General features: G+C 42.2%; 2 protein-coding genes across 3 annotated transcripts; one reads left to right on the top strand and one right to left on the bottom strand.

Annotated features, from left to right (window-relative positions):
• The first annotated feature begins 50,853 nt into the window (after positions 1-50,853).
• Positions 50,854-58,057, top strand: LOC129100971 (secretory carrier-associated membrane protein 1-like). Of its 2 annotated transcripts, none has more exons than XM_054610538.1 (9): positions 50,854-51,285; positions 52,363-52,443; positions 52,672-52,785; positions 53,234-53,345; positions 53,971-54,099; positions 54,400-54,559; positions 54,859-54,960; positions 55,050-55,167; positions 55,257-58,057. In XM_054610538.1, exons 1-9 carry the CDS (start codon positions 51,229-51,231, stop codon positions 55,416-55,418), a joined length of 1,035 nt encoding a protein of 344 aa, XP_054466513.1. In that variant the 5' UTR covers positions 50,854-51,228; the 3' UTR covers positions 55,419-58,057. The 2 variants fall into 2 exon arrangements, with proteins under 2 accessions (XP_054466513.1, XP_054466514.1); XM_054610539.1 differs by lacking the exon at positions 50,854-51,285 and adding an exon at positions 51,600-51,644.
• A 489-nt stretch (positions 58,058-58,546) lies between these two features.
• On the bottom strand, positions 58,547-70,792 carry LOC129101487 (LHFPL tetraspan subfamily member 2a protein-like). The gene is made up of 3 exons (XM_054611324.1): positions 70,597-70,792; positions 61,531-62,193; positions 58,547-59,984 (listed from the first exon to the last, which is right to left on the bottom strand). Exons 2-3 carry the CDS (start codon positions 61,940-61,942, stop codon positions 59,728-59,730), a joined length of 669 nt encoding a protein of 222 aa, XP_054467299.1. The 5' UTR covers positions 61,943-62,193; positions 70,597-70,792; the 3' UTR covers positions 58,547-59,727.
• Between the last annotated feature and the right edge of the window lie 1,297 nt (positions 70,793-72,089).

Below are 72,089 nucleotides of genomic sequence, written 5' to 3'. Positions count from 1 at the left end.
GGGGAGCCACAGACCGGCAAACCCATTAGAGGCTCCCCTCTCCGGCCACCCGGCCTGTCTGCACCACCCCGCGCATCTCATGCCCCAATTAGGCCCTCTGCCCTCCGCCTGCTCCCCGTTACTGCGTGATCTGGCGGACAGGGCGGTAATCACGGCTTCAAATAAAATAATCAGCGAAGAAGAGCGATTTCCTTAATGAGGAAGAAGAGGCGCGTGTCACGGAGAGGTGCGGTTGGTTGCGGCGTGGGCGTGCGTGCGTGCGTGTGCATTGGTGGTGGTTGACGGGGGGTTTATTAAAATAGCAACGAAAGGCACAATGTAGGGGACATTAACACAGTGGTGTTCAGAGTCTCAGCAGCTTTACAAATGTCTCATTACTTCTGCTGTTACTAGTTGACCTCGTGCTCAGGTGGTTATGTGTTTGGGGTCATTGGGGATGAAGAGAAACAGACACCAGGTTAAAGTTAAAGAAACACGTGGTTCATCAACATGGTGTCATGCCAGTCAAAATGAAACATAAAAGGTGGAAGGTCGGAAAAGTGCATTACATAGCATCACTGTGGCACGAATGTTATGTTGGGTGGACTTTTGAGTTTTTATACATGTGTTGTGCGTTTTAGAGCCAAAATCAGGAGAAAGATTTTTAACACGAAGCCAACAATGCCTCCAAAAGAATCAATTGTTCAATTCACCACCACCTTACACAGCCTCAAATCAAAACTCAACATAACTACAGCAATCCTGGTTCCCTCTTCAGGTGAATGCAGAGGGGCCTTTAGGGTTTAATACAACTGGGTCATGATTTAGTGACTAACAGTAGCTGACTTTCACCAAAAGGGCCATAAATATTGATTATGCAGCTTAAACTCTCTTACACAATTAAGAGACTTTAACGTCTGATTAGTCACCTAATTGACTAAAAGGTGGCGGCCCTAAACATCACACGCAGTCAATGAAAGAACCAACAACAAAAGATCAGTGGGACTGCTGATGGTTAATATGCGCGTACAAATCATAGATGTTTAGTTTCAACACTGAGACTCAGAGGGGCTGGACCTGCCAATACATGGTGCCAAAAACCCATTTTTTGGTATTTCCCAATTGTGTATATATCATATATATATGGTTACTAGTGACATATTTCTGCCCCATTTATAATAAATAAAATGCTTTTAATGTGTGGTGATCAATTTAAAATCCAAACTGGACATCTTGGAAATGCAGCAAAACAAATATATGAAATCTGTTTTGAAAGTTTATAGTCTGAGAGTATCTGCGGTTTGCAATACAATTCTGATAAAAGCTTGATTCCACTTGATCATGAGTGCTGTGTGTTTCTATTATTTCTTACTACTGGCAGCAGTGTAAAGCAGCCCTGCTTGAATGTGCTTTTTGTCAGTGTTTTTCATTTAATTTACGGGCATCTATTTAACTTAATCACATTTCAAACAGAAGCGAAATATTGAACTAACAAGGTTAGAGTATTAAGCCTGTAATCTATTGTATTTACAGTCTGACCTCGGTCATTTAGGCCTCCTACAGCTGCCCACAGATCTAATTCCTTCTCCTCCCCGACACCTTGACTTTCCCTCCAGTTCTGCTCCAGCTATTAGAATATGTTCGTTCTTAAGTCCGGTCATTAGTTAGGTCCATTACTGTGGCTCCATCATTAGGAAGCTGTAATGCATCATTGAAGGTAATGAGTGCCTTACATTACAGGTGCCAGCGAGCCTTAGACACACTGAATGAGACCTTTTCCCTCCACACTGCAGCCGAAAACAACTCCATTTTTACTCATTATTTAAACACAAAACCGTGAGTGAGGGCACATCGAGGCCTGACCAAAGATCTGATGTAATATTTAATGCGTTAACCAGCGAGAGATGCTTTGGGAGAATGTAGATGGTTAAGTAAAACGCCACACCACTGCTGATTTGATAGTTCTAGATGGTGAGAATAACGTGTGGCTACTCTTGTGGCAAACGGACATACATGTATCCTCGCACACATACCTCCTGTGCACACTCGTGCTCCTAAAATACCAGATAAAAGGGGAGGACTTGGGTCAGTAGTGCCTCTGAGTAGCTTGAAATTAGAAACATGTGCTGGTAATTATCAAACTGCAGCAAAGCCACGTCGTGCAATTTAATGCCTCAGCAAATTAAAGAATAAATGGGATCAGTCTCTTTGACCTTGCTCACTCCGACTTGCCGAACTTGATCTACCTGATACTTCAAGTGGGTGACTCGCTCATTCTGAGACACATATAGGCATGCATGCACACAAACACCCCCCCCCACACACACACACACACAAGAAGGCCAATGTATAATATATATGGAGAGAAAGAGAGTAAGAGAGAAAGATGCATGTTCACATAAACACACATCCTAAAAATGAGTTGATTGTGTGATGGTAGGAAAAATATGAAAGATATGCATTGACCTATGGAAAATAATATGAGAAGGCACACACACACTTGTTGTATTTCTTTTGTCGCCTCACATCTTCCTTGTGTTCTCAGCGCGTTCCTCACCCAGCCAGTTCAGCTCGTCTCTCACTTCACAAATCCCACACTTTCCCATCCATCCATTCTCTTTATCATCCTCTCCCCGTCTCCTCCCTCTCCCTCTCTCTCTCCCTCTCTTCCCTCCCCTCCATCCACTCCGCCACATTTCTACCGCTTCTCTGCTAAACACTGCGCACTATACCCCTCCCAAGATTAATTGATCATCAATTTAGCTCTAATTTGGACCAAGTCAGCTGGTAAATGGGGCAGTTTTCCCTGATTGTTAGTGAAATGTGTGCAAGTACATTGATAAATTTTGATTATTTATCAATTACAACCAAATGAACTAAATCTATTGAATAAATTCTAGCCTGATTGCCATAATAGAGTTTGAAAATATGGCTATTGATAATGATTCCGGCTAATAGTCTTTTCCGGCCGTGGTTGCCGGCTTGTCGGAATGACAACACAAAACTCATTTTTCACAGAATCAGCTGAGTGAGTGCGAGGCCGATCTTTCATTAATCAGTCACATTACGGAGCTGATACGCCGTAATACGCGACGCTTTCCTCAGAAAGACTCAAACACTTTGTCATATTTTATGTCAATTACCAGTCATTTCGTTGTGTTCCATCAAGACATCATGTAATAGTTAACATATGCTAAGGTAAAGCTCCCCTGTCCCGCCCACCAGGAGCTCCATTGAAGGATGCCTTCTCTGTGTTTGGGGGGGAGAGAGAGAGAGAGAGAGAGGGGGGAGAGAGAGAGAGGGGGGCTGGTGATGAAATGGGCCCTGCTCTTAATTTCTTATTTTCCTGAGGTGAGGCGCTTATGGGAAGGGTGGAGCACCGTTTTATTTATTTTTTTAAATGGACCTGCCACCGTGTTTTCCCAAAGTTAATGGAAAAGCAGCTTGCTGGAAAATAGGAGAGGGAAAAATTGGAATTAGGTTCAGAGGCTTTCCTACACAATAACAATGGATAACTACCCATTTCAGCACTGACATACAAATTAGGGCTGTTATATTTTCACAGCCTGACGCTATTAACTAAAAGTGATCTTTTAGTTTTTTAATAATTTGTAAGAAAGGTGTGTGACATGAATGCTCGGTCTTAAAATCGTATTAAAAAAACTAAAATGACAAAATGCCATTAGAAAATAACCTACTAAATAAACTATGTAGAAATGGTATAGCGTGAAATATCGCTCCGTACTGTTCAGTGATTTGATCTTAAATGTGTCTTGCCTCTTTAGCCAGACCAGTGGGAGAAAAAAAGCAAAGAGCTGATCTATCAGCCTTCCTTTTTAATCAATGATATGAGCCCCTCTGCACCAATCATGGCTGCTGGAAGCAACTTAATGATCAGCATTTAGACTGGGCAGGTAAACCGCTGCGCTATAGAGCCAACACAGGGGCCAACTGCAGGTGAATTAACCCAGTCCAGATCTAATATGCTGGTGTCAGCTCTGGTTAGTTCGTGGCTAACCGTGGCCTGTATTGGCAGTGGCATAGCATCCAACATTGTCTCCCTCATATGCCAGCAGGCAGCTATCTATAATCGATGGCCACTTTTAATTGGACAGGCTGTCTGTTAGTGGACATCGAAGGTTGTGCGAGGGGGGGGCAACCCTGTATTTACCACATGGTTATCAGGGACAAATGGGTCGGGGACGTCGAACGTGTTGTCTATAAAAAGCCAATCAAGGCTTCTGCTGTTGCATGACAGTCAATTATATTTGAAAATTTTACACAGTGACCCTTAACATATTATCCAAGTCATAAATACTGTGATAGACGTGGATTGATACGTTTATTCATCAATATTTTCTTCTTAATGATCCAAACTAGGCACATTATTTGTCTGGTGTTGAGCCACTGTGCTACCAACAACTTCAATCCCTGATTATTGTAAAGGCACTGCCATTATATTAACTCTGTAAACTATAACTGCAATCCAACAGTTTGCTATCTTACACACAAATTGTTTCCATTGCTACGATAATAAAGATAACACAACATTAACCCAAATGTAATTTACACCTAATTGTACCGAGTGGGCCTATTATATCGCAACATAACTCGTTTCCCTCCTTTAAAAATATACGGGTTTAAGATATGGAATCAATACAGTTGGACAGAAATATTGTCACTAATGTAGTCAATAAATGAAATCAGACGCTATTAGCCTCATTTCTATGGTGAGGCAAGGAGGTCAGAGAAGAGGAGAAGTGTGAATTAATTCTCTCTAAGCCGGAACGACCTACTGATGCTGGGTTGAAAGGCTTTTCATTCCGTATCCACAAACTATTCATTATTTCCAGGATGAACTCCGCAGAGGTATAGGGCTACACTGCCTTGACTAATAGGCCTAAGTGACTTTTCCTTTATTTCGCCTCTTGATTTGAACCTCAGAGGTGAGCAAGCCATGGGCACGTTTAAAGACATGCACCCAGATCTGCGGCTGCATACGTTTAAAATAGGCCAGCATCATTTGAGGCACCATCTGATGCACATTAACTGTCCTTCCTAATTTCTCCCACACGGTTGATGATTGCTTCCCCCCCAATCCCAGGCCTCTACTCTGCTCTATTTTCCTTTCTATTTTATTACCAAGCTACCATTTTTTCTTTTTCTTTTTTTTATGGCTGTGAGGAAGCTAGAAGCAGGAGATGGAGGGCCACCGGTGGACATGCTGCTTTTGGCGCAGCCTCTAATTGATATTGAGCGAGCTGTTGGTGAGGAGCGCACAGGGCCACTGCTGGCTAATCTACGCTTTAATCAGCGCGTGTAATGAGAGTGGCGGCACGCTCGGAGAGAAAGAGAGACTTACAAGCAACGTCTGTCAGGGTCCGGGGGAAAATATTGGCTCTAATTGTCGTGATTAAAAGAAAACTAGAGGACTTTGGGCTATTTTAGAAGAAGAAGGTGTGAGGGGGTGGGGATGGGGGTTTGCTTTCCTTCAGCACCACCTGAGCTGAGCCCTCAGCCGCTGTCCAGGGTGCTGAACTTGCAGACGCAGGTAACTGAAACACGGACCACTGGTGAAAAAACATGTCTTTGCTTCTCTGGATTCTCGCAATCATTGGTGCCTACATCTTAGGAGGACCTGATCACCATTCTGGTGAGGTAAGCTAATTAGTGAACAGGGCTGCTATTGTAACGGAACAATCCGTACCGAAGGGAGAGGCAGGAGGAGAGGCAGGAGGAGAGGTAGGCCGCAGACTGAATAGCAAGCGGAACATTAGCAGAGGTGTGTGCGGGAACACTGTCTGGCAATTAACAGGGCATTAGAGATGACACGCACTCACTCACTCACTCACTCACTCACTCACATGCACAAACGGAACCACGCATGCACGCAAACACACGGGCCTACACATCACACGCACACAGCCTCGTATACATATATATATATATATATATATATATATATATATATATATATATATATGTATAGATATACACACATGCATGTATACATTTGCACAAAGCATTGCAAGTGTTTGTGTATGTGACCATAAGAAAAGAACCCCCATGCACAATATCATGACATTTATGAATATGTGATAAATAAACAAATAAAACTGAAATAACTAACAAACTCAAAATTTGGCAAACACAGTTTAAACAATAACTAAACATTTTAAGTGAGTCAAGTCTTTACTGCAGGTTCTCGTTGCATGCCATTGCACAGGTGTATCTATTTTTCTGATCACTCATAGTATGACTGAAAGAAGGGAGAGGTAGGAGAGGGGAAAAAAACTGTTCAGGGCAGCCGAGCGCCATTTTACACCCAGAGCCTCAGCAAAGCTGTCTGACAGTCTGCCTGCGGCTGAGATTAGCCTCATCTATCCGGTGTCAGTGACGGTCGTGTCCAGAAAATCACAGCATAAACGGGTCTGACTGAGGTGTGAGTGAGAGGGAGGGAGAGAGATAGTGAGAGATGGAGAGAGAGAGAGAGATAAGAGAAAGAGAGATTACTCATACAAACAGACTGAAATAGACTGCAGTGCTGTGGGAATGTGCAGGGAGGGGAGGGATGAATTGGGTTTCCATGTGACAGAAACAGAGCACACCTCAGTCTTCCCCTGGCCGGATCCACTTCCTGTCCCGGGTGCTAACACTTTGTCCTTTCATCCATCACACCTGCATTTATTCATACACAGTATATGAACAATGCACACACTCGACGCACGCGCAACACATTCTTGTTTTTCTCTTTGTGTAAATAACACAATTGATGTGTAAGCGTTGCCTGTATTTCAAGAGATAGGTCGTTTTTATTATCACATAACTGGAGAGGGATTCCCCCCCCCACCCAACCCCATCCTACCCCGACAAAATGAGATATCCACCAGCCCAACACAAGTGACAACTTCTCTAACAAAATGATTGATAGCACAAACTGGTGAGAAATCATGGCACTTTTTAAAGGTTAGGAGGCACCTGCGATCATTGGCTGACAAAATGATTACACTTGCACAAAGTGGGCCCTGTAAATTTAAGAGATATGACTGATGAACCTCGGCTGCTGTTGTTATAAATGATATTGTGTTTCGTCTAATTTACATGCAATCATTTGTAAAATGAAGCGACTACTGGGAAATTGGAGAACTAAAACGTTGCTAAATGTTAAAAATGTGTACGAAAGAAATTATAATAATCTGGGGGCCATAGGTTAAATCACACACTGTAAATATAATGTAATAGATAATTTACCTGCAGACATTTTGTTATTGAACCAGGACCTTTAAGATGTTATTATTTGAGTATTATTCTAATTAATAATTCCACACCTGTTGTCTATTAAAAATAAATAAAGCATATTTTAATTGAGCTGTATTTCTACCTTTATTTTATAATAATATTTGTAGGAATAAAATAAAAAAAGAGCTGACGCGTTTCCGCGTGTGCTCCCCATTTGTAAACGTCCGGTGGGCCGGAGGAATGGAGATATCAGGAGCGATCGCATTTATGAGGCTTTCTGACAAATAGGCGCAGTTACGCTCCGCCAGCGCGCTGCCTGTTTACTTAGACCAGCTCCATTTCAGCGCCAGGCGTTTACGGAGCGTGTACGTGCGTTTGTATTGACGTGCGTGTACGTGTGTGTGTGTGTGTGTGTGTGTGTGTGTGTGTGTGTGTGTGTGTGTGTGTGTGTGTGTGTGAGCTTCGTCCACAGATGGCCTGGTGACCTTGGAGAGGGTCACCTGTGAGGAGGCGATGCATCCCGTGGAGTCAGAAGACAAACCAGAGCTTCGTGGACGCAGACAGCTCCAGCAAACCTTCCAGCCTGCGGAGCTGCTGAAGTTCTGAAGGTGATTGCGTGATTTTCTTCCCCCCCCCTTGTGCATATGCACATGCCGACGTCCTGTGTGCACTCCGCCTCTCCGGGGCTTCTCTAACTGCCTATTATGGCTCATATTGGAGCGACCCGGAGTCATCTCCTTTACAAATAAAGTGCCTTTGAAAGAGATTAGAGAAATATGTAGGAATTTCAGCTTAATTTGTTTGATCATTCCACATTACGGAGCAGCGTAGTGCTCAAATGTGATAACAAGTTTCCTGTTCCTTTCATTATGTAAGAGGAATTAGACCTCGATAGGATTTCACTGGGGCGCGGTGGTCCCTCGGATGAAATGTAATTTGTGGGGAGAATTTGTTGTATCTGTCACAAATATTCCCAATTAGCCGCGTAATTATTTGAGGGTTTCTGCAATTACGGCTTAAACCGGTAAATTTGAAGCCGTAGCTGTCCCTAATTGGTCTAGATTTGATATTTTGCATATTTGCATAATGAGGAAATTGGGAGGAAATTGTGTTCACCCATTTGTGAAAAATTCTATGAATTTTATGAATCTGAAAGCCATCCCCCTTGCGGTCGGTGACTTTGCCTCAGCTCCCAGAGGAAGCGGGGGCGGGGGCGCGCGGGGCACGTTCACGAATCCACGTGCGCTCGAGACGCACTCGATGAGGGTGAAAGCACGAGCTTTACAGTACTCTCGGCAGGAAATGTGGCAGAAATCCAGCCATTGTAAATAATATGGTATAATAAAGAATACAAAATAAATATATATATTATTTATCATTTAATACTATTTTTATATTTAATATAATATTAGCTTTCCCCATACAATCACCATATCTATGCAAGGGTATGAATAAGAATATACATTTCCAGTGGAATTTACTTAAGGCATCAGATCACTAATTTATCAAGCATTAGCAGAAGGAAAATGGTTATCTTTTTCATTTTCCATCAGTTAACAAACAATATGGCTGTATGGTTTTATGAAGAAGTCTTTGATTTTGTCATTAGGTTTCTATTAGATAATTCATCCAGATTGGTCTGTGAGACTTAATTATGCATTATCACAGTGTGCTGATTGATATTGAGAAAGCTAAGTGTTCTATGTAATTGGTAATAAAGAAGGTAATTTTAGAAATTTGTCCAATCAGTAATGATTATGAGGCTGTGAGTAGGTAATGATGTTAACCCTAGTTGCCTCTTACACAGTCCACCTCTAGCATATCAAATCTTAAATATAATAAGCTTTACAAAAAGAGGAAATGCCCTGCTCAGGCACATTAACACTATTAGAAATATATGTAGTTTCTCGAATTAATGAGAATTTAAGAAATTAGTTTGAGAGGCCAAACGTCAGGTACAGTAAGACACTTCACCTCAGAGGTGATTATTGGATACAATATGACATGAAGGCTCCACCTGGTAACAGTGGTGGTGGAGTGTGTGTCCTCCTCATGTAAGGGCTTTAGCCCGCTGAGAGCCGTATATCAGAAGGCAGTAAAAGAGAGACGCTAAGAGCACTGATGAATGTCTGAGAGATAGATGTGTTACGTGACCTTGGTACATTACACTCTCCTTCAAAGCCGCAGCAATGAAGATTAGTATAGTCTTATCCTGCCACGCCAAGTGTGTGTCTGTGTGTCTGTGTGTGTGTGTGTGTGTGTGTGTGTGTGTGTGTGTGTGTGTGTGTGTGTGTGTGTGTGTGTGTAGTCTATTGGCTGCATCTGAGCAACTTTACCATAAATGTCTTAATTGTTTACAGGAATGATAACATAAATGTGACTTCATTTTGTCTGCTTATGAACTTATTGTTTTTTCGCCCCTTTTTGTTTGCATGTACATTATGGAAATGTCTACATTTTATACTTATAATTGAAATATTTTGAAATTGACCGTGAGTGCAACCCACAAGCCACAATGTTGCTTTATAATATAATGAACAATGCATTTCAGCATAAATTAATCTGCAATTTTTTTTTAATTAATCAAGTAATTGCTTGGTCTACAAAATGTTAAAACAAATTAAAAAAAAGAAAAATAATCACAATTTCTGTCTGACAACAGTTCAAAACACAAATTATATATATATATATATATATATATATATATATATATATATATATATATATATATATTTATATAAATAAATAAAGGAGTTAGATAACACAGAATGCTTCATAAATGATTGAAACAATTTACTGTTTACCAACGTGGTTTGATTCATTTTCTGCCAAGTCGACTAATTGTACAGCTCCATTTAAATTTAATTTCCTCTTTATCCCAGTATAACATGGAAAATTCTCTCCAATCAAGGTTGTAGTCTGTGAATAGGTGACATTCAAGTCATATAAGGTTGTAACCGAACAGTAGCTATTTCAACATAAGAACATTTGGCTTGTGGAGAGAAAAATTTGGATCTAGTCCGTCAGTGGAGACACTGAATTACTGCAACCGTGGTATTATTAAGAGGGAGAAGCAAGCCAAAAAACAAACACAATCACGTTGATTTATGGGAGGGACATCACACAAAATATCTTTCTTTAATATTTGCGGGCAGCTCATAAAATAGGCTGCATAATAATTTCACCATTTCATGGGATATTAGACCATAATGACCACAGTCCACCCCTCTACACCCCACAGCCCTACAGGCTACACACACATACAGATATACACCTCAACCCCTGGGCAGACCAGTGTCGGGGCTAATTTATAGGTGGAAATGAAAGGCAGGCTTAATGTAATGGCTCCTTACAGCCATGAGATATTACTCGCACCATCACTCCGCGGGTTCAGAAAGAGGAAGATTTGGAAACAAGAAGGAATGTGGATTACAGGAGAGAGCAGGTCAAGAGAGAGAGAAAGAGAGAGAGAGAGAGAGAGAGAGAGAGAGAGGGGAGATAGAGGCTAAACACATCAACACAGGGATTGGAGGGCTCACAGCACACATTCCGGGTTTTTTTCCGGGGAAAAAACAACAGCAGCCATGAATGTGTTCCCAATGAATCTACAACTACAAGCCTGAACAAATAGAATCTCTCACACACACACAAACACAGCGGCAACAACAACAGCAGCAGCTGAAACTGGCGTATTCTACTCTTTGAGTTAATGGGAATAAAATACCTCAGTGGATGAGTGCAGATGTGTTTGATACAAATAGTCATTTTCCTATTTGCTGCCTCATTGGGCATGATGAATGATGGAAGTCATGGAGGCGGTGTGATAAATGGCAGCACCTTGGCTCTACTGCATGGCCTATTGATTCTCCTTCTTTATTACCCCTCCAACCCAGCTGGCTGCTCTGCCCCCCCTTTACACACACACACACACACACACGCACAGACACATGCACACGCAGTGCTCGCAGAGTACAAATACACACATGCATGCAGCCATGTGCGCTGCGAACACACACACACATACACAAAGCATGCAACACATGCACATTTGGAGTTACATAGAGCAAGGGACGGTGATGGGAGGCAGCAAGAAAAAGAGGCAAAGAAAAAGTCATGAGAGGTTGGAGGAAGGGTGAAGACAGCGCAGCAGAGCTGTGTTTTCATATCTGTGGTTTAACAAAGCCATGAGGTCCGCTCAGATGGAAATCTACATCCAGGGGTTGAAACTACCCCCCCCCCCCCAAAAGACCTGAGAGGAAATCAAAACACACAGATGACTCAATTAAAGTGTTTTGTAAATGGCGGTTTAATCTTCCTGAAAATGTTTGGTTCATTTATAAAGCCCGATCTGTCAGAGACTAGTTTGATGAGGGATGGGCCCGTGTGTACAACGCCATCAGTCACGCAGACATAGCGGGCAGGATAAATCAGTGATATGACCATCTACTGAGCTCTTCATCACGAGGTAATGAGGGTAATATCCTCCTCCGCGCAGTAACATCCACGCAGGTTTCAAATAGGCAAACGGACGAGCTCCGACTACCTTACCTGACTGACGCTGTGCGTGTTCGCACACATAACCGTGGCAACAACGAGGTAGGGTGACGTTTGAGTAGCAGTGACAGTCGTATTCTGTGTGAAAACATAAAAAAAGGGTGAGCCAAAAGGGGGGACTACTTCCTGTTGGACAGCAGGAAGTGACACGGGTGAGGAGAGACGAGGCCTGTCAAAGACGAATCAAGGTAATGTCTCTATCATCACTGTCATAAAAAAAGAGAGAAAACACCAGCTTTATCTCTCCAAAGGAGCACCAAAGAAACAGATTGATCAAACTGCGCTGACCTCTCACACTTCTATTTACCTGCTGCATCTCCTTGACCTTGAACCACAGAGATAATAATTCGGGATCTTGGGCAGGTGATGAATGGTTTGTGTGCATGTTTGCACGTGCATGCGTCTCAGTGTGCGTCTATATCTAATTCACAAAAGCGAAAACAAATGGAGAGGCAGTGAGCTAGACAAACTGAGGCAAAGCACACACACACACACACACACACACACACACACACACACACACACACACACACACACACACACACACACACACACACACACACACACATGATTAAAAGACACACCTGCTACTTGAATCGTTGTTGTGTAATGTGCTAGATTGTAACACAAATTGCTGTTTTGCAATTAAGATCAACTCTGTTCCATTAGGCTGCAGACTAATTGAATCCTTTTTTTGGGGGGGGGGGGTCTTTTGCATTATGTTGCCTTCTACTTTTTTTTGGGATCTTACTGAAAGGTTGGTTAAAAAATGGTGGTTTTACTACATTGGATTTTTTTCTTCTCACTATCTTATAAGGTGCCTTTAATGAAAGGGTTTATAGTAACTAATGGCATTACTAATGCTTAAGTAATAATTTAATGAGGCTTTTTTGATCAGTCAGAAGCTATTAATAAGAACAAGTTTTGCGTTGCTTTGGCTAATGATTCTCTTATTTGTTTTTTGTTAATAATTTAGTTATAGATGCAGTCTCTCAAATTCTAATAAACCAGTTTAGAAATTTGTAATATTAAATAATTTTTCATGAATCAAAAGTATTCAGACCTTTTACTTAATAAGCAAATGTAGCAATGCTGCAATGTATCAAGATGTATCAACAGTGACGCGCAAAACATACATATTTCTTCAATAATAAAGTATCAGAAGTAAAAATGTCTAAAATTGGCTCCTGTGAGCGGTATACATATTATATATTATAATATTGGATTATTATTGTTCATGTACTAATCTGGGAGCAGCATTTTTTTTTTATTTTTTTTTTTACATGTGATATGCTGTTGGATAGTTTAATCTATAACATTATATAATATTTTAAAAGCTCATTTTTTGTATGTAAAATCTCAATCTGGAAAGTAACTTTAAATCAATCGGATTACTATAGTGGAGTCAAAACTATACATTACCCTCTGATTGATAGTGGAGAAAGTTAACATGAAACAGAAAAACTCAAGCAAAGAACGTAAAAGTACATCAAATATGCACTTAAATCAAGAACATGAACTTTGTTACATTCAACTATACTCATAATTGAACATTTTTGTTTACAAATTTGCAGTCCTAAAGTTTTTCACATTAATGGCCTATAACACATCTATGACGTATAAGTAAATATGTATTAACTATTAATAAAGCCATTAGTTACTTATAAAGCCTCTATAATAGGTGTCTTGTTAGAAATAACATTTTTTGTAAACATGTGCTCCCCACAGCCATAATTTAACAATAATGAGTAGTATAGTCATTTAATTTATAACTAGCTTTAAGTATATATATGTGTTTATCTGTCAACAACTACTCATTAATCATAATTGACAATATAGTAAAACACTAATATAAAATATGTAATGATATAAAGTGCGTCTTCATAGGAAAACAAAGAAATGTTGACAAATACTGTATTTTAATAAACACTTTAAAATGCTCTTATATCTGTTTATAAACATGCTAAATAAGTAACATTTCTGGACGTATGTATATTACACATGACATCATAGGTCAACACAGCTTGATGAGGTCAGTAACCCAACAGTTTCTAAATTTTTATGCCAACTTAATTTTTGCTTACGTGTGTGTGTGTGTTTCTGTGCGCCATGAGCACGTGCGTGTGCATGTGCAGGCTCCATGGCTTCCACCTCACGCTCCCTGCTTTAAAAGTCCATTTGGACTCCTGCCTACAATCACCTTGCCGTCGTCGCTGTGGTAACGGAGCCAGGCCTAATTAGTATGCATTATCAATTAACAAACTTAATAGCCGGCAGATTGATTAGATCCTCAGTTATAGGGGCAGAACTCAGGCGAAACATGGAATGAAAAATAATCAGAAGCACAGGCTTGCATGCCCACTCACTCCAACTCCCTCTCTCACACACAGCTACATGCACACACACACATACATGCACACACACACACACACACACACACACACACACACACACACACACACACACACACACACACACACACACACACACACACACACAAACCAGCAGCAGCTCACCAACCCTCTCCTCCTCCTCACTTGTGTAATTACTGTATGCATATGGCAGTGAGTGGATTGGGAATGAGGCAGTGTGAGGTTTTAAATAAACCTTCAGTTTATAATGAGTCAGGCCGCCATGGCTAGTTTACCTCCGATTGTGCTCCACTCTTAATGAATGACAAACCTTCTCCACTGCACATGCATGCACACACACACACACACACACACACACACACACACACACACACACACACACACACACACACACACACACACACACACACACACACACACACACACACACACACACACACACACACACACACTGTATCGATACAATAAAGACGTGCACAGTGTGTGGAGATATACGGTGCATCTTTCATTCCTATGCACACAGTGTGTACACATACACACATGGACATGGACACACAAACTCATACCCACACACATACTGAGGATGTAATCAGGCGTTCGGTTTACCCTCCTATCAGTCTAATGGAGGTTAATGAATGATTAGGTCTGATAATTTTAGAGTGGAGCTCCAGTTTAGCCGCACGATGCATCAGACGCTCAACAGAGTGAGAACACAGTGAGAGTAACGAGAGACAAACTCACCAACAGTGTCGTGATGGTGACATGAAAGCAAAGGAGAAAAAAAAGATAACCTTATTAGATTTAGATAATCACAACATTTAAAAAAAAATAAAAAATCACTTTAGCCTTTATGTCCTGATCACAAGTCGTGCTGTCCGTGGTGCTGAAACAAAAGCTGCAAGTTACAGAAAAAATTGTCTGTTGGTAAAATAAATGAGATACACATTTTTTACATTCTCAAATAGTTTTTTCTGTCTACACTCTGTTCTTTGCTCAACGAAAAGTATCTATCAATATGACCACCAGGCACAAACAAGGAATCAGAGAATCCAGGGGAAAAACCGTAAGCTTATCGATGTAATTTCACATTTTTTACTTAATATTTCTTTTTATGGCTAAAATTAAATAGTTGTGATAATTTGCAGTGAAATCATTTGGTCTCCCAATCACACAATGTTGTGTTTGATTTAGAATTATACATGTTACGCATATTCAGAAAAATAAATGTGATTGAAAGATAAACACAAGATAAACTAAATTAATTAAGCTAAAATAAAAACCAGTTCCAGATTGGAACTGGTCAACCTGGCTGCCGGCTTCACATTGTCATTGGGGAATTTTTTTTTTTTGAAAGATCAATGAAACCCATAGATCTGACATCAAACAATACTGAGACAATCTCTACAATACAAGCCATGTTATAACGGAGGGTGTTTTTTTAGGGAACAACCAATAACTCAATTTGTTTTGGAATATTGATGTTTGCAGACGTGTGTTCTCTTGGCCCTCAGAAGAATGAAGATAGTGAGGCGACAGTCAATCAATCAGTACTAGAATGTGGTTTCCTTCCTGAGCCCTGGCTACTAAATGCAAGGCCGTAGCACATAGGCCCCGTATAGAACCAGTGACCTACCACATCAGTGAAAGGCCAATTCATGGGCATTAAAATGCAAACGCACGCATATTTCATAGTGTTAAATTTTATGAAGCATTTAAAGCACCATCTCTGCAGTAGTAAATCCAAACGGTCTTATTTCCTATTCATAATATTCATACTCGCCACCTCCAAGCAGTGACATTAAAAATGTTTGCTTCTCCACCAACTTAGAGGTTGAAATTAAACTGAGTTTGGCAGTGAAGACGCATACATATTTACACATAATCACGCACACAACGCACACACACACACTGTGACTTTAGTGCAGATGTGCGCCTGGTCTCCTCTGCTGCATTGTGGCCCAGTTTGCAGCCATCTCCCTCTGATGTATAACTCGTTGTCCAAGCCTTAATGTTGATTTATTATCCATCCATAAATTAGAAAAATATGTTTGAGAATTCCGTGGCGCAGCCAGGCTCTGCGGATCGTCTGGGGATTGGCTGACGTGTCAGAGGCGCATATTGGCTCGCCAGGCAGCCTTTTGTTTCCCTGCACCAGCAGGCATTTAATGAGTGCTGATGGCTTAAGGTAAATGTGTTAGGACAGACAGCAACAACAGCCACAAAAACAGCCTGCTACATGGGAGAGACGTAGAGCCACTGAACAGCAGCAGAAACCTGCTCCCCTGCTTTACAGACATGTTAAACAACACCATTTTCATCATGAATGATTTGGCTCCTTTCTTCTGAGGAATCATATAAAGTTTCACAAGCAGGTGATGACTATAAACTTCACGAGCAGTGTCTTTACACAACCTTAAAGACTAGCTTTGCTAATTTTACAAACCTTCGGCCTTCCATTCAGCAGTTCAATAAAATGCCTCTCCAGAGCCAGCTCATCATATTAGCTCCAGTTTCAGCAGTATGCAAGCCTATTTTTCTCTTATCCCGCTATTATCGAATAAGGTTGATTATTACTGGGGATGATTCTCCAGCCTGTCCTGGCTGGCCCGTGTACCGACATACATACTAATTTCCTAATAAAGCCTCAGACATCTCTGGGGCTAACATGTTGCAGCACAGACCAGACTGTGCCACGGTCCCATCAGAAACCAGTTTTTATTGTGTGCGGTTCGCATTAATCACAGAAGCAATCACAGGTCAAGGGTTAATCCAGTGACATAAAAAGCTGCCGTGATGTACGCCGGAGCATCGCTCCCCATTTATCCGGAGCAGCCTCTAGCACTGTGGGACACTCTGTACGGTGCATAATCAACCACGCTGAGACAGAAACATCATTGTCATCTTGTCTTGAGCTGACACTGTCACTTCACTGTCATGGCTGTTAGGTCTGCTGTGCTGATGTCCTGCTCTACTGTTTATGTTACAGATGTTGCGGTAATCAGAGCAGCAGCGTGTGAAGGACTCAGGCTGCAACCTCCGAACGACATAGTGCCTGCAAAGGTCATTGTGGAAATGCTGGGTGATGGTGACGGCTGGGATGGAATGAGACACGGTTCCTCTGAGATAACCCATTTCTCTCACATCGCCATCGTCAACCCTCTTAACTCTTTGGGTGCTCAAATTTCCCACACACTAAAAGCTCAACAAATAAAAAACACCTAAAAGCTTTGCAATAACTAAATGAAATGACTTTAAGAGCTGCCTCAATGTTAAGTATCTTGTCTCGGTGCAATATCAGCAATTAAGCTAATTCAGTTGGACAATAATAAGGACAGTAAGGCACTCATGTATGCTCAATGTTTGTTCATAATCCATTACCATATTTTAATCATCTTGTTAGAATTTTGAACCAATTACAGTGCTTGTCACAACATTAGCTGGGCAGTTTACTCTCAAAATGGCTTTATCCATTAGCTGGGATTTTGAGTGCCTTTTCTCATCTGGAAAACAATGAATCGTTCTCGTAGAAATCCATATCAGTCAAGACACAATTGCTGTTTTGATGCCAGCCTGGGTTGAGGGAACAACTGATGTAGGTTTGGGGGAGGTGGGGGGGGGGGGGAAATGATGCCTGTGAGGCACACTGTGAGCATTTATCCTGGGCCATAATGGGGTGCTGAGTTGCTAGTGGCGGCCATTGTTTAATGATCTCCTTGGGCGCTGGGAGTAAACTACTGCGGTAATCAGAAGGGTAAACTCAGCTATATTTCAATTTGGAGAGCCGCTCTTCCGTTCAGAGAGGCCGCTCTGAGACGATAAATAATAGGACTATTTAGCCTATCCCACAGGCTGCCTCTCTGACACCTTCCCAAACACACACACACACACACACACACACACACACACACACACACACACACACACACACACACACACACACACACACACACACACACACACACACACACACACACACACACACACACACACACACAAGTCACACACACACACACAAGTCAGCCTATAACAATTCATGTCCCTTCCATAAATCAGCCCCACTAAAAGCTGGTGATTAGCGACATCATTTAGCCCCTAAAACCCAAACAGCGACAATTGTTTCCTTCCCTGTTTTAGGGAGAAGATGGAGAGATGCACAGATGGTAAATTGGTTGGAGGGGAATGAACTGTAGCTGGATGACTGGACTTGGGGATGTAGGGTAAATTCAATTCAGGTTTCAGTGCCAGGGTTGAGATTATTTGGGGCTATTTATTGTGGACAGTGACTGTTTTGACCTTGTAGATTATGGGGAGGTGATAGTGTCCTTTATGGAGTATTTTGTCATTTATAAAAAGGTCAACAAAAATATCAGTTGAATCCAACACTTCCTAATTTTATTGTGTTCATTGTTTATTTCAACGATGGTTTTGAATCAGAAAGCAGAGACCATTTCTCTTCCTTATTTCTACAGCAAAACTACAGATAAACAACCAAACATAATGTATCAAAATTATGCAAATCTGTTGTGAGAACATATTCAGTGGCTAATTTCAGTACTTTAAACTTTTCCACATATTTCATTATCTCTGTCCTCTGTTCATTGACGCGCAAATTGACCACATTCAACTGCATAGCTGAGTCGACTCACCCTTTACAACATCTAACAGACCCACAAACAAGCAGTTGACATGAATCATCTTTAAGTTATGCACTCTTGTGTTCCTTCCCAATCCCGGTCCTAAAATAATTCCCAGTGCCTGTTGTGCGTTTGAGTTCATGTTTATATCATTACACTGTATATGGACAATTGCACTGTAATATTCCTCCACTTATTTTCCTATTGAGAGCTCAGTAAGCCCACATGATGATTTTTTTTTCATCCGTAGCAGTGGAAGCAATTTTCTAATTATAGTCGGCAACCACTGCAGCGTGAAACACTCCTGGTGTTTGTTTGTGCTGGAGAATGTCATGTTGAGAAGTGGAAGACTAAAGCTCAGGGCGTAAGCACACGCTGAAAACAAAATAAAAACAGTTGATGGCACCACACTGTGCTTTATAAATGCAATACATATTATGTTAGGGGTAAAGGCTGTGAAACAAGAGATAGTATTTTATGTAGAATGTGGCCTACTATGCAGAATAAATGAGTATTTACATCTTGATTTTGCTATTTCTCAATCCCTTTTGTCTCTTGTAAGTTTTGTGAAGCATATTGGAGCAAAACATTGACCTTGCAACAAGACTTTTGCTTTTATTGCATTTTAGAGAAAAAAAAAGATCACAAAAGCACAGAAGAGAAATGAAAACTATAGTATACCATTACTGAAAATCCTCCTAGATTTGTGACTATCAGTTCTTTAAGCTAGATCATTCAACATGCAGTTTCCATAATCTTCTTTTTTTTTTTTTTACTGCAGACATTAAATAAGAATTTACCCATATCACTCAAAAGAAAGCATGAAAAGCAGTCGGTAATTGGCTTAAAGAGAAACAAAAATATAATCCCGCCAATAATATCCTCATCCTTTGTTGTTGTCTTTTTTTCTTTTTTTTAGAAACCAGCAATTTACAAGCACCAATAAAATCAAACCGATTAGAAACCCAACCCCACAATTTTCTCATCTACCAACCTGCGATACTGTTCTACTGGTCCCAGTGGAGAAGGATCAGACGTGTGTCTGATGATGGCTTCCTAAAGAGCTTCAATTAATGGCCTGTCACTTATCATTAGAACTGCTGAAAGGCGGTACACCAGGGAGCATGATGCAAACAAAGGCACGTTTTAGAACGTCAATTCTAAAAGCACCCGTTGACTCTCTATTGTAGCCGGCGGCCTCTGAGGCCCTCGTCCCTGCTGGCCCCCGGGCCCCGCTGTCCCTCCTGGGGGGATTAGAAGGGATCTGGAGAAATTAGCCGTTCGGATGACAAGCAGAGGCCAAAGGACGAGCGGGTGTTAATGTCCCCCTTTAAGGGAACAAAAGCAGAGCGGATTTTTAAATAACACGTCTCCATTGCCGCCTGCGTCCACTCCAGTCACAGTGTGAGTACGGTAGGTTACTTAGCGGTGTTCATTGATTGAAGTCGTGTGCTACCAGAAGGAATTGGTGTGTCTGATGGCCTACATTGTTGTGCATCTGTGGCTCATAAAATCCAGCTAGTTCCAGCATTTTCACCATTTTAATTCACATGACTGGCTCCAAATTTAAAAGCAACACACCCCAAATATTGCGACAAAGCGTGCCATTTTGAAAATAAAATATTGTTCTATTAGAGGCTAAAGGTGCAAGATGTCAACATTCAACATGAAGTCTTACGATTCCTAATGCAGCCCAACTATCTTTGGTCGGGCACTAGCAAGGATGTTTACTCTTCATTACAGTTTCAGACAGAGGCAGGGAGATCCTCAAAGAGAACATCCGCAACAACATCCTCTTGACTGGGGCTCTGCAGTGCTGCTTTTGTCCATTACGCTTGGCCTCCTCATTGACAGCCAATAAATCATTCATTTAGAAGCAAAGCAGGGAGAGAATCAAACAGCCATTTCGGAGCCTGAGGCCTTTCACTGTAGTGGCTGCTGCAGGCCACAGATCTAATGTAGAGTGGCTAGGCTGCAGGCGGGTGGAAGGGCTCTTAAGAGACAGCAGCGCATTGTTTGGAGGGACGGGAAACGCTGCTCTCATTAGACCTGGAGCTGAAAACCAACCTGAAAGGCCTGCTTCAATTTACCTGCCCTGTGCTTGGAATAAATCAGTGTGTGTGTGTGTGTTTGTGTGTGTTTGTGTGGCCTGCACACATACAAACACATGTACAACTGCTAACACATACACACACACTCATAAGCAGACACTTGCAAAGAGCTTTATAGATGCCTTTCAGAGCGCACCTCTTCAGGTTCAGAGTTGTTTTAGCTTGTTAAAGGTAAAACCTTTTACCTCTCTGCCTCGGATGGCCCCCTTTGTTAAGGTGCTTTCTCATTCAAATCAGAGTCACAATTAAGCCCGTCCTGACTTGTGTTTATTTTCTCCTCCTCCGTTCTCTAGATTTGAGTATTTGTTTGCTCACAGAGTGACTCACTGCTGCGCCGAGTAGCTTTTTGCACCAGCAGGACTGTCCGGGGCGTTCGGCTGCTGCAACAAGAGTTGCCCCTGGGCAGATGAGTAGAAGGGTACAAAGATATAGCAGTTATAATTTCCATGGAATATTGCCAGAGAGATTCTCTGTAATTTTAAACTTAGCCTTTGGCCTGGTGCCACGAGGAATTTCGTTAGAGCCAAAAACTCATTCAGCGCAGCCAAAGTAAAGATAATCCAATACTTTACACCAGATAGTCACAGCACAGCAGGGAACACTCTGTGAAGAATTCCAACACACACTGAGACAAAACCAAAAACATGAGTACATTTCACAGTCACTGGTATAAGGACCAGAAAAAAGAATTGACGGGGCATGAAAGCGGCCTGGTGGAAGAAGAAGAAGAAAGAAGGATGAAGGGTGAGTAGAAGGACAGATGGATAGAAGGGACAGAGAGGAGACAAGCTGGAAAAAGTGGGAATGGAGAGCAGGAAGGCCCTGCAGAAATGTGGTGGCAGAGAAGTCGGACTATTTAAATTCTGATGAGGCCCTCTGTCTCTCCTCTGCTAATGACATGCTCGTCAAAGCCAGACAAAAGAACCTGCAGCCTGTCACAACACACACAATCAACACACTGGGGTACATCTGTGTGTGTGTGCCTGTGTGTGTGTGTGTGTGTGTGTGTGTGTGTGTGTGTGTGTGTGTGTGTGTGTGTGTGTGTGTGTGTGTGTGTGTGTGTGTGTGTGTGTGTGTGTGTGTGTGTGTGTGTGTGTGTGTGTGTGTGTGTGTGTGTCAGGGGGATTCTCACATTGCCGTTCTGTCAGGGTGTAAGGTACCAGTGAGAGGTGATAAATCTCCTCTTCCTTGTCAGAGAGTGCTAGCATTGCATCCTTAGACGGGCACGCACACAAACCAAATCTCTAGTTGGGTCACTTTAGCATTTCTTTCTTTACTCTCTTCTTATTTCTCCTTTCCTTGCTCCCTCACTACCCTCATCCCATTTGTTCTCTTGGCCTGCTGCGTCTCCAGCAGCATTCAAAATGAAGGTGTCACACTGGAGCAGATGAATTACACAGATTCGCACACACACAAAACTCATAAATGAGGTGAAATGGAATCAGACTCGTATTGAATGCCTGCTTGAAAAACTGTGTTTTGTCCATAAGCACTACGCTCGCGTCTCAACAATATCGATCTCTGCTTGTTATTTGTTCTGAAGTGAATGACACGTACATGTTTGGACTAACGACAGAGTCTTTGTCTCTCGGAGTGCTGACAGGAAACAGCAGGTGATGGAGAAACATCATGAAAGGAACGGCCTGCTATAAAAAACAAGCCATGAGCACCATGAAAAGGCGTGTGCTTCACAAAACACATAATTCTGTTCATTACAGGAATACGGAGCCACGTCAGACAATAAAGTGTCCGTGCAACAGACACTCAAACAGACAGGGGGAAATATATTTGTTTGGGTTTCACTGTGTGACTACATTTCCAATTGTTATTGCAGCTGGAAACTAAACTTTTGCGCTAAATTGGCTTTAAAAAGACACCGTAAAACTGTCCGTCCATCTTTCATTGCTGCTCCTCGCCGTCTCCTCTTTGTGACTTTAGCTCTAAAGCAGAGGAGAGTGTCAGCGAGTGTTCGGTTTGATTCAGTGCTATCTAACCTTGCTTTATGAAAGCATTAAATTGATGGTTCCAGACCAGCCCAGAGAAAATGCACATAAAACTGAGACTAACTGAGAGATAATAGTCCTCGTAAACTGGTCTAAGAGCTCTATAATTCACAACGTCCTCAACTTGTTCCGTCTTACACAGCACAAGCTGTCGCATCCAAAATACTGATGCGCCCGAAGGCACAGACTGCAATGCAAATGCAAACGAAACGGAAACCACAATAATGAGAAAAAAACAAGACTTGAACCTGCAATCACACTCAAATCTATTGATGGGTATTTTATCCTCCTGAGGGTCCAGAATTACCAATCACTATGTTTAACAGCAGATGACATCGTTTAAATTAAAGATTTTCTACTTAAAATGCTTTTTCCTAAATTGACTTAAATATGACAATATTTCCATGAAAGCTGTACACCACAAGGGTACAAAGATTGTCTTAGGGTCTTTTTTGACCCAGTAATAAAATCATTAACACACACACAAAAAAAGGATTCACAAGTACACACACACACATACACACAGACTCACACACACATGCACACACAGAAACTGAGAAGATGCTACTATGCTACTAATCAAACTCAGACAGAAGGGAAACTTTCTTCGGAATGTCCACTCCATGACCGCACATGTGACTCACACTGAAAATACATCTGTAGAGTTCTCACAAAGTACTATACTGTCCTACATGTGTTAATTCAACTTTGATTTATTTATGAAAAGCACTTTTTTCTGAAGCCCATGTCTATCGCGATTATAAACATACATGTAGTGTTACAATCTGTTTAAAGCACTGTACAATTGTAGTTATAAGCACGCATGTATATTCATGCCCTGCGACAGACTGGCGACCTGTCCAGGGTGTACCCTGCCTTCGCCCATTGACAGCTGAGATCGGCTCCAGCAGCCTTAACTGGATAAGCAGGTTACGGAAAATGGATGGATGGATGGATGTATATTCATAATGCTTTATAAAAATAATTTTAACACATTGTAAAGCTTTTTATAAAGGTCACATAACATTACTTACTTTATTATAAATAACTAATGTTGTTTATACACCTTGTGGGTGAGGGCAGTGGTTAAAGAATGGGAGAAGACTACTATTTTGTAGTTGAATTCCTCATTGTATACAATAATATATAGCAGCTGTTATATCTGTTGGAAAATATTTTTTAGATTGGCATAGTTTCCCTTCAATTTGTCAAGGTTTATAATGAATGACTTGATGGTTGTGTGTCTTCAAGAAACACAGATTTGGAGTTTAAATTAAATTAAGCTTCTTATTTTAGGGCTTTAGCATAGGTGGGTCATTTTTGGCCCTTAGGACAAAGGGACTATACAATGTAAAGAGTACAAAAGGGTTAAACACAGAAATAAACACTAGACAACAACTAAATCTAAGGCTTTAACTCGTGTAATGCTGTTAATTGTTTGCACCATCAGAAATAAAACATATTTACATGAGAAAAAAAAAATATCTTTTAACTAATTATTATCACTCAAATCTTTAAAGTAATGTTTTGACATTATGAACTATATTATCTGATGGGGAGATGACAAGATCAATGCCAGTCTCATGTTTGTCCATTAGACATGTAGCTTGAGCCAGCAGGCTGTTAGTTTAGCACAATGACTGAAAATTGCCAGTTGGGCTTAGTCCAAGAGAAAACACCTCTGAAGCTCACTTATTAACACATTAATGTTCGCTTAATCTTTTAATGTAAAAACGACAATTTGCCATATTGGGTTAACATTCCAGACTATTTCTGGGCTGCCAGCAGTACATTTCTGGAGTCTGTTGACTGACAGCAAGCGTTCACAGCCAAAATATAATCCAGCATATACTGTCCATAAACTGGACATTAATCGTATTTCAGGCCGATTTTGAGGGCGGAATCAATTTTCTCACCTAATGCTTATTACCCGAAATGTGAAACTGTTCCTTTTTTATATTATGTCCCAAAATTACAGATTGGGCCTTTCAAACAGCAGCTTTGTCCCCTGTTGTATCACTCAATATTATTTCATACTGTATATTTACATACACACAATATGATTTTTCTACAGTTTTTATTGTTGATCAACATGACTTGATATGTGTGTGAATGTGTTTGCAGCACACATGTGTAGCAGCTGCTGTCTGCTAGATGAGTGATGTGCGATGCAAAGACAACCTCAACTGTATGTGTGTGTGTATGTGTGTGTGTGTCTGTGTGTGTGTCTGTGTGTGTGTGTGTGTGTGTGTGTGTGTGTGTGTGTGTGTGTGTGTGTGTGTGTGTGTGTGTGTGTGTGTGTGTGTATGTGTATTTGGATTTGAGTGTATGAAGTAAGAGAGAGAAGATAAAGACATTTTCCCTCCAGCGCAACACTTTCAAGGTCTGCTCAGCTCCCATAAACCAACTCTGCTTCCGGTTCTTGTGTCTCCTGTGTCTCAACCCTACCCATTCGCTCCACTCTCTGTCTCATGCTGCCTTTGAAGGACAACAGAAACCACACACAGGGCAAGAGGAAGCTGGATTTTAGAGGCCAATTCATTTTTTACATAGTCCTCCAAAACAAAAACAAAAAAATGGGCAGGACATTGAGTGCTATTACATATGCAGACGTGAGTGTGGTCTGCAGTGAGTGCCTGAGATCTGTGAGTCTATTGCACATCTTTGCAGGTTGCACTGGGTGGTAATGGATGGCCGGCGGGTGCCCGCTGACGTGTTATTCTTTTATAAAACATTGCCTCTGCGTACCGGAGCGCAGGGAAGAGCGTGTCAGGCTTGTGATGAATGACCAGAGGGTAACATCTTCACTCCTGACCCCTAACAGGGGCGTGCATGCTCACACATAGACACAGACGCACATAAAAATCAAGCATGCACTCATGCACATTCAAGTTGGCAAACAGATTTTTTTTTCCCACTGTGAAAACACACATAAACGTCTCATGCATTGAATGCACTGAGCAGAGGGTGATCCAGACGCAGGTTGGTGACCTCCCTGTATGCAGTCTTTTTTGAGTGTGTGGTGAATACAGAGGGATGCTTGATCTTTGTATTTCTTTTTTAAAAGCTTCTGCTTGGAATTGGTTTCATCGCTTTATTATTATTTTTTATTTGATCACAGATCCGTCATTAAAAAAAATACTTTTCCTTACTTCCCCTCATTCATCACACAGCCTAACTAACAGGCCTGCAGTCATCAAAGGTATCCTCAGCTATGTCCCTGAACAAAGCATGAAAGACCAACTTCAAAAGCAGCTAGCAGAGCTGGAGCTGCTGGACAATGCTGAGGAGGTGGAGAGGTGAGTAATAAGCAGCGACCTTCTGCTTTCACATGCACATGGACGACACTTGAACACAGCACGCGGACAACCTAACAAGCGGCGAAGAATGCTTATACATCAGGCGAATGGACCCAACGCCGCCGTACCTGAAGAAGTGCTGTAGCGAAAAAAAAGGGGTAAAAAGAAAAAGAGAGACAGAGAAAAAGATGGGAAGAGAAGGAGACATGATGGGGAGGAAAGCGAGACGGAGGAGATGAGAAGGGAGACAATGAGACAAGGAGACAGAGACAGAGTGGGTGGAGGTTTGGCGGGGCGGGTGGGGAAGGGGAACAGGCAGCCAGTCTATTATCAGGGGTCTATAGAGAAGCATTTAGGGACAAATAGGACACCACCCCCTGTCACCCAGAACCATTCAGCCGCTGTCAGCCCAGGCCATTCAGCCAAACCCCAGGGGGAAGTGGCCGAGGGGGCACAGAGGGGAGGAAGCAGGATCAGGGTGGTGGTGGTGGTGGTGGAGGGAGGGGGGCTGAAGATGGAGTACCCCGGTACCACCCCTCCAAGATGCTTCAGAAGCTGTATCCTAGCAACCACACTCTGGGTGTGACCTGTAGTCATATGGCTCCATTCAGTTTCACACCTCTTGAACACACACATGCACAGACACACAAACACACACACAGGCACACAGGCACACACACACACACACACACACACACACACACACACACACACACACACACACACACACACACACACACACACACACACACACACACACACACACACACACACACTGCTCATCAGGAGCCAAAACATGCTCTCATGTACAACAATTAGCAGAGATCATGCCCCCCCATGGCCCCACCCGTCTCCCCCCCAACCTGGCCATACCAGCAACCCCACAGGGAGTAAACTTAATTACCATCAACAGACAGAGGGGAGTTTATCTTTACACACTTAAGATGATCCACTTTGCACACACACGCACACACACAGGCCGAGTCATCCTATACGAAAAACCCTCCATTTCAGCACGCTGTCAATCACACGCTAATTGAAGCTGCGTATTGATGCCATTCTTCTCTCCTCGATTTTCATATGGAATTAGCACTTAATGAATTGTGTGCAGATTAATTACAACATAATGATATTTAATTGTTACCATCTAATTGCCGTGGCACTCTTTGTTTTGCAGTTGCTGGGAACTTTGTTTGGTTTTTAGTTCAGAAAAGGAACAGTTGGCTGGAGAACACTCCATTGAGCGCCGTTTAAGCTCGAAACGTTTCAGTAAAAAGAAAAAAGTAACTGGTATTTTAATCACAATCACAATCACATTTGCTTCTATTTTTTTGCTGAAAACTTAGTGTGTAATGTTGCATGTGAGATAAGTGATATTAAGGATGGAAGGTAAGTAGGCATGTTTTGGGTGACGTAAATGTTTGATTAATAATGGATTCATAGTGTCTGTGCTTTATCTCTCCTGTCACCGTCATAGTTGAAGACACACACACACACACACACACACACACACACACACACACACACACACACACACACACACACACACACACACACACACACACACACGCGCACACGCGTGGGTCTTAGTTTGGTAATCCCCCTCTCAGAGGGATGAATGTCTTTATCAGGCTTGTTCGTGCTAATAGATTTATATACTCCATCTATTATTTATCCAGGGATTATCACTGTTGCCTGAAGGTAGTGATGTAGTATGTTTACCATGACCTTGGGCCATACACACACACACACACACACACACACACACACACACACACACACACACACACACACACAACACACACACACAGTTGTGCACACACACACACACACACACACACACACACACACACACACACACACACACACACACACACACACACACACACACACACACACACACTTCCAGCACACTCAATTCAGCATGGAATTGGTGAGTGATAATAAACAGGCGTGCAATAATTGCCCCAAAGTCACTTTGTTCCTTTTCCAACAGCAAGGACCCTTGCAAGCCAAGCTGAGTCCTACTGAATAAGATTGTCTACCGAGTCTTTATGACTACTCATTAAAACACACTTTTATCATTTGTTATAATACAGCACACTCCTCTCCAAATGACATCATTAAACATAATTCAATCTTTACCTCTTCTTCATGTGTGCTGGTTTTCCTGATTTATCCCCACTTTTATTTCATTTTCTCTCCCCGTCCACAGCCGCTGCAAACTGCTGCACTGCCCCTCTGTGGATGGTTATGGAGCTGCATAGCTGCCAACAGATAACTGCAAGAAAAAGAAAAAAAAAAGTGTAAAGATCTCTGAAAACCAAACTGTCCACTCAAACCAAATTGATCTACAATATTACAGAAATACAAAGGGACAGCATCAAGTTTGCACAAATGTTGCAAAGCACAAACATTTGGCACATGCACACAGAAGCACACACATTCACAAACACAATGCTCTCTGTGTGTATACACGCATAGGGCAATTTAGTAAATGTCATCAGGTCTGCAGAAAGAGAGGGAAATAGGCCTGCCTCCCATCGCTGTATTGGGAACACAGGTGAGATTGATGAGTAGCGTCTGTTTATGATATCGGTTATTCAAGATGAAAGATGAGGGTTTGTAGAGGGGTTCCTCCCATTCACTGTCATTGATTTACACACACAAACCCACACACACCAGAACATACCCACAGTGAGTGTCCTTGCTTTGTCAATAGTCAAGGTTATTTCATATGCAGTACAAAATTTGACTAATACGGTGATATCAAACACAGCAAATAAAAAATATATACTTTTGGTCATGATGGCAGTAGAACACTGACTTCTTAAATGACATGTTCTCACCAGACACGCAAGTTAACACTGAGCGAACATCCATCAGTGAAGAAAGAACATAAAACTGTGGTTTAAAAGCAATAAAAAAAACTGCAAGGAAATTTGTGAAGAGCAGTCAAGGTAGAAAACGAAGCACTCAAGCCAGAGCCAATTCTGCTCTGGTGAATTAAAACCTCAACCTCTTTGGCATTAACATCAGCAGAGAGACAAGTGCTGCGGTAAGTGAATGTGTTGCCTGTGTTTGTGTCAAAAGCCTGTTTTTCTTCCTCGGCCAATTAGGGTGACTATGGCACAAAGGCAGCTAATTTTGTCAAGCTCCTGTAAATGGAATGATGGACACTGACTTTTGAGTGGGTGGTGGGGGGACTGTGAGTGAATGCACTCCTCGTGGTTACCCAGCAAGGCCTCCTTCATTAAAGCTTCTTCTGGAGAAACACAAACATACAGACAGACAGATAGTTGTGGTGAGAGGAGGAAGCACAAACATTCCCTATTCAGGATGAATTAAAAAAAGCCACAGTACTTTTCAAAAGAGAGCATTCATTATGTCGCCCTAATGCAACGGCATAAAGCACGGGAGCCACAGCCTATCAAGTGCGGCAATTTGGCTTTTTTCACTTGTGCTGTTCCGTTGCTATAGGGTAATTTGTAGCACTCAGCAGGGCAGGGTAAAGTGAATCAAGATTAATTTACATGCAGGCGAACACTTAGTGCAGAGGCAGAGCGGTAAGCAAACGCGCCGTCTCTGCGGCTGAGCGGAAAAAGAAGGCGGCAAGGCAGAGGGTGGTGGTAGGAGGGGGAGGGGGTGGGGGTGGGGGGTTTAGTTGGATAATTAAGGAGCATCAAATGTGATTGCTGAAGGTAGTTAAAAAGGCCACAACATGCCGACTGTGGTTGCTCTCAGACTGCAGCCTTTGCGTTTCAGTGGAGCTGCATTGACGGACGCATGGATTCTAATGGGAACAGCAGCTGCAGAGCCGGCCTGAGCCACTCCAGGTTCAGTCTTCATTAATTGTGCTTTAGCGTCTTCACCCTCTAAGCATATTATTGCAATACATTAGTTTGTTTTCATTTAGGGAAAAGAGTGCCACGCTCAGTACTGTGCCGAGCAAGACAGTGTACTCGCCATAGCCTTTTGGAAAAGAGTCGAGGAAGCTCGGTGTGAACCAAAAAAAAAAGCAGAGGGGACTCAATTGAAACACTTGATTTGAATAACACATCTTCACGCATCACGGTGACACAGAGACAAAGAGTCCCCGAAGACGAGCGGTTGAAGTGACAAGGCTAACTTGGACAAACTGCGGCGAACGTTCAGACGCAAACGCAGCTACAAGTGCTGCCGGGCAGAGGGGAATGAAAATGCTAAATGAGCTGTTTGAGGTGGACACGCATCTCGGGGACGCGATGGACGCCGAATCCTTGCCCCGCTGAACAGACTTAGCATATCAGAGAAAGAGAAAGAGATCACTGGGATGGGATAAAAAGAGGATAGCTGGTGGAGTTTCTACCCTCCATCGCTCAGTGGTAATGGACCCTGGACCAAGTCTGTGGCAGGGGAATCTGATCAAGCAAGCTATCCTGGAGACACACACTCACACACACACAGAGTCTTTCTGTCAAATCTGAATAAACACAAACACACATCGGTTGGACTGCGGGGTGCAGCTTGGGGATTTGGGGCGAGCGTCTGGCATATTTGGCCATCTCAGATCTCCTGTCAGGGCCTGAATGCAGGATGACAGCGAGAGAGGGCCCGCAGCGTCTGGAGACCTGTCTCCATCTATGCATCTCTCACATAAACAAATTCTCCCATCGCTGTATTCAGACTAGCCTCTCTGCTCTATTACACACAACACACAGCTGCCACAAGCACTCAGACACCCAATCAACAACCACAGAGAGAGAGAGAGGCGGAGAGAGGGAAAGGGAAAAGGAAAAGAGAAGGGGATGAAAGTAAAAAGGAGGGGCGAAGGGGGAAGCAGAGGGAGATGGAGGAGAGGAGAAAAGCGAGACAGGAGCACCGTCGGGGGAGATGCTGAGATGAGAATGTTGAGGGGGAAGGCCAGCGCTCCGAAACTGTGCTCAGCGTTCTGTCTGGCCGAGCAGGTACCTCCTAAAAGCAGGACGACGCCGACTGGCATGGATGAAAGAGGAATGGGCTCTGGGGATAAGGGATGGACAGCGGCAGGAGTGAGGGGCTAAGGGGTTGCAAACACATTGAACGCATGAAATACCAGGAACACCTGCTCTTTCCATGAAATAGGCCGAGCAGGAAAAGCAGCGGCTGAGGCCGAACGCCAGGAGAGTGATCCAGGTGTTTTGTGTAATCGGAGGGATCGGGCACACAGCGGCTCAAGTCCTCAGCACCGTCACCTCTTAGCAGTAGAGGAGTCAGGTTGGATCACAGATCACAGAAATGTGGGTCTTTTAAACGTTTGATTTGGTTTCTTTTAACTATTCAGTTACAATCCACATCTGCTGGAATAGACAGTTCAAGGTTAAAATAGGATTCCCAATTGTAATTTCTACAATACTATAAAGTTCACACTTTTTACATAACTCTTTTGGCTAGCAAAGCAGATAAACAGTAATCTCACCTTGAGACAAATCATGGACCTGCTCCATTTTTTCTTTTTTCATAGGGGTTTACATAGCTGTAAGTCTTTATATTGAAATAAGATTGTTACTGATTATATTCATTCTTCATTAATCTATGATTTCTCTTGAATAATCGCTTTATCTGTAAAATGGCCTTCACTATGTGACCTTCTTCTAATAGCTTGTTATATTAAACCAAAGGTTCAAAATCGAAATATATTTTAACAACGATTTATTTAGAAAGGAAGAAAATCACTAACGTTTGAACTGGATTTTGCAAAAGGTTTGCTTTTAAGGGCGTGGCTAAAAAGTTACTTTGGACCATTTGTGGGGAGCAGTAAATGATGGAGCAACGTACTGTGTGAACAAGCTCATTATTTATCAAAATCAAACACCAGAGCGACTGTCAACAGACTGTTATTCACTGGTTACAGTGGCCTTTGGAAACATGTAGACCTACACAAAGTACCAAGCTACTGTGCATCTGTCTGGTCAGGAAACACAGCACCCCCTCTCGTGTGATAATACTAAAATGAATTCACAACAATCTTTATTTACTCAATATTTTCATCTGTTTCTCTACATTGTAATTTTACTGTTACTACTTAAGTCGACAGTATCATGTACATTAATCTGTATGCGTTTCATTTAATGTGCAGTGAAATAAGTTGCTTTTGTTGGCAGGTGTGATTTTGATGAGTAAACTGCTTGATCAGACAGTACATTGCTTCATTGTTTCCTTCTCTCCATGGACGATACCCAGTAACTTTTTAGCGAGCTCTTAGACAAACAAGCAGCTGGCCATTCTAAATTTGATATTCCACCTTTGCAGTGGAAAGTTTCTTACAACCTAAGATATATTGGCTAATGACTGTTTATGTAATCAAAAGGCTATAAGAGGCACTCGTGGAATGCCTCTTGTTCAATCAAATAAGTTGGTCAGAAATAACTGTTGTGTATAATTTCTGTTAATCGACCAATCAGCACTAGACATAAATCAAAAATAATTTAGTTGAATTTATATCCTAAAGAGTGGCTTAAGAGTAGAGTTACTCCAAAACGAGACGTTGTTGCAGTTTCAAGCTTTCGGTTTTACTCAAAAACCATCATCAGGAGCAGGTAGAGATGACATAATCATTAATAAAAATCAGGTGTGCCTGTTTTTTCCTGCCACTTTTAATTGGTCCTGATAAGTATAAAATAAAGGGATCTCCTGGTTTCTAGATATCGACTCGACTGTCCAAAATTCTGCTCTAGGATAGATTTCCTTTTTTTCCTTTTAATTGCCCAAAGATATAAAGTTTGTGTCGATCTTATTTGTGTTCAACCTTTGGTGGATTGGTAACTTGTTGAAGGTGTCACGGTGCACAGGCGTTTGCCTTTTGTGAGACTGAAAAGGACAAGAAGCAGTGTGTGAGAATTTTCAAACACCAAAAGCCCCTTCTGAATCCCGATTCACAGAAGGCAAAGTAGCACTTGAAAAATTAGCTTGGTAGCAAAGTTAAAACGGGCAGCACGGTGAATGTGATAGGTGAGCTAGAACACACCGAGAACCTTCGCTGTTCGGCCAGATTGATCTGCCTGCCACATCACAAAACAACCCTTCTCCTTCCTCTGCATCCTTACTTTCTGCCCCCACCTCTTCCGATCGGAGTATCGATCCCCAGACCAGTCGATCGGTTGCTACTCTGTGATCTGGGCCGGGCCAATTACTTCAGTGAGTAATAGTGATTAGTTTGTGTCTAGATCAATCCGCGCTGATACAGGCGGAGAGGCTGAGGATGGGGCCAGGGGAACCACTGACTATTCACATCAGCAGCACATTTGTGAAACAACAACAGTGTCGTAGCAGGATCCTGTGCTAAGTATCTTGAATGTAATTGTTTCGTCATGCTAAACCTCCACAGAGTACACATCTGGGATGCAGGTGAATTCAAGACCGACAGAGTTTCTAGGTTTGCAAAAAGTTTAAATGTAGAGACTTTTCTACACAAAGAAAGAGTGCATCCATTTTATAGCCCATACACCCCCACCCAAAACACACACACACACACACACACACACACACACACACACACACACACACACACAGACACACACACACACGCACACACAGACACACACACACACGCATAGTTAGTGCACACACACACACACACACACACACACACACACACACACACACACACACACACACACACACACACACACACACACACACACACACACCACGCATAGTTAGTGCTTAAATCTCAGCCAGTGGCATTGGTTTGACATTGTACAGGTCATTAAAAGGAAAACTAGTACTAATGTCGAAGGTAAATCCATTTATGTTGATAGTATTCATGGGCAATCTTTCCCTAACATTGATCAACACAGTTTGTCTAATAGGAAAATAATAAACAATTACTCCTGCAGACGAGAAGGGTAATTGATTTTCTTCTGTAAATTACTACCACCATCAGCCCCGCGTACACAGAAAGGTGATCATCTGCATAAAATCAATGGGATATGATCCTATCTGTATGATAATCATGGACTGTAACCAAGGAGCCTTCATTAGGGTTTGGAGAGAGAAGGCAACGTGGAGGGTACGACAAAGAGAGCAGAAGCGAGCTGCAAGACCTCAAACAGATGTGTAGACAGATGTCCTCTTAATGAACCTGGTCTATGTCATCGCTGGTGGAGAGATCTTCAACATATTTGCACATTAGAAGTTAGAGCATGATCCAAGCTCTAAAATCAAAGATCGTAACAGTAGGATGCTTTGGACCGGATCTGATCACTATAATGTGTCTCATTTGTTGCAGCCAAACAATATGACACTGTATGAATAATGTGAGAACCGCTTAGAACCCCTGAAGTAGTAGATATATGAGGGCTGCGTTAAATCTCCCTGATTAATTTCTGATGGGTGCTAACACCACCCCTGGTGTTTCCAGCCAGACACTGACTGATGATGACTGGTGAGCCCACCACCGGACAGCTGTATGTATGACTGTGTGCAGGCCTCCAGATCAATACGGCCACCTATATTAATATCACCACATACTTCATAGGGTGAATATCTGCCTGCAGTGGGGACAAAGATGGAATGGATATAACTTACTAACAATATCAGTTTACTTAATTCACAACAAAAATATTATATAGCCATTCTCTCTCTCCTATGTCGTCTCACGATTACATTGGTTATTTAAGACTTTAAATTACCGTTGTCCGTTTTCCTGACAAGCAACTTGTTTGTGAGATTACTCTCAGAGGAAAAAAGAATTTGGTGGGTTTAGCAACCTGGAGTGAACGAACACATGATATAGGTACTTTATAAAGCTGATATTAGCATCTTCAATTTGTTTGAATTTTACATGTTTTAGGCCAACAAAATAATCAATAAAGACTTCATCAATTCCAGCCCAAAATTGTGGTTCCTGGCAGTGCGAAGTGCTTTGAAACCGCAGTTAGACCTAGGTATTTAACTGATAATATTTCCAAATAAAAAAACAAAGACTAAATATTCTAAATATTAAAGAATAATTTCAGACCTATTAATGTAGGGTCTATAAATTGGCTATTTGGGTGCTTTGGGGGACTCATTAGCTTTAGTGTTTCTAAAATTTGGGTACACTTACAAAGTGTCTGACTTTGATTCATAAGCTGTATACTACAAAAAGTCAATCTAATTTTCTTTTAACCATGATAGCAATGGCAGATATAAAAAAACAAACTTGTATGAACATTTGTGAAGCAGTCTTAGTGGCCATTTTGGAAGGCAATGACAAAAAACAACTTTGTAATTTACATAAAAGGATATAGCCCGTCTTAGAAACACTAACAGCTACTGCAGGGCCAGCTTAACTCACTATGTGGCCCACTTTTCTCTGTCCAAAAACTCATTAAGCGAATATTGACTAAACATAACAATATATTGTGGCTAGAGACCCAGTAAACAACCATTTTACTTTACATCCTGCCTGTATGTCCATTATATATACATACATATATATACACAAACACACACACACACACACACACACACACACACACACACACACACACACACACACACACACACACACACACACACACACACACACACATATATGTTTTTATTTAACAATATGCTCCACATAAAGACAACATTCCCCAACAAAAGTTGATTGTTAAAAATGTTTGACTCAGGAGCAAGACTCAAGAGTTTTTTAATGTTATAGTTGTGCCCTAAACCCAACAAAACACCGTAAACAAGGATGTCTGGGGCAGTTGCCTGATTGGTAATCTGGCCTTGAGCTACTGAAACAGTTTGCAGACAGTCATCAAGGTCTGCACCGACATTCCGGTTGGTACAGACTATAAGACGACTGAGACGGGAAGTGATGGTGATGCGCAACCTGCAGGAAGACAGAGAGCTTTTAGTGTGATTACTCCACTGTACCTCCAAATATCTATGATTCACCATCTGCCTCTTCCTGTCTATTTAGAAGCCAAACACAGAGACACTGTATAATGAATCTATTTTAGGCACCGACGGCACTCAGACCCTTTTCATTCTGTGTTCACTGTGCAAAATGTGGTATCCAATATTGTAAGACCCTAAAACCAAATAGAGGCCTTTTCAATAATAAAGGCTTTGGGCTTTTAAAGCTTAGAGAATGAGTAGCTGGACACAAACCGCAAGAGGAGGCTTTCAGTATATTAGCTTCTCAAATCAAATCACCGTGAAGGGAAGACAGAACCAGCATTTAACATAGTGAGGAGGCCAGGACACAGAAGAATAAAGTGAATGCTCTGTTTGAATCTGTCCTCCCTTCATAGATTTTAATGGCTATGGTAAAGTGAAGTGCGTTAACACTTGATAACTACATTAGCGGCGGACTATTTTTTAAAGCACCGAGAGGGCTTAGCCCATTTACCATTTCCATTACTGCTGTAAATTGCACGGAATGAAATCAAAACCTCTGGCACACTCAGTCCACAGCCTGTTATCAAATTATATTGATTTATTAAGACTAGTTAATTCGACACAGTAAGTGCAATTAAAAAAAGGCACAGAATGATATTCATTGGCCACTATGCATAGCCAACACCTGACACCGAATCCAAGTTTAAGGTTTGAATATAGTGAATATACAGAATTACAGTTGGTGAAGAAGTAGCTTCGTCCAGATTGATGTCCTGCTTTCGTCATGAGCGGCTATAAACGCAGGGATCACTCAATACTAATCAACAGGCTGGACACGAGCTGGTCTTTATCACTTTGTCCCCTTTATATGACTCCCAACCTTGGCTGCGCGACCAGTTGCCTGATTTCTCATTTTGTTGCACTGCGACTGACAGTGAGCGGCTCTGATTGAGGGGATCCATTAGGGATCAGCCCGAGGAAAGCCGGTTTGATGGATGAGACCAGCAGTCACCTTCAGAGCTTGCTAACAACACCTGTATCCTCTCTGTCACACACACACACACACACACACATACACACACTTTTGCTGACATATAACAATTCACACAGTGTGCTGTGTAGAGAGTAAGAGACAGAGATTTAAAAAGATGAAAATCTATATCGTCTTATCAGCAGTGACGGCTCGGTTCAACCTGTAGCCAAAACTAACATCGGTTAATGTTAAGGAGCTACTTCGGAGCAAAAGCTCTTCAGCCAAAGCCTGATTTCCTTTGAAGAGACACCTGACGGGTGAAGAAAGTTTTGCAACCCAAGTCAATCAACAAAGAACACAACATAATCTCAAGGAATTCAAGGAAGGTAAAACTATTTTCATAATTTATAATGAAAAAACATAAAGAGCATTTGTTAACAAAAACCTGAGAGATTTAAACAAAAAAGTGTGCCGAAAGTATTTTTTCCTGATGTGCATCCTTGAAGCTTGGCATACAAACCACTACTGAGAGGACCAGTAGAGTCAGCAATGACAGACATTGAGGCGAGGTCAGCTGATGTATTGTATAAACTTAAAACCAACTTATCCAATGTAGATGGCCGTCCCCTAAAGATGCTGTACCTTCAACAAAGAAACTTAAAACCTCAAAGCCATTTTATTATTAAAAATAAATTAATCAAAACAAAGTTACAGAACAAACTGAAACATTTTCAAAACCAGTTTAATAATAACAAGAAAATCAAAAACAGGCAAATATGAAACAGGCAAATATGTAAGGAACAAGTTTACATTTTTCAGAAAGGGATTTTTTTTCCAGGTAAAAAAAAGATACAAACTTGGTCACACATTACCTGTATTATATATGTAGAAATATGTTTAATAAGAACCCAGAAGAGGTTTGGTATAGTTCTGTGGCAGTGGAGGGAGAAACCACCACAGCAGCATGTAACGGTAGGCATAAGAAGACTGTGGCGTCACCTGCAAAAAAATGGTGCATAGTGTTTTGAGTTGTAAGAACATTTTCTGATCAGCTGACAGTCAGCAGTGTGCAGGACTAAACCAACCCACCATTCATGAGTTGCAACATACTGTAACAGGTTGGCTTTGCTATAACATCCCTTGAATATATCATCAAGTTATTTATTAAAAACAATCTTTGTTTTCCCTTTATGTTGTTTTCTCCACTCAGCAATATACCATGTGTATATAAGGGTATGTAGGAACGTCTGTATGTGTGCCAGTCTAGTCTTCCCTGTGTTTAGCAGGCTAATTGCTCTCAGCAGTATTATCTCATTATGGCCCATCAGCATCTGACATTTAAATACAGAGCTGCTAAAAGCCTCTCTGCTTATTTTATATTAACATTATCATCCATCACATCCTCCAAAGAGGCAGGGGCCTTGGTCCTTGTAAGCTCCTTCTCTCCTGACTCCCAGCTTATGAAGCTTAGGGGTCATTTTTTTCTTAAAATTAGCAATTGATGCATTTAATAACAATAATGTTGTTAATAGCTACGTGCGAGCGGGGCAAAAAAGGGGGGGTGCTCAATCGTATCGCATTGCGCCATCAATGGACATAGTATGAAACAAGGAGGGGATGCGGAGATGAGTGAAGGTAAGCAGGGAGGTGAAACAAGAGGATGAGAGACAGAATGGTGAGGAGGAATGGGAGAGGGTGAAAGAGAGGGAGGGAGGGAGGTCAGCAGAGCAGAGGGAAGGTAGAGCCTGATGGGCACCAAATGAACAAATTATGACGGGCTCCATTTTGCAGGATGGGGGTCACACCAACCCCCCCTCCGCCCCCCATCCCACCCTTCTCTCTCCTCCACTCCTCCTCTCTTCTCTTCTCTCTCTGACAGTTCAATTTCCCCCTCTCGCCTCCCTGCTCCTGCCTGCTAATTGTGAGTGAAGCCTTATCATTGGGCCCCCCATCCACCCCGGGTCCGAGGCATCGCTGTGTCTGAGAGAGGAGACTGGAATGTCAAAATGTTATCCGAGACAGCAAACAGCCAGAGAGACGGAGGTCACACACAATAAAGCCGGACGTTCATCTGGATGCAGGAGGAGCAGGATCGCCGCCCCGTACAGGATGCACAGGCAAAAAGGCGAGGAAATGCTGCAATAGAGCATCAGTGTAGAAAATATAATTCATAAATCAGTTTTTTTTTTACGTATGTCTCCTGAAAATATGCAAAACAAATGATCGCCGTGTGTTTTTTCTAGTGTTAAGCTTCTTGTCAGTGTTCTGAAAGATAGGCCGCAGAGAGGGGTAACCGAGTGCCAGATGTCAATCCTTAGAAAAACACCTCTGTTTTCACCTCTGATTCTGATCTAAAACAGATTGGATTTTGACACTAAGAAAAATCTAAATCATTCATTCACTGCAGGCGCAAACTCTTGGAGCTGGATTGATTCACGCATTTTATAAAGAAAATGCCTCACATAATCAAACACAAACACACACACACACACACTCCTCCTCTACCCAAATCTTAGCTGAGAGCACCTGACCCTCATGTGCAAAGTGGAGCCAGGGCATGTTATTTACAGACTGGAGGAGGCCACCTTTAAATGACACCTGAAGATAAAGCTCATCTCACACCGGTGCTCAGCCCTCTGCCTCTACTTTGTCATTTGAAATTGAAGCGTTGCCCAAGAGCATTTGCTCACGGTTTCCTTTTTAGACGCGCTGTTCCCTCCGATCATACGACACAGAGACTGAAAGACAAACAAGCCGGGAGATGTGAGGCAATCTTTGGTCTGCGGGGAGCAGCTGGCTGCCGGATAGGTTGGGGTTTAAAGTGCTTTAGTGGTCAGCTGATAGGGCTGATCTGAGGTCAGAATAATCTGAATGCAGGAGGAACTATGAGGGGAGCGACACAGGACAGAATCACTGACCCCAGACGTCCCCCATCACAGAAAGCTAGATGGAGGGTAAGAACAGGATAGAAGGGGGAGAGATTCAGAGTAAGAGAGAGAAAGCACTCATCTATATTCCAACACTGGTAATGAGGGTTAATTCATTGGTTAAGGATTAACAAGGTGCAAGAGTATGATAGGCAAGCAGTTGCCTTCTCGAATATAGGTTTAAATCAACCCCATTATGGGTGATGTAATTTCAGCTCCAGAGCCCCGCCTAGTGGGAAAGTAATTATGCCATGACTACAGGGACTCTTCTTAAAGTAAAAATACAATCCTGTGGTGCACTGACACAAACGGGAGGTGGTCCATTTATACAATTATTTTCATTGTGTCCTTCCTTCAGTTGGTCCCTTTGTAAGTCTCACATTGTGCAATTAAGTCTAAACCTATGAAGGGTTTCGATTGCACTTACCTTTACATTTTTAATACTTTGTATAATAATTACAAAGTTCCTTTATAAAAGACATTGCTTCTGCTGTGTCCGCTACACATCAGCTTGACAGAGCACCACAGGGTGTAGAAGATCCAGGACGGCATGCAGGTTAATATATACAGATACTTGCTATGATAACCAATGACTGCTATTTATAAAAAGTGAGTTTGAAACTGCAGTGGTGTGTTTTATAAGCTCTTCGTCTTATCATACTAAGGAAATACAATATTGAGTTTGTTATTTGTTGAAGTTAGGTTTTTGATTAATGTTATTGATACAGATCATAAGTATTGATATCAGTGTATTTGACTATATTGTTCTGGTGATCATAATGTAGGTGACAGATTGTATGATGCTTTTACGGTAGGAACAATTCAGATCATTTTTATTTAAAAGTATGAGTTAATTCAACATTCAAAACATCTATAAAAGATAATCTAGTGTAATTTTTAGAGTTTTTTGGCTGAATGCAAATTTCAGAGATCTACAGTTAAATGTAATTATCGGTCTCATATCAAAGCCTGTTTTCTGTACGTTACATAAAAAAAATATATACAAACCCCCTCAAAAAAACTTGTTGTGTCCAATTCTTTGCCAATAAAAATTGTAGCTAGCAGCACTAGCTACAAGATTTGCTAAATCTGTCGTCAACACCGACAGCCGTGCCCTTCAGGCCTCCCTTCAAAGCCACTCCCCCAAAATGAGCTTAATGAGCCTAAACAATGTACGTGGCTATTGTTGGGACTCACAGCTGTCAAGCTAGCACCTTTGGAAAAAACGCTGTTTCGCAATGAGCGAAAGAGTTTTCACAGGTAGAAAGGTAGGTAAGCCGTCCAATCATTTAGTTCAGCCCAAATTAAATGATTGGAATAACACTCCTGCAACAGCCACATATACTGTCTTTTTCTCTTTTTGTCAGTCTGATCATTTGCTTTATTAATGGCTGTGGGGATGTATAGAAAATATCCCAAATATAACAAAAGAATATCTAAAATACGTTTCCTATCCTAGCCTTAAAGATAAGTATGATTTAGTATACTTATATGATGCAGGCTGTGGCAAACCATTGATATGTTAAAATGTCTATGTTTGTGTCCCTGAAAAACAGTCTAGTAGAGATAAATACAACTGAACAAAATACATACGTATAGCTACATCAAAGTTAGTAGTATAAACGCACATCAGGATGGGTCCACTAATGGTTAAGATGCATACCATATGACTTCAATGTTCTCTTTTCGTTGCCAGCTCAGGACCTTTTTTGGATTCTCACCTCCCCCTACCATGTTTCCATCACCACACTGCAAACAAAGGCACTGCAAATAAAGGGACAAAAGTACAGCTGCTTAGTGGGATCTCATGGAAAAGACAGAATCTTCAAATTAAATTTGCCACCATTTTGATTTGCCTTTTTTTTCTGGTCCCTTTTCATTCAACGTCTGCTAGAGCAATGTGAAGTGCACTTTTTGTAATGGTGGGAACAGCAAATGTTCAAATCTTGCTAAAAGTTGAGGGCCAATGTTTTATTTTGGCTATCCAAGTAGATACGAATAAATAACATTTCTTTTGGAGGGCTTTGATATTGAAACCAGCTAGAAAAAAAGCACACTCTAACCTAACAAACAGAGAAAACAAGAAATGAATCAGCACATTCCGTTAATAAGTGGGTTAGATCTGTGTGAGAAATAAGATGGACCTGACCTCCAAGGAAAGCCCAGACTAACTAATGACGGCCTGAGCTAAGCTAATATTTCATCATCAGCTAGCCGGTGTTGGAATGATCTTGATGCTATTAGCGGACTAATGGCTAAATACTCCGGCACTGCTAAAGAGGAGCCAGCCGCTGACACACTTAGCATCCGTTGGCGCGTTTAGCGTGGACATAAATGAGCATGTGAAATGGAGACATGAGAGGGATGGGCACACCAGTGACCCCTACGTATATACATGCACATATATACAGACACATACACCACCACCACCACACACACACACACGGACATGGTGACCCCTACACGGTTGATGAGACGGGAGCTGATATGCGAGTCAGACGGAGCCACATTTGTAAAAAGCGATAGCCAATTACGGCAGCCCGGGCTGGGGGATAATAGCCTGCCTGTCAGGCTCTGTGTGCAGTATGTGCGTGTGTGTGTGTGTGTGTGTGTGTGTGTGTTAGTGCGTGTGTGTGCATGTGTGTGTGTGTGTTCGCATCTGTGCCTCAGCACGTAGTACCAAAGAGTGAATATCGGGTTCCTATTCTCATCTATTTGCCCTATATCTCCATTCCTTAGATATTAATTTCAGAGCAGTGCTGCAGCACGGGGCCCAGGTCGTTAGTGTGATTCATCTGGGCGTCATCCAAAATGGGAACGCAAAAGATGGAAAGAGTAAGCCATGTCTTCAAAAATGGGAGGCGTATTTCTGTAAAATTTCAGCACAGTGGAATAATGGGGAGGTTTTTACCCAATATATTCTTTAGCCCTGCTTTATATTACAGATGGTGCGAGACACTGGGTGAAGCAGAACATAAAAGATGGAAAATAAAGAGATTGGTGAAATATAAGGAACATATTCCAGAGCATCGGAAACTGCTCACACAATCACAGAATTAATTACATATTAGTGATACACAGATATTTTCAAAACCTTCTGTCATAGAGACATCGAATGAAATGCAGCCGACACAAGAGGGAGAGCAGCGACAGCAGGGACACTGGTTTGAAAGCTCAAACATCAGTATTTGTCCTGTATTTCCACAGACACATGATCTCCTCAAGGACTCGGCCCCGTCAGCCACAGTAGCCAACCACCTGAAACAGAGGAATGATAGACTATCAGAGGAAGGGAAACTGTTCAAGGGAATTGTGTGGATTTAGTGGTCTAGTGCTGACACATGGCTTTGAGCATGGTAGAAAAGCACTTTAACTCTTCAGTGCTTTTATCGCACGTACACACTCCATAAAACATGGGCCTGTGTCGTAGCAGGGCTCACTCGGTACAGTAACACACACACACACACACACACACACACACACACACACACACACACACACACACACACACACACACACACACACACACACACACACACACACACACACACACACACACACACACACACACACACGTTCGCTCACAAGCAGCAAGGTTGTCGGAAGAAACCAACATCCCCTGATGCCAATCAATAAGAATAGGTTGGCAGACTGGTCATGATGTCAAAAACGTTTTAAAAACTATTGCAACAGTTCATATCACTGGCGACATAGAACTTCAATAGCTTTACGCTTTCCACAATATCTGCAGAAAGGTTCAAGCTGTCATTTGTTTCTCGTGTGATGAGGCTGTGGATTTAACTGATTTTACTTGACCAATTCTTTTTTCCCGCTGCGATGAGCAGCAACCGGGTTTTGCTTTGGTTTCTGCTTTTATAGTATTTCAGCCATAAACTCAATTCCATGTACACATGTGCCAAACCAGACTCCTGTATTTATAAATGCATGTTGTCCCTGCAGCTGCCATCTTATCATTTCCATCAAATCAAACCAGAATGAAGGTAAAAATGAAAAAAAGTTATGGACCTGCTTTTTTATAGCATTATTTGACTGAATTTAAAGTAGTTCTCCTTATGAAAAAAAATTGATTAACTGAAAATGATTTATTTTTCAAGGGCTGGCACGATACAAGCGCATGAATTTCAAATCTATTCTGAAGCTGTAAATGGTTCGCTCTTGTTGTTCATATCTATTTGTATTGTGACACGGGAGAAAAATGGCGTCGCCATGGTGGATTATAAAAGTTTTGACGGTATTATTTTTCATCAGCAAGCCTCCCCTTGTATATTTATATACATAATTCATATGTACTTAAAGAAATCCCAGATTGGGGCCTTAATGCTGAAAAACAAACAATGAAGTTAGAGCGTATCCTATGCGATATTCCCCTCTCCACTATTCATCTCCGTAATAGAGATGCAAGCTCTGTAATGCTCGCTGGGAGCCAAGCATGAGATTGAGGATTTCTCACACACCATGCATTATTCATAGTCCAGAGCAACAGAGTGTGTAAGATGAGAATTACACAGCATGAAGAGAACAGGGGAGAGGGGACTGAGGGGAGAAGAGGGGGGAGACGGGAGGAAGGAGAGGGAAGCAAAGGTGAGTGACCGTGTGGAAGGGAAAGAGATAAAAAAAAAAGGAGAAGAGAGGAGGGCGAGATAGTGGACACTGTCAGACCTCCATTTCCCTTCCCTCTCGGGTTAACCCCAGGACGGATTTTCGGGAGTTTGTGCGAACAGTGGGGTGGAGGAAATGAATATGGAACCAGCAGCCCCAGATAGCTCGTCCAGATTGGCACACAATTTGCATTTGTTAAATGTGCGTGTTGCGAGTCGGTTTGTATTCCGAGCACAAACCGAGTAGTGAGCAGGAAATTTCAGGGTTCTGTTATGATTCGTGTCCAGCCTTCATTCTTCATAATGAAAAACAATGGGAAGTGAGTCAGGGTTGGAATTGATTTGTTTAACAATGGAAATGAACAAAGTAGGAGGCACGGACCAAAATAGGGAGGCATGCTTTCTTAAATGAAAGCTCGCGACCAAGAAATTGCAAGATTGTGGCTGATGCAATTTGACAAATGACTTCTACGGAATGATATAGAGCATTTTTCATCAGAATAATTGGTAGATGGCTAAAAAAAGTATAAATTTATATTTCATGCCCATTACGGTGCAAAAATATGCGAGGCTGGCCAATAAACTCGCAGTGCACTGAAGTTACAGCTCAAAAAAGTTCTAGGAAAAAAACCGGATACGATTGTACAATGAAAAGAGTAATTTATCAGCGACCATTTTCTGATTGTAATTATTAAATCAAAGCAGGATAATATGAAACAGTAGAAATAAAATGTTAGTATTCATCCAATGACCCCATTTGCTTGGTCTGAAAGCCCTTTTCGGCAGAAGACTAATGTTATTAGTTTGCCGAGTTAATGGAATATTACATTATATATATTTATATTTTTCCTTTCAACTTAAAAACGTATGTGAGCATGTGTGTGCGTGCCAGCGTGTGCGCCTACATGTACGTGTCCCCTCAAACGCAGGCCTAATGACAACAATGTGATGGTTACTGGCTTTTAAACAGCATTAGTCTTGTGTCCTGTGTGGTTTCTACAGTAATGCACTGTGTTTAGTGTTCATTGTATTGTTTGCAAAAAGTGTGCGTAGACATTGTGTTTACAGTTGTGCAAATCCGTTCACTGTGTGCTTCACCCATACTACTCTATGCACTTAGAAGCTTCCCAGTGATGAAAAGCCAGTATTAATTTAGGCTACAGATTTCATTTGTTCCGAACAGGAAAAACAATATAAATCACTTTTAGAGTGATTAGAGAGAGGGTTGGATTAATCCAGGCCTGATTAGGGCATTATGCTGGCTTGTTATGGACACACAGGGTGACTGACGGTAATTACTGTCTGTAATAGGAGAACACACACTCAGTCAAGGCATGAGCCACGGCGCGGTGTGTGTGAATCCGTGTGTGTGTGTGAGGTTATGTACTGCGTGTTGAGCGTAAACTAGGGGTTGATAATATTAGCTTTTTTTTTTTTACCAATTACACGTTGAAATATTACGTAGCCTGTATGCGATCGGAGCATGAGCGGAGAGCAGCCTTGTGTGAGAGACAGGCTGGGATATCCAGAGGGGTATGCAGAGAGGGAGAGGTAAAAGAGTCATGGCTTTGTTTATGATTATTGATATCCTTAGACAAACATATTCAACCGGATAATAAAAACAGATGGCAGAGTAGGTAAGGCAAATATTAGCTTGCAGAAAATTAGAGAGGTGCTAAATCAGCAAATCGAAACCTCAATGTGCGAAACAGACACACACACACACACACACACACACACTTGAGTCCAATCCATACACTTAATATAGACAACATCTGAGTGGAATTTCTCCCTCTACAGAAAAAAAAAAACTGTGGCACTTTAAATTAAAGGACATCCTTATGCTCTTATCACCGCGCACAAAAATAAAAGTCAAATATATACAAATCTAGAGTAATCAGTTTTATTCTTTCCAAGCTGCATTAATATCGAAAGGTGTCTTGACAGCACTGGAAAGCATATAGAGCAGATTCAGCAAAGCCCCCATATGCCAATATTGTCTTTATTACAGGGAATTTCCAGAAGGGTGTAAAGCTAAATATCTTTTATGGTTTTGGAGCAGACATAAGGCGCCCAATGAGATGTGTCCCGTTAAAAGGCATGGAAAATAAGTATGCATATTTAGCAGAAGGCTGCACATCTCTCATCCGACCGCACTCTCCTTCCTCCCAGAGCACTCCGTCTCTCCCCCTCTCTTTCTTTATGGTGGCAATTGTTCCTTTTCATCACATCATTGGTTGAAAGGGAACTTTAACACGCCGTTGGCTCAGCAAGAGCTCCACATGATTTGATAGGCTGATAGGCTGAGAGGCCCCCCTCCATCCACCCACCATCAGTCCCTTTGGGCTGTAAAACAACAGTCTAGAAGCTTATTTTATGAGTGCACGCCTCTGCTCTTTGCATGTTTATGTCAAACATTTGGAACAAATGGCGTCCATTGGCTGGAACAACACAGATAAATCTAGTCAATTCACAGGCAAGGAGAGCAGCGCGGGGCCACCGAGAAAGTGGCCCACTTGATGGCTGACGAAGAGGAGTGCTTGCATTATTCAATTAATACCTGAAAGGGGTATATTTTATGCAGCATTTACAAAAGCATCCACTAGTTCGGCGTGTGTGTGGCAGGCGTAAACGCGCAACCGCACAAACGCGCGGGGGGGGGGCTTGTGTTTGCGTCCTGGGAAAAGACTGGACTCCCCTTCCATTTTGCCAAATCAAATATACAGTGAGAGCAAGCTAAAAGGCACTTTCAATCAGCTGCTCTGGGTCTGTCTGTCAATCTGGGAACAACAACAATCTAGCCTACTTGGAGAGGTCTAGTCAACATCCATTCCCCAATAAATTCAATCAGTGATGCTTTGTGTGTGTGTGCGTGTGTGCGTTGCATGTTGTGTGTGTCTAAGTGCGAGTGTTTATATGAGAAGCAGAGCGAAAGAAAAAGACAGAATTGTTTTGAAACAACAAAAGGATCATTTTAAAGTGACACCTGAACGTATAGAGGATGTTGAATATTCAAGGAAAAAAGATAAAGACATATCCAGGTTGGGAAATACAGAAGATGCAGAAGTGAATACATTTTTACTTTTGAGTGTAATCCTGTTCCTCATTCAAAGCGAAATGGGAATCTCTAGTTCGCCAAATAATCTTAGAAAGCCAAGCAGCAGAGTTCAGAGGCCTGAGCTAATCACATTGACGTGGAGGGCTGCACGCTGGAGTGATTGTCTGACTGTCTGAGAACCGAAAGCAGCACTAGCGAGCTCATCATGGGCCCGCACTCTCATTATTTGGCCACAAATGGAAATGCAAATTGCTCGCTTTGCTGCGGACGCCTCAAATTTATTAAACTAAAAGGTTTAATTTCCATTTTTCTCTGCATCAGCTTTATTTATAAATGTCGTGCCCTATGAAGACCCTGTTATTTTCTCCCTCTCCTGCAGGCTCTTAACAAATCTGCTCATTAATATGGAAATGGAGAATCAATCGCTTTTCCGGCGACAGAGCGCCGTTTCCCTCTGCGGTGTGTAATGTGCTCTGACTGGTCAACAGCGCAAACAAATTCACATGCATGCACACACGCCATACATATAGAAAAGCTATACATCACCACATATCTAAATACAGCATCTGTATCTCCATCCATAAAGTTCTATAAGACAAAGTATTTCACTATGTGATTGTACTGATTTCCCAGCCCATTCAGACTACAGTCAGACTATTGCCAGGATGGCACCAGATGTTGCAGCTTTAATAACCCATAATATCAAGTCCTGCTTGGCCAACCTTTTCAGGGCCCTAAAATAACACTCATAGACCTTAATGAGATCATTATGCACAAGGTTCTTATTCAGAGCAATAGGATGATAATTGCATCTGCGGCTTTTAACACTTGGTTGTCATGTTGGCTACTAAATTGCTCCTCTGTCTGTCTGTCTGTCTGTCCCTCCCTCTCTTTTTCTGTCTTTCTACAGTCAACAGTGGGGAGTGAACTATCGCACCTATCCACTCTGGTCTGCGACCTAATGAACATTTCTAAATGGCCATGACCAGCTGGTTAAGAGACTAATGTAGCAGCTATTAGCCAAAGCGGTTGTTTCCTCACAGAGTCATCTATGGAAAACAGCGAGTGAAAAAGGCAGGAGAGAGTGGGCAAGGACAGACAGGTCCCTGCTTTCACGCTCTTCTTCTCCATACACACACACACACACGCGCACACACACACACATATACAGTACATACATGCACACACACACAAGCACAGCATGTTTATCTTTCACATTCTGCAGCAAACAAACCATGTGACGTATTTTCAACCCACAGTGCATTAGTGCTTATTAGGGCCTCGAGGTGTGTGTGTGTGTGTGTGTGTGTGTGTGTGTGTGTGTGCGTGTGTATGTGTGAGTGCGTTTGTGTGTGTGTGTCTTATTAGGAAAATTCAGTTTCACTCAAGGTCTCAGCACTGCGGTTGCAGACCACTGGCCATTGATTATTCATAGAGTCTGTGATTGGGTCCATTAATACAAGATTAGGGAAGGAACCGATGCTCATTTTGTGTGTGTTTGTGTGTGTGGGGGGGTTGTGGACAGGAGTTGAATGGTAATGAATTCACAGTTTGTGTTTATCTAGAGTCTATCAGCGCAAACATTATATAGGTACAGTACATAAGGCAGAAGGAGCATTTTAGCAGGGTATGATTTAGTTACTTATTAACAAAAGCACATTAGCACAAGTTAAAGGTATTAAGTTAGAATACTGTAAAACCAAAGGTTTACAAACACGGTGCCTTTGTTTAAAAATGAGCAATAGGATTCGAACATTTTCGAAGAAAAATGAATATTTTAACCTCCATCATTTACCACATACTGTTAGATTTCCACCTAATAGCATTTGTTCTTCAATTGAAACTTAATCTGAGTAAATGGTGCTTAAATGTTTAAATCACATTTACAGGCTGTCAACTGATGTGATGTTCTTCACATGGTCACCCTTTGTTTGAATGAAAATAAATTGATGGCAAATGAGGAAGGATTCTGCAGAGAGGGTTGAGGAGACATATTGGATCGTAGCTCCCCCACGTGGCCATTTTGGGCAACTAACGAGAACTCCAAGCCGATGTGGAAAAGCACACATACACTCAAACACACACTACGGGAGCTCTCAGGGGGTTTGATACTTCTTATAGGGGCGAGTGAAATGAAATGATTTCAAATTGTCTGGGATTGCTGCTGAGAAATAGGTCAGTGTTACATATCATGAAATAAGCGGCTCGTTCTCATGGGCTAGAGACCAACTGAACAGCAGACACTTCCATTTATCATCATCCTCATCATCATTATCATCATTAACATAATCAAGGGTAGGAAATGACTGTGGTGTTTGACCTACAGGAGCTCAAATACTGTGAAGTGTGCATACAACATATGTAAAGCATATGTTCTTAGGTAAAAAAGAAAAAAGCAGACCATAAAATGATAATCAAATCATTGTCTTTGTTTTATTTTACTCAACCTCACAGACCATGTGGGTGAGGTTGCCTTTTAGTTCCAATCGTGTTTTGGGGGTGGTAACATATTAATTTGTAGAAACAATCCCTTCAGTGTGCATGTGAAAAAAAGATTCTTATCCTTTAAAAATACTCCATAAAACAAAAAGTAAGCTACTCAGAATGTTAACGGCACTATATATATTTTGATTTGGGATTATTATTAATGTTGGACTTTTTAATTTAAAGAAATTCATTAAATTTGTAAGCTCACCATATTTTTCACACCTGAACCCTCAATCTTATAAGGAATTGGGCGGTCATATAAATGTAGTTATGTAAAAAAAAAAATACTATGTTCCTTCTGAAATGTAGGAGATTACAAGTATACAGTAGCATACGAATGGAAATACCTAAACAAGGTACAAATACTTTAAGATTGTACTCAATGCTAGACCCAACCAGGCAAAATGGGCAACTGCCCTGGATGTCCCAAACCCCCAGGATCCCCTGAAGCCACTCCAGTTGAGTTTCAGTTGTTTTTTGGCAATTTGCATAACTGCATATTTGTTAGACAATTTGCACCACTAAAGTACAATATCAAGTAAAAAAGATCCTGTGTTATTAAAGCACTGGTTGAGTTTTTTTTTTTTATGTCTCCGGGTAAATAAAGATACCGCCATGCAGTGCTGTGTGAAACCCTTCACAGAAGGTGGAGATGGGGGGCAGAGGTCAATAGGGGCCAATCAGAATTGCATAATTTGCACCCAGGACCCCCTCCCATGTTAACTTTGCCATGTCTCAAATAAAAATGATGAGCAAATGAGGAAGAGCTTATTTCTGTCACTTGAATGTCATCATCAGTGTTCACGTCTCAAATATAAAAATCTGGATTTTCTATGTGATACACCAGTCACAAAAAGGGCAGATGCTCCTCGCCCCAGCGTACACGCTACTACCTGTCCGGACGGCACGCTGTCCGCGGTGCTGAAGCGGTGACGTAGGACGGTGCCGCTCATCACGCATCCTCTCCTGCCATTTTTGTGCTACTGGCTAGCTTGCTAAGCAAGGGGTCTCCATCAGCAGGAGGCGGAGAAGACTGCAGGCAAGCAGAGAGAGGCAGTCCGATCAAGACACTGAAACGTCCCCGGACAGTCGGGGAGCTCTTCCACACAGCAACACGTTATTAGAAAGGCTGAACGATGTCTGACTTTGACAGCAACCCGTTTGCAGACCCGGACTTCAGCAACCCCTTCCAGGTAGCTGACTGAGCTAAGCGTTGGCTAAGCTACGCTTCAGAGCCCAGTGAGGCCAGTCTTACTTTAGCATCCCTGTTAAATGTCCTAGCTAGCAGCTAACTTGACAGCTAGCGTTAGCTTGAGCTTCTCCTTGGTGAACCGCTATGTAGCCGCACCACAGACACGTGATATGGTTGTTCACTTTATGAAAGAACATGTGAGGAAGAAGCTTGCACGTTGTTTGTTTTCCACGGTAACGCAGGCTCAGAACAAAGGCACCGGAGAGCTCTGCCCAGCCTCAGTAAACAGACGCTGCCACCTGCTAGCTTGGTAAATAAGTTAGCTAACCAACTGAGGCTAGGACCGTGGTGTGCATACAGGTATCTCAACATATCGACGGGACGCCAGTTTAGGAGATTTAAACGTGCTGTTGGGGTTGTATATTGTTGCAGCAGTAGTCCAACACTTAACTTGGTATTCATTTTAATACATTGCACGAACAAACAATTTACAATTTTCATTCTATTGTTAATTCTAGTTTGTTTTTCATTGTGTGCTTTGTGCAGGCAACACGCTGTTTATATGTGCTACAGCTGTGTTTACTCCTTGTAAATGATCTAACCTTCTACCATGGCCAGGGGCTGCCAACAACAGTCTGCTAGTTTTCATCCTGACAGGACACCTGAGTGGTGATTTAAATGTTAAGTCCCTCCCCTGACTAGGAGGTGTGTTCATCAGTGGGTGGAGTCTCAGGTGGAAACTGTTGACTCCTTATGGCACATTGTGGGCCACCATAGACCATCATAGACTGTCCTGTAAGCATGCAAGCATGTAATTAGTTGCATTTCCCAGTTAACCCTTCTCCTGATCCCAATCATAGTGTTTCAAATGGCCACAAGATCAAGAAAGGCCATGCTACATATAGTTAGATCAGCATTTCTATTGTGTTGTATGTACATCCTGCAACAATACAAAAACTGGTCAGAACATAGCTGTGGTTTTTAATACAAATTATTGGTTACCTAACAACAACTAATATGTTTTTGTGGTTGTAGTTTTTACCCCTTTAAACGCTTTGTGGTCATCTCTGTCCTGTAGGATCCCTCGGTGACGCAGGTGACCCGGTCTGCCCCTCCTGGTGGTCTGGAGGAGTATAACCCCTTCACAGACGCCAGAACGGTCAGCTTAACTAGCATCGCCGGTGATGAGTGTGCGCGTGCATGTGTCTGTGGGCCTCTGAGTCGCTGACCTCATTTTATCTACTACCCTCTGTCTTTCTCCCTCCACCTCTCAGTCACAAAGGATTTTCACTGACAAAATATGACTGTGACCTAATTACAGTTTTGATTCAGGGGGTGTCTTTTGATTGCACAAATATTAATATGGTAAGTCTATGCTGGTTTACAGGCGGCCCCTGGGAATGCCCCCAAAGCTGCTCCTGCCCCGTCACAGCAGAACACACAGCCCGCCATCATGAAGCCCACAGAAGAGCCGCCGGCTTACTCGCAGCAACAGACTCAGGTATTACACACAGATCCTGTTTCTTTTATATATTGAATCATATGTAGTTTTATAGCACATATACAGACACTCTCTGTCTTTGTTTCTGGTTCACGTTTCCTCTTGTCCTTCATATACTCATCTGTTTTCTGACGGCCCAACAGCGGCGTAATGAGGTACTGTCTTCAATCTGATGTTTCCCTTTGTGTCACTGTCTTGAACAGTGTTAACTCCTTCACTTTCCCCACTAGCTTTCCCTTTGCAGTGCAATAGTAGAGCTAGTTTAGTGCTAACTGAAAAGACAAGTGTGTTAACAACAGTAGCTGATTGCTTTTCCAGTCTTAACCCCTTTCTTTTCCCTTCTCAAGCTAGCTTAAAAAAAATGACCTTCATTACTCCCCCGAGTGGATATCATAACCACTCAGATGTTGGATAGTCGATTTCAAGAGCATTTCTTTGTCTGTGTTAGGACCAAGCGCGCGCTCAGGCTGAGTTGTTGAGAAGGCAGGAGGAGCTGGAGAAGAAAGCTGCAGAGCTCGATCGTCGGGAGAGAGAGTTACAGTCCCACGGGGCCGCGGGAGGTCAGTCAGTCACCCACTTCATTCACTCACTTATTATTCACTTCAGGGTCTGAGCGGTCATTCCTAATCAAAGCTAGATTCACAGCACTGTTAATGCTAAGAAAGTATATGTGTTACCTTACAACATTTGGTTCTCTGAGTCACATATGACATACAGTATACATCCATCTGCCCAATTATATTCCGTATCATAATTGGCAATGATATATCACAGCATGTATTTTAGGATGTTAAGTTAAATTTCAAATATATTTTAGATTAGAAATGAAATAAGTGACATAAACAATGGTTTGGGAAAAGCAAATTTGAGCTTTATGCACTACATTAGCAAAAGGAAGACAATCTGGGAAGGTATGCAAGTGTTTTAAAACAAATGTAGGGTAGGCTTTGTGCTAAAGGTTCCTAATAAGAGTCATAAAACTATCTATGCCGTTTTCAAAGACCAATAAAGCTAGAACATAATTGCCTTGATATGTTTTTTCATTGGTAGAGTTCTGTAAATCAGGGTTTTGTTTGAAATTCTTGTGCACACTTTGATATAAGTATGCTTCAAAAGCATATCAACTAAGTGGTAAAAACTCTTACACTCTAGATTATCTAAATGCTCTTGCCTTTGTCCACACAGGGCGTAAGAACAACTGGCCTCCCCTGCCAGAGAAGTTCCCCGTTGGCCCGTGTTTCTACCATGATATAGCAGTGGATATTCCTGTAGAGTTCCAAAAGACCGTCAAGATCATGTACAACCTTTGGATGTGTAAGTGGATCGTCCTACACACCTCCTGTACCCATTAATAATATCTCATTTATTTTCATTCTCACACATTGCTGTCACACGTGTTCATAAGACAAAACCACATATCACATTGAAAGATAAGACACCTGAATCATCTAATGATATGCAGAGTCAGTTTGTCATCAGACACACTTGTCGGCTCATTTACCAAATTAAAAATGAGATTTCTATTTGCTTTGCTGATCGTACATTAGAAAGTACTGTTTTTACTTTTACTAAAATGACACCTAAAGATCTTTATTTTGTTGTTTTTTCTACCAGTCCATGCAGGCACGCTCTTTGTGAACATGTTCGGCTGCCTGGCCTGGTTTTGTGTGGATGCATCTCGCGGAGTAGATTTCGGCCTGGCACTGCTATGGTTTCTCCTGTTTACGCCCTGTTCTTTCGTCTGCTGGTACAGACCGCTTTACGGGGCTTTCAGGTAAGCAGATACATGAAAAAAATCCCACAGTAGCAGCAGAAAGACGCAGAAACGCTTCTCTGTGGACAAGCATAGTGTTCTGCTAGGCTAAAAGTAAAAAGATGTGGACAGTCGGCTTTGAATATTCAATATCTCTCGAGGTTGTAGAAGCGCCTCCTTATCCTCCTCTCCTTTTCTAACCCTACACTTGCTAACCCCCCCATGAGAGGCATGGATAAAGGCAAACTTTCACAGAGGAATTGACCTTCTACTGCCGTCACATTGCCCTCTCACCAACTTGTTCTCTGTCTCCACAACAGGAGTGACAGCTCATTCCGCTTCTTTGTGTTCTTCTTCGTCTATATCTGTCAGTTTGGGGTTCACGTTCTACAAAGTATTGGCATCACTGGCTGGGGAACGTGGTGAGTATTTTTGAGCTTTTACAGCTTCTGTGCCTCGACTAGTGCGTACTGACCTTCGTCTCTCATTGCCATTTATTTTGTCTTGCCAGTGGTTGGATCGCAGCCTTAACCGGTCTGAACACCAGTATCCCGGTGGGCATCATCATGTTACTGATAGCGGCTCTCTTTACAGCGCTGTCAGTGGGCTCGCTCATTATGTTTAAAAAGGTAAGGTAGGACTCCGTGTCCAAGGCCTTGTGGTGGATTTAAATCACTTGACTTGACTCCTCCTAATATTTCTCTTCTGCCCTCTCCAGGTGCACGCACTGTATCGCACCACCGGTGCTAGCTTCGAGAAGGCTCAGCAAGAGTTTGCAACCGGGGTCATGTCAAACAAGACAGTTCAGACTGCGGCTGCCAACGCTGCAGCTAATGCTGCAACCAACGCTGCCCGCGGGGCTTTCAAACCTCAGCCATAAACTGACGCGACCACACATATGCACACATGCTCGCACATACACACACAAACACTCAAAAGTTGGGGATGCACAACTCTGGCCCCCCGCAAGCTCTCAAATCAAATTGATTATATTTATGAACGCTGTTACGCCAAGGTCGCCCTGCACACTTTGCTCAGGGTGTGCAAAGAGTCAGAGGCCAGAAATAACAAAGACGTTAGTCAGATAAAGTAACCAGAGTTGTCCACCTTCACTTCAAATCAAGTTTCAGTATAAAAAAAGGACTCTGCTACATTCTTCCTGTCTGTTCATCCCCTTGAAACATCCAGCAACATCGAGGCGTGCCCTGTAGTGTTTGGGATTTCATCTCACTCGCTCCTTCGCTTTACCCCGCTCTCCTGTCGCCGTGAGGTGATCCTAGGTCAGGCAGAGGTCGCAGTTTTTAACATACCTTGTTTTTGCCATGGCAATGACCTCCAAACAGCTTCCTGCCTGGTTCATACAGTATAGAGTTATGAAAAGTGATAATCCGATCATGATGTTTTTGCACACAGTTCTGTTTTCTTGGTCACATCCCAACAATTCAGTGTAGGTTTGCTCTCTGTGCGAATGTGTACTTCACTCAAAAAGAATCGTGTTTCTAACTTTCTGTTTTTTAAATCCAGAGCTTGGTCAGTTCAATCTGAAACCTAAATTGTTCCTTGTCCTAAATCTGTGCTTCTATTCTAAGACAAAAACCATCCCGGTAGTTCATGAGTAGAAATATGTTGGTATGTTCTTATTTTAGGACCTGTCTGCAGCCCCCCAGCAGTGCGCCAATGGCACCTGTCGGCTGAGCAGCTGTTCCCACTTTGTGGGCTATTCTGATTGACACGGTGGGCTGGGCCGGCATCTCTGTGGTTTACGACAATTTGCCAGCATGATGATGACAAGCATGTTTAGCAGACTCGTGGTAGCCTTTTCTCTGGCTACAGGTGGTAGCTGGTGCTGATGTTTGACTGATGTTAGGATCTATTTTTGAAGAAGCACTGAACGCCCAGGTCAGCAGGGTCACCGGTTTTCACAACAAACCTGTGGTTCAGTCAGATGATTTCATGGCCTGGTGCACTAAAGGAGGGAAACAAAACAGGAGAAATATTTGCATTTTCCTTTATGTATGTATGACATTAACAGACTACTATGTGGCTTCATCTCAGTTGTTTTTGTAGCTCGTCACTCTCTTATAAAAACTTAACGCTGCTGTGAATCTGAGAGACGCTGGGTGGTAGCCTCCTGCTGTCCTGCTTCCTGTTGAAAAAAGGACAAATACCATTCATTCATATGAAGAGCAGTGGCCTGCCTTTTCTCACAGAAGATGAACTGGATAATGTTAAAGCTATGCTTTTTTTTATAAAGATTAACCTGCAGACATGAAATAGAAAGAAAAAAAAACATTGATAGTGTGTAAATGACACAGACCAACCAGTCCATTTTACAGACAGAAAAATGTCAGCCCATTTGTTTTTCCTCTGTCAGCATTGGATAACTGGAACCAGACTTCTCATAGCCAAAATGAGCATTACGATAACAGAGGATTGAACGTGATACATTCATTAATTTATATACTATAACAACAGTGTTACTCAGAACTAAGTTGTACAGATTACTGTCACTGGAGTGAAATATGGAACGTGGGTTACTTTTGTGTCGTGCTTCAGCACTTCTCGTAGTGGCGGTGAGTGTCTGAAGATGTGCGTGATAGATGACTGATGATTAGCGCGGCTGTTATTACAAATGTATGGACGGAACTCTGCAGTGGTTTAAATACTCCTGAGAGTTTGAAGGTCAGTAATTGGTCATAAAGATAAGCCTACATCTTTGGCAGTATTGTTTTTGTTTGGAAATATTTTGTTTTTAAAATCCATTGCACATTTTCTTGTTTGACGTTAACCTTTGAGAGCAAAAGACAAACCTGTTTTTATTTATGGTGTAATTGAAAGTCGTTTGCATCTCAATTTTGTTTGGTTTGATTTTACATTATGTATTATGTTTTGTGTGGTTTTATAATGACATGATCATAGCATCCGCTAGATTGAAACGTGATCCGTGACTTTGCAACTGGAACCTACAATAAGTGCGTTTGTATGGATGAGGATGTGTGTCGGATTGGTATGAAAGGAAAAAAAAAAAGAGAAAAAAAAATCTCCCTCAAGTGTTATTCTATGTCCTGAAAAGCTGTGAGAAATCTACCAAATGTCCATATAGATTTGTTTTTTAAATCTTGGTTTGTGATGTGCTCCCTTGCCATGTTTTACTTTAAGATTATTACACAGGTTTTCTTTGCTACAAACACCCACATGATTCCCATGTAGTTTTAAACAGTTGTTAAATGAAGCCATGTCACCGTGGGTAATTACTTGATGTATTTGGAGAGCTGGTCCCCAGTACGGAACGATTAACTGGAAGTTTTCCAACACAAAACTGTGTTTTTTGACCTGTGACCACGTTATTTCACTGAATCAGAGGAGAAGCTCCTTCAAAAAAGGGACACTTGTATATTTTGTAAAGTTGAAAATTTGATCCCCATTATCAATCACATGTAAAAAGAAAAAAACGTAACGCACTCTTGTCTGGCCTTTGTTGCATGTGAAATAGTTTGAGTTTTGTATATTTATGGTATTAACATGAAATAAAATTTGAAAGAAATATTGGTTTCAGAAAGTTACGTAACTTTTGTCAGTGTATATTACTGTCAAAAAACTACTTAAACCAAAGTTTTTTTCTGAGAAATTGTTTTCATTGGCTCCCAGCCTTGTACACCTTTTAAATGAAGCAATGTCTACTCATGACCCCCTTTCACAGCTTGGTTCAACCAAAAAGTTGATGTTCACTGGTCAAACTCTTAAATTGTACAGGTTTACGAGGATTGACGAAGTAAAACCTTTCAGTATTTGATAAATTCCTTCAAACCGTAATGTAATTGCAACCCTTGATGGAAAGCACCAGTGGAAGTGGAAAGTAGTTTTGTGTTATCTTCTTATCATCTCTAGGTGTCAGTGTTTCCTCAGTAAGTTTGGTTTGAACAGCAAAGACACATGAAAGGGGGACCTTGTCAAAGTAAAAAAAAGTTTTACATGCGTATAACAGACAGAATTACTAAAGAAGGCCTGGTTTATTTGAGTACAAAGTACAGACTGTACAAACTCTCATACATGCAGCATCATACAATGTGCCACGGATGCTGTTACTCTTTTGTTAATGTAACAAAAAACAGTCAACATATTCATTTAAGCACAGACGGACCAGAAATGTCTCATCCTCTGGGTCTGCTCACTCTCCCTGCAATCACACTATAGTTGAATTATTGCACATCTCATCTACAATGAATCGAAGCGGTCACGTGACGCAACATTTTACAGCGACTTTATGAAGCATGGTTGGAAAAAATATAGGAAGCAAAGTGAAATGAATTAAGGGCCGAGTGCTAAAACAAAAATATCGGGTGATAACAGAAGAAACACTGATGACCCGTTTTGCATTCATCCAGAAAAAGCTCAACGGAGGCTTCTTAAGGTAACCGAGCATAAGATCCAGTGCAGCCTGCTTTTATGTCCCTGTGAGCACCATGAAAGTTGAGTTTCTGTTCTTGTTCACACACTCTCCCAGTTAACAAGCTGCAAAGGACCCGCAAACAATCCGTTTAATTGGAGAAAACTCCCTTTAAAGCGAGCAATCCGTTAAGTGGCGCGTGTAAAGTTAGCTAGCCTTACCGTCCTGCTGTGCCGTACAATCAGAGCATATGGACATTTATAAAAAAACTCAAAAGACACACTCCCACACACATGCAAGCTGTTGTTGGGAGTTTCAGTGGACACATCTGGTAGCATTCAGTGGTTTGCTGTGGTTCGCAGGTGAACCGTGTGAATGAACAGTATAATGGCGTTACGAACCTACACACTGTTCGTCTGGCAGTATTTAACCTGTCCACAAGAACGCTAACCACGCATCCACTACCAACTGCTTTGACTAATCTCCTGCTGTTCCATCACAGTGGTTTGTTTAAGATGAAAATTAGTACAAATATAAAACAGTATCAAGGTCAAAAACATTGGTCTACAGGCAAAGTTCATCGGCCTGCTGCTGTAACCGCTGTGGTAGTTCAGAGCCTGACGATGTTTGTTACAAAGGCTTCCATCTTTTCAACAATGACTGACTTTTATCCAGTCTATTGTGAAGAAAGTCACTCAAAGAAATGTCTGTCCTCCCTACACTGAGATCTACAAGTGTCCATACAAGAAGAAATGACACCGAGGAGGATTTCCTGGAGTGTTCCCTGAAGGTTTCTTAAGGCTCAGAGAAGGCAGATTAAACTCTTCCCCTCTTCGATCTCCTCCTGGACCTTATCGCTGGAGGTGGCGATCTCTGCCTGCGCGGACAGAACGGCGCACAGGAAGGACCCCAGCGTTCCTCCGATCGCCGCGTAGAACGCCCAGCCGAGGGAGCAGAGAGCCGGCCTGAATGGCAAGGCCTCAGTCCCACAGTAGTCCCTCACCTTGTCTGAGCCCCAACCGGCAGGGTACAGCATGAGGCCCACCATCAGCAGCAGGCCTGGGGAGGGGGAGGGGGAGAGAGAGAGAGAGAGAGAGAGAGGATGACAACAACAGGGGTTTAGTCACGTAAACAGCGAGGCTGAGAGCACAAACAGATCACAGTGCAGCTGGGAAAGCGGTGAATCAACTCTGGTGAAGAATACGTGTTTGTTTGTGATCTGTGGTGCTGTGATGTCACATAATGATAGATTACCCACTCAACAGACCCGTCCTGCCAAACACACCTGTGGGAGCTCATTGTTGTAGAAACATGACTTGGCGAGGTTTGGTTAGAATATCCAACCTCCAACCAGGAGAAGAGTGATGGCACGCCACTAGACGTTGCCAACTTATGAAATCAAATGTTTCAACTTGTAAACTCAATAGCAGCAGAGGCATTCCCCAAAGGCTATGGCATGATTATAAAACATACGGTAATAGGCCTGCATGGGCGTGTAGCCACTATGAACTGAAATTATTAGCATTAGCTTCAGTAGCAAGTGAGATGTAGCTGTTCAGATCCTGGTGTTAGTCATCGGTTCATTCCTGCTTCCCAGAGGGTGATAATCATGTGGGAACTTCCAATTTCCTTCCTTTTTAACTGGGAACTTTGAACGTGTGAACCCAGAGAAAGCATGGCAATGAAAAAATGAATGAATGTAAACATTTGGGTCTTTTTTTTTTAGGGTGAAACATTTTAATATATTCTTTTTACGCAATGTGCTTACAAATTTCATGAACAAAACTAAATACTTTGACTATTTTATGTTTTTTTGCCATTTTTACTTGACATCAGACCACTAATTTGGATAAAAGCATTAGCATTTTAGTGACAACATTATGGTATGGTTATAAAAATGTAATATATCAGTTTGTCGGGGATAACAATAAAGTCATAGTCTTGTGTCTTCACAGTCCTACAGCCTTTATTAGACAGAGAAAGGCATTCAATGACTTTAAAGGGGACATATCACTCATTTTCAGGTTCATTCTAGTATTTTATTTTATTATTATTTATTTTTTTACATACTGTCAGTCTGAATATACCTTTATTCACCGTTTGTCTGAAACGCCCTATTTTAGCGCCTGTCTCTTTAAAAACCCCTCTCGAAAAAGCCCAGTCTGCTCTGATTGGCTTGCGTGAAAAATATGGCACACCTTAGCTAAAGTAGTTTCGCAAGCCGCTTTCTAATGAGCAGTGTGAAGGTTGCTAGGTACTCCAGACCCAAAAGTATGCAAGCAAGCATGGAAAAGTACATTTTCATGATATTTTCTAAAGATATATTAGAAAATAAGAACTCTAAAAATTTAGTTCAAATTTCTTGTTTTATTAGGTTGTGTACAGTATTTACAAATAATATATACTACTGTGCTTTGGGTTGTCCTGTTGATCAAGTGTTCGGTTTGATTCAAGCTGGGGATCTTTGTTACATATCACCTCTGTCTGTCTCTAATGTACACTATGAATTAAAAAAAGTACATGCCAGTACATTGAGTGAAACTGATTCCTGAGCGCACAGTACATGAGTCATGTGCTGAATACACACACACAGATATGATCTCACCTGCGATGGCCTGGAGCAGTCCGCAGATGTTGAATATGCTCTTCTTCATGATGCTCTGGAAGCACATGCTGAACACGGAGATACAAGCCACTCCTCCCAGCACCAACGTCCCAGCTGCCAGAAACAACATGGCCGCCTGCCAGAAGCCGCTGGCCACCTCTCCAAACGCCCTGGCGTAGGGCCCGCAGCTCACCCCAACTCCCCGGGACCCGACTCGAAGGCAGCGGCTGTAGAGGCCGAGGGACGGCCGGTACTCCCCGGAGTCCACGCCCGCCCCGCTCGCGCTGGAGTTCGAGCGAGGGAATCCCAGCAGCCAATCGGGGCTCATGAAGGCGATGAGTTCGGCAAAGGCCACCACGATGCTGAGCAGCGTCCACAGCATGGAGCGGCATGTTACGATAACATGGCACATGGCGTCAACTCTTTTCCCAGATGGCAACAATCAAAGAGTAGAAATTCTTGAAGCCCTCTTAGAGCGACAGTTTAAATTCCTCTCCTTACTAACAGAAAGGTCCAGCAGATCTCTTTTTTCGGATCCTATCCTTATCTGAGCAGATGTTTTCCCTCCTCAAACGATTCTTTCTTCTTGGAGGCAAGGTCCGGCTCTGGTCACGCCAAACAGCTACAGCGCACCGAAGCAGCTTCCCTCGGCCATGGCAACATCTGTAACGGCACACCAACAGACACAGAGACACAAGAGGGTCAGAGACACACAGAATCTGTATACATGTGAGGTGGGAGTAACTGACCCTTACAAGGGAGTAAAGGGGGGAGAAAAGAGGGGTAAGAAGGATGCACAGCAACCGGTTTCCCATCCACTATGAATCACCAGCTCCCTTGTGGCCTTAGGGATGTCTAATTTGTACCATTGTCATCATACAGACCCCAGATCATCCCACAGAGAGCTACTTCACATTCACTATCAGCCAGCTGTTAGTACAGCGTGAGCAACACTTCCAAATGCCTGTCGGAACAGTCAAGATGACTCGCACACGAGTCATCTTGACTGAACAAGTTCATTCTGTCTTCACCCTGCTCACCGATCACTGGGCCTTTGTGCGATTGATATTATCTGTGCTATGACAGGAGCCTGGTGTGATTTGCAGCTGAGCAGCTTTCAACACAGATCAGCACAACTCAGTTCACCATTTAAATGACACTCTGAATTAAGATCTTTAAACAGCAATCCAAACTTGATTACAAATAACTTGTAACCTTTAACAGATGACATTTTACAGAGTTCTCAATCCTGCGTGTGTGTGTTTGCGTGTGTTTAAACAAGCGCGTATAGGTCTCAATCAATGGGATCGCGATGCTGTTGCTATGCTGTGATTTCGTTGCCGTGGCAACACTGGACTGGACACAGCCGTGGTCTTGTGGAAGCACGGAGGGTTTCTCAGAAGCCCTCTGATGTCATGAGTGTCGTTGTCCAGCGTTATGACACACACGGGAAAATATATGCGAGCCGGTTCATAAAACACAGCGTGGCGGACTCGGCTGTCCTGGTGGATCCCACTGGTGGAGTCGGTGACCCCCCCTAAATAAGTTGTGAGAGGTTCCACCGGCATCACACACACGATGCAGCAGAGGTCGAGCAGTTCTTTTTTGGAAGTCAACTTCAAACTATCTGCATAGTTGTATTGATTTATTCAGCTCATTTTGCCATATTTGTGTCAATTTCTATTGCTATTCTTTCATGGATTTAGCTATCTTTCTGATGTAGATGATGTCCCCATTCCCAATCCTGCTTTAAAGCACAACACCAGACCTAAGGACATTTGAACCGCTGAGCAAATCAGAGATGTGGGCAGCAATTTAGGGTTCTAGAGACTGGTTATTATAAGATATATTTTCTAAAAATTTCCTTTAGAACTACTTTCTACTGCAGAAATAGTCCCTACAAACTGCTGACAGTGAGGTTTGTGATGGGATAATTCTTCTAGAGAGACAAGCTGCTGTTCATTTTCTAAATGTTATTCTTCAGTTCTCTGAGCATCCACAAAAACACCTTCATTCATTGTACTAGATTGGGGGCAGTTTTTTTCTAATAAAAGCTTATCATTCTGACGGATTTATTACTTTTACAAAAAAGGGAAGGGAGGCTAAACTGATAAGAGTGGACTGTTTCTATTAATTTTGGGGGTGATGAAAAGTTCAGCACAAAAACATTCATTAAGAGTTACAAGTCAGTCCGACGCCCGGGGGAATTAATGTGGTATTAGGTTGCACATAACCTCCCCGCCAGCCTCCATTCAGAATGGTAAATCCACCCCACCACATCTGTAGGGAACGAACACTGACGCTGTATTCTGTTTGATACGATCTGAGTCGGTTCAAAGCGAAAAACACTTCAGACGCTCCCCTGCTCTGGCCACAAAATAAAAAGTATTATTTATCTGTATTATTACAGTATTATCTTCATCCGAGGTCGAGTAGAAACCAGCAGAACTGGGTCACAATAACAAAGTCACAGGCATGACAGCATGTGAGGAGCCGAGGTATGAGATTTGAAACGCCTTAGATGCGGGTGTCGTTCAGCTCAGCAGGACTCAGTCGTGTCTGCAGTTCACGTTTGTGTTTTCAAGTAGTTCTGCTGTGACTGTGTGATGCTTTAATCAGCAATATCTACGTCTCTGCTTAAAAATATTTTCTCATCGCATCCTAATTAGAGATTTCGTGAACCCTCAGCCAAAATACACGGGTCTATAATTAGCCAGCCTGAAGATGAACTGAGGGAGCAAATTTCAGTTTGAGCAGAGCGTCGCAGCAGCAGGTTAAAGAAGCCGCAGCGGCGTCGCTATTCACTCTCGCCAAAAAAAGGAAACGCTGGAAATAAACAGGAAGCTAACAGGAAGCATCGGTGTCCGACAGCCGTCCGACTATCTTCTTTCAATCTAAACCGTCACACTGTTTTTCAGTGAAACATGTTTGCGTTTGTGATTCTACTACCAGGGGAATTACAGCGACAAAGGAACATGCATTTGAAGCGTGTTTATGTGTTTGAGGATGGTTTGGGGTGTGCCCTATTTTATTACAGTACTTGAGTTTATTCCAGGCCTCCTCACAAAAACCATGGCCCTCCTTGGTGCTATCACAGTTTCCATTCTGCAGTAGTGTTTCAGCCACCCAGGCTACAGTTTTTGGTTTCTCTGTGGAGTTGGAGTCCTCTGTTTACAGCTGATTATACAGTCCATACAGGCCGGGCATGGCGCTGTCTGTTGAGTCTGCGATGTCCCTCAAATTAGACTCTCTGCCTCTTTAAACTACAGGGACGGAGCCTGAACGCCCCTTTGTTGAGGCACTCGGCAGGCACCTTGTGCCCCCCCCCCCGGCATTTACAGGAAACCCCTTCACTCATACCTCATCACAGCTCTCTGTCAGCTCACTAAAAACGGCACTCAGAGCAAAGGTGAAAACTCCTAGTATGTTTTTTGACAGTGAACATTGCTGATAGAACAGCCAGCCTGATAAAATATTTACTTCATACTTAAAGGATTATCTTAACTGTCTAAATGCTACTCATTGACTGGTAATCCTAACACCTAATTTGTCTTCAACACTTGATTAGTTCCAATCATTTGTATTTATGATTCTAATCTGCACAGCTGGTGATCTGCATGAGTTGCCTGTTGCATGCATGCTTAAAGGTGTGCGTGCTGCGGTGTCACAGAGGTCACCGAATCCTAAAACTGAGGAACACTTTCTGTTTTCAGGTCGTTGAACAGACTTCAGGGAAGGGCTTGTGTAGCACTTACTTGGCGAGGTTGTGATTTTGTGTGTTTATGCGAGTACCGAGGGTGAGGAGTGTTTTTACACTTCACGGCACATCAGACACTCAGAATTATGTCTTATTCATGACAGAGGCGCCGCATGGGGTGAAAGGTGTCGGCCTCTCGGTTCATTTTGAAAGATATGCATCTTCAAAACGTCAGATCTTTGTTACCGCAGCTCCCCGTAGTCAACCATCGAAGATATGCATCAACACCGGCACCGACAGATCACGATCATGGAGTCTTCTGGCGCTTTCATGAATCCTCCCACGATGCTGAGTTCGACTGATGATACAGATGATACGCTACAAGATGAAAGCAGTAATGCCGTTCCGCATCTGATCTGGACCTGCTCATTCCCACACTGCTCTCCTGTCCTGAAGCACAAACCCAGCACGCCCCAACGGGATTATGTGCACGCAGTGAAGGCCTGAAGCCAACTCACACACACTTCATTCAGCAAGCCAATACAACCTGTCTCCTTGCTGCTGGGAGACAAACTTTCTCTCATGGAATTACGGGCCAAGAGTTTGGCTGTGAAAACCCAGTTGGCCAAGCAGCCCGTAGACTCAATAAAATGTCTGCTAATGAAGCGTAGCATCAGTTTGAGTCCGAGCCCCGTCGAAGCCCCTGGACGGAGCAGTGGATACGAGGCGTATGTGGGTCAGTCAGTTGGCCGTTAGTTGAAGGAGCCCGCCGAGTAGTAAATCTAGAGTAATTGGTCTGAGATATCAGCAAAGGCTCTGGTAGCATGCCAAGGTGCTGAGGTAATGAGTGCTGTCCACCGTGGTCTGTTCTGGAGAGTGAAAGTGAACAAGGACTGAAGGTGGGTGGTTGAGAGATCTAAAGCCCAGTTGACCCAGGTTGTTCTATATAGAGGTTGGACACAGAATTCATTTACATGAATATAAAAATTGTGAGAGATAGTTCTTCTGTTTCGCTCCAATGGCATGAGCTTGTCAATGTTTAGGATAGGGATGCACAGATCAGACTTTTTCAGTCGCAATAATGTTACTTGGGCTGGGCAATAGATCGATTTTATATCAATATTGTGATACCAGATACCGTCTTCGATTTTTGGATATCTTAATATGGAGCAAGTGTTGTCTTTTCCTGGTTTTAAAGGCTATTTTACGATAAACTGATGTAATTTTCTGAATTTACCAGACTGTGGTAGCCATTCTATAATTTGCCTTTGCCCACTTACTCATTATGTCCACATTACTAATTATTATTCATCTATAATCTAATTTTGTAAATATTTTGATAAAAGCACCAATAGTCAACCGTACAATATCGTTGCAAAATCAAGGTCTTTGGTAAAAAATATTGGGAAATTAGATTTTTCTCCATATCGCCCAGCCCAAAAACGAGTACCTATCCGATACTAGTGTTAAGTTAATAAGCTTTATGCCTCACTGTGTGAAAGTGACTGGGATCACTGATTTATGTGTAAAGCAACGTTATCAAGTAAATAAGTAGATACAAATGTACTGAATTGTCACTATAACCCATGCAGGATTCAGCTATTTGAGTCAGCACGGGAATGATAAGTGACATCAGTGTGGGGTTTGGTGCAGCTCTAGTTTAGGAAAGCATATTTGAGCTGTTAGATCACCCACCCAGATCTGATGACCCCCCCCCCCAGTTGATGTGGGCTGGGAGGACTCCATTAGCTCTTTTTGTTTTTCTTAACACAAGATCCTGAACCAGAAACCTCAACCCAAGGCAATCTGTTCCCTAAGCTGCTGCGTCTGGTCTGGTTTTGTCTGGTCATGCATCTGGACCAGCCAGGAGGAAGGCCCTCAAACCTAAAATCCACACAAGAGGCTGCTTCGTCATCTTCAGGGATACACAGAGCTACTCAAACAAGATGTGGACAGTGAGGAAATCACTATAAGAGTCAGGAGAATACAAAACTATGAAAACTAGTACGATACCAGTCAGAGTTGGGCAGGACCAAACGTATCCCTCTTTCATAAAAGAATGCAGTCGACCTCCAGGCGAAGTGAGGGAGAATGAAGCAACATGTAGCTTACACTGGGGAAGACATCACACCCTCAACGCCCAATTTCCCAATCTCCTATTCATTTTTTAAAAAACAGACTTCATTCTCAGCCTTCAAGTCTTTATTCAGTCAGGGATGATGTAAGAACAGCGGGCAAGCCATAACACCTGCCGGAATATAGAGACACCCATGCCCTCCAGCTATGCCTCGTAAAGTTTCATTTACGTCAACCGAACAGCAAAAGAACAACACCAAGCTCCTGTTTGCCCCCCAGCGATCTGAAAAAGGCAGATTTGTTAACTTGTGAAACCTGAACCATGACGAGAGAACAAAGCCTTTTGAAGAAGAAAAATGAGACTAATGCACTAATGAGTGGTACATATTACCCTCCTTTGATTGTCACAACTAAACCTGTAGCCTCAGGGAGGCGAACATCCACCTGCTTTCCCAGCATGCTCCAAACAGGAGAGGAGAGGAGGCTAAAAGAGACACAAAGACGAGTTCAGGTTCTTTGGTTTTCATGAGAATTTATCAATCTCCCCAGACGTTATGAAACGTCTCTGGCCGCTCTCTTCAAGATCCCCTTTCTCGCTAACCATAACCACGTGAGCCACCGCTTTGGTAGCGCTGCATAAACAGCGGATGAAAGAACTGCAAGTGGAAAAAATGTTTCCCATGGATAGGCACTCACCACAACTTGCGTCTCATGACTCCAACCATTGAGTGATGGCGGCCATCAAACGCAAGTTTAGCGCTTGCAAGTTAGTTAAGATTTATTTTACAGACTGAGATTAAACACTATAAAGCAAAGCAAGCTGTAAAAGAAAACATTAAATGTCATTCCAAGACTGGAGTGAAGACATGCCAGCAGCTCTAGCTTTTCAAACTCAATTGGGGGGGGGCAACAATAAGAGGCCCAAGATATGTAAACAGAAAGTCAACAGTGAGAGCCCCCCAACAACAGTGTGCTGAAAAACAATACCGTTACTGACACACAAACACCAAATACAAATACACACCCGTAAACAGTGAGAAGGTGCCAGTCTGCGCTCGCACGTCCGGGGTGTAATTGCATCAAAGCGCATGACTTCCCCAGAGGAGAGCATCAGTCGAGCCCATCTGTGCGTGCATGTGCCTGAGTAAAAAAAAAAAAAAATTATGGCCCGCTTCATCTGGTGCCACTCAACTCAAACAAAGGCTGCACAAAGACTTGCCGACGCCCCCCTTCTCACTCGCTCTTCAACTCTCAAAAGACATGCCACCGTTGGCCCAGAATGCACCTCCCTGGTTCTGAAAGAGCGGCCGCCGTGGCCCCCTAACCCATTCAATCTGTGCAACACCCCAGCCCCCCTCGCCCACTCTGTAGGGGCCCCCAAAGTTTCTGACGCACAAAAGCCCCTCAGTGACCCTCACATTTCACTCACACAAAGACAGGAATGACATGGCCTTCGCTCTCTACTCCCCCCTCACTTCTTCTACTCCCTCGTGTGTTTCTGCAAAGATGATGGATGCACACACAAACGTTCTGCTTTTTCTCCAGAGTCCCTTTTACAGGGATGTTTGAGGGTCAGCATAGAAGGTTTTTGGATGTTAACAAATGACTAATGGTTGCTCATACTTCATATTATAACAGATTGGTTTAGATTTCGACAATTTATATATACTTGCTTTTGATTTAGGTAGTTCATCACAAAAAGCATTGTCTCAACGCTACGCTACCACACAGTGGTAATACAGTTGTGTAAATTTGGTTGTCGTTGCAAACGCAGATGTTCTCCTCTCCGAGATGAGAGAACTGCATTAACAAGCCAACTTGGCATATATAAGAAGAAAGTATCCTGCATTAAAGGGGCCCTTCAGTGGACTTGTCATCGAAAGTTACTACTTGCGCTGTGAAAACTGAATTTTAGGATCAACGAAGGGTTATTTAGAATTTGCAAGATGGTTGTTTTGCAATTTATTGAATGGAGAACAGTGGCCTCCAAGAAGGTAGAGAATCCATCAAATAATTAAAAAAACTAAGATAAGCAACAGTGTAACCAACTGGAAATGAGTTGTTAACAGGATGAATCCTAAAAAACTATTTGTATGGTTTGTCAGCGTTATCCTCTAATAGTTCTACTCATAAATCACTGACTCATCTCCCTAGACTCACAACTTTCTGCTGATGTTCACAGATTGAAATCAATCACAGAAGAGTCAGTTACCCAATTCTCTTTTGTCTGATATAAACCAGACCAAACTAGATAAATTTGACTCACAGCCACAAGACAGTTTGTTGCGTTTCCTAGGAAGCAAAACTTGCTTTTTCACTACTGTAAAAAAAATAATCTCCCTTAGCCATCACTATCACATTGCTCCATCCAGACCCAGTGACAGGAAACAAGTTTGCACTTGTCACCCGGGCAGTTGTCAAAACTCAATCAAGAAAAAGTGGGCAGGTTAGGGCAATCACACCGAAAGTCAACATCATAAAAGAAGCATAAAACAACTCCTGGAATTTGTTGTTGGACATAGAAAAAAGTTACGATTTGTAACAGTGTAAAACGTTTTTGAGAACTTTCAGAAAGATGGCGGCAACTCCCTCCACTCATCATGTCACTATAGTTTGTCCTTGAACTCAGCTAGAATAAACACTCAACGGTTTTCCTGGTTTTGTTTAGTTTGTGATGTGGAGCCACTTCCCCTCCTTCGGTGCAGTGTGTATCGGCCAAAGAGCTCCATGGGTGGCTCTCACATGGGTGGACCTCCTCCGTGCACCTCAAGGACGCTGGGTTGTGGTGGAAAGACATGTGTGGACATGTGTGAAAGACAGATTAGGAAATAAAAACCAAATTTCTTAAAAATAGAGCCATGTAATAAGAAGTTAGGCTTCTGCTAGAGGTGATTCCTCTAATAAGGCAGTGTGCTGGGATTTCCAGCTGCTGCCAGATGTTGGGGGACCACAGAGCTGCAACTTTAGATGCCTCACTTTCTCCCGATCCACATCCCTCCAAAGGAATACAAAAAAAACACATCCACTTGGATTGTCTTCAGGTGGCTGCTTCAGCATCCGAATCAATGAAGCATGCAAACTTCCATGATAACAGCTGCCAATAAACACAATGAACCGCTTGAATCTGAGAAAAGAGAGTCTTTTCCTGACAGTTAGAGGGACTTTAACTTACTACAAGAATTCTTGCAACAACAACCGTTTCATTAATGACACTTTTTGGCAACATGCATCGATCAGCCGAAGAAGAGATGAGTGAAACACTACGTTTCCCTGTTACATTGTCTTCTACTTACGGGAAGTCGGCGTGGGGAGATTTTTGCAGGCGTAGAAGAAGAAGAAGTAGTAGCTGTCCTTTGTTTTGAAGCGCTGGTTTGTCTTCCACGCACAGACAGTCCTCCACACACTCATTCACTCGAGTGTCCTTTCTTCAGGACGTTATTATTCTCTCTCCTTCTGCCCTCACGTAAAGCCGTCCCACCGCCATCTGACGTCGGCCTCTTCTCCCCTCCCTCCCCCTTCTCCCTTCCCCCACTCCGCTTGTCTCAGCGAGAGAAGAAGAAGAAGAAACAGAAGAAGAAGAAGAAGAAGAAGAAGAAGAAGAAGAAGAAGAAAAGTGGCAGAGATTATAATAACGAGTTCCTGGATTCCGAGACTCCGCTTCCCATAAACTGCCGACAATAAACTCGTCGAGACAGCTGATTTATTCACGCTTCCTTCGAAGCTTTTTCTTTATAATTACAACTTCTCCCCCTTTTCTTTCCAATATACTTAAGAGTTGCAAAGTTTTTTTATTCCTCACAGGTCTTATAAGTAAGAAACACTCAGAGATACTGAAATATTGATAATACTATTTATTTTTTATAATTGGAATATGCAAATAATTAAATATCTGGAATGAACACATTAACCCATAAACATGTTAACAATTAAATTACAAATGTTTTAAATGTGAATCATTTAGGGGCCTGTTGTACAGTTTACATGCTTCTCCTCCAAATTAAGTCAATATTTCCCTGTATTGATTTAGAACAAATGCCGATCATAGATAGTCTATAAAAGCGTTATATAAATGCAGTCCATTTATCATCCCAATAGGTTTGGTTCTCCAAATGACTAACGATACACATGTGACAATAATCAAAATTATACTCATTAAGTGCCCACTTGTATTTTTTTGCTGCTATAAATAATATCTCTCTGGGAATAAATGTTGGGTGAAATATGCACAAAAATATTTTCCACAGTTTGGGGAGCAACATGGGGGTCCAGGCTTAATATTACTGGGGTGCTTGGATTTATCAGTGATTGGATGGTTCTACATTTAGGGATATACATCCATCTGCTTTCTTGCCAAAACACTAAACCAAAATAAAACATTTTACTTTCACACTTTGGCTTGTGTAAAGATTAAACATACAATAACATATTAATAAGTGAGCTTCAGAGGTGCTTGTAACTGGATCATGTTACGCTTGAACAGAGCTAGGGCTAGCTGTTTCCCTCTGTTTCAAGTCTTTATGCTAAGCTAAGCTAACCAGCTGCTGGCTGTAGCTTCATATTTACTGTAAACAGGAGAGTGGTGGCATATTGATCATTTCATCACACTTTTTTGCAAGAATGTGAAATGCATATATCACACAACGCAGAACTGCATAGTAATTGAGACTCAACTTTGACTTGACATTTTAGTTTTTCGGACGTGGAATCGTTAAAATATCTGTGTTGTTTTCACAAGGCAGCACTAAGGAATAAGAGAACCTCTGTCCTCGTTTTCTTCATAGGAGGC

Source organism: Anoplopoma fimbria, chromosome 13, assembly GCF_027596085.1.
Source record: "Anoplopoma fimbria isolate UVic2021 breed Golden Eagle Sablefish chromosome 13, Afim_UVic_2022, whole genome shotgun sequence".
Classification (NCBI taxonomy): Eukaryota; Metazoa; Chordata; class Actinopteri; order Perciformes; family Anoplopomatidae; genus Anoplopoma; species Anoplopoma fimbria.
This window is presented reverse-complemented; position numbering and strand designations above follow the sequence as displayed.

Coding starts and splice junctions, on each gene's coding strand:
- LOC129100971 (XM_054610538.1), top strand. CDS start 51,229: ATGTCTGACTTTGACAGCAACCCGTTTGCAGACCCGGACTTCAGCAAC. Junction 54,560..54,858: donor CCGCTTTACGGGGCTTTCAG/GTAAGCAGATAC, acceptor TCTCCACAACAG/GAGTGACAGCTCATTCCGCT. Junction 54,961..55,049: donor ATCACTGGCTGGGGAACGTG/GTGAGTATTTTT, acceptor TTGTCTTGCCAG/TGGTTGGATCGCAGCCTTAA.
- LOC129101487 (XM_054611324.1), bottom strand. CDS start 61,942: ATGTGCCATGTTATCGTAACATGCCGCTCCATGCTGTGGACGCTGCTC. Junction 59,985..61,530: donor ACTGCTCCAGGCCATCGCAG/GTGAGATCATAT, acceptor CCCCCTCCCCAG/GCCTGCTGCTGATGGTGGGC.